The following is a 60,216-nucleotide window of genomic DNA, read 5'->3' as shown; positions in this document are numbered from 1 at the left end:
GTTGCCTACCTGCTGCTCTGACTCGGGGGCATGTGCAGCATCTCCATCCCTCTCCCTGGTGCATCTAGCTTATCTCATTCGGCTTTATGCTATTTCAATTTGTCTCTTCTCTCCTCCTTACAACTTTTTGTTTCTCTCTGTCATTATGTCTGACTTAATGTTAAAGTCGACCTTACAATACCAAGACAAGCAAAATCAACAGATAACATAAAGACAGCAAGTTTTCATGCATCTCAAATGCTACATAGTTTTCACAAATATCTCTGTTTCACCGATTTATATTATATTTAAAGGTCACAGGGGTCAACTCTTGAGCGAGGGACCTGGATAGCTGATCCTGACATTTTGGTGGGATTTGGTCAGAGAAAACGTACAACACTCATAGCATCGGGCCTTTTCAATCAGAAGATAGTCACACCACAAAGCACAATCTGAGTCACCTATTTTGTGTCTATCAGAGCCATAATTTATGAAATGAACATCACACAGTATTAAAAAAGATTGGGACCTAGCCATGTTGGTGACTGTGGCTCAGGAGGAAGATTGAATCATTCACCAATTGGAAGGTTGGTTTGCTCCTCTGGTTCTCCAGTCTGCATGGTGAAGGACCTTTGGGCAAACACACTGAAGTGTGTAAAAGTGTGTCTGCAAAGGTTATACAAGCTGCTTAGGTACAGAAAAATGTGCTTATATCAATGCGTGTGATTGGGTGGATGAGTGCTCAATTAGAGTAGAAAAGCACTATATGAGTATTTAAGTACCAATACTTTTCCATTTACAATGAAAGTAAATGATTATTTACTGAGCTTACAGTTAAAGTGAGCTTTTTTCCCATAGTCCTCTGTACAATCTGACCTTTTTTTGGAGTTTTCCCCTGCTGAACATTTTGGATTCTTACATATTTGTTAGACCCAGAGCCTATGTTTATCTTATATATACCAAATTTAAGATAAACATAGGTTCTATGTTTATCTTATATATACCAAATTTTGTAAACTAAAACTGTTCCAAACTTTTTTTCCCAAGTTTTTATCACTAAAGCGGATCATAATTTGCAAAATCAGTTGTGTAAAGAACTAAAACAAGTGAGTGAAACCATGTGGTCCTTGATCAGGTGAAAAATATGTTCTTTTTGTTACAGACATTTATACAATTAGATCTTTTTTTGCATCTGCAGGAGGTGCCACCTGCTGGCCATTTGAAAGAATGCAGGTTTAAGACTTTTTAAGACCATCTTTTATTTACTGTCTATATCTCCAACACACACTGAAACACACAGACACACACAAACACACTCTTGCAGTTGCACACATGTTAATCAGTGACCAGCCAGACTACTGGGTATTTACCTGCTCTCTGCTTTGTGAGGCTATGGTTACTATGACAACCCATCCAGCCTGAAATAGTCTCACTGCCATTCACTTTTCATTGCGCAGCATGTTTCCATCACCTTGTTTACCCCAAATTCTTCCCGGTTGTCCACCCATGCATGTTACTGTCGCATTAGAAAAGCTGGCGAAGTGGCCTCTGTGTTCCCGTTCCTCTCCTTTCTTCCACCCCCACTCTGCTGCCTCTCCTGTCGTCCCCTTCTCCCACATCGTTCTCACCTTCCTGCCAACCTGCTGCAAAGATCCTCCTCAAATTCATTTTATTGGCAGCTAGCATTTCCATGGAAACATCTCGAAACCATGGCAACTATTTGAACGGAGCCAAACGCTTTCAAAACTGCTGCACTCATCCCCTTGCTATGCCTTTTCTCTCCCTCATGCTATCTTTACTCTCTTTTCTCTTCACTACACTATACCTGCGGAAATTTACAGGTCCTATATATACATACATATGTGTATATCCATATATATATATATATATATATATATATATATATATATATATATATATATATATATATATATATATGTATACACATACATATATACATATATATATATATATATATATATATATATATATATATATATATATATATATATATATATATATATATATATATATATATATATATATATATATATATATATATATACACATATATATATATACACATATATATATATACACATATATATATATATATATAGTAGCAGGCCCTTCTTGTGTCAAAGTGTACTTCATGCATGGATTTCAGACTTCAGCTTTTGGCTGTGTGGCTAAGCAGAGTGTCTCCAATGCATGGATGTTTGTGTGTCTGTGCATTAGTGTATCCTGTCCCCCATGCACTCCCCTAACATGATTATGTATGTGTGCCTATTGCCTAAGCCTCTTCTCCGCCTCCTTCGCTACTTACCTTGAGCTTGTCCTCTCAAGTGTTTAGCAGCATGGCTGTCTGTCAAACTTCTGACTCCTCCTCTGGGATACAGCCTGATGATGTGAACTGGAGTAAGACTGAGTTGACTGGAGTCCAGTCACAGAATCAGCCCACTCCTGACTGGCCCTGGCACTGCTGCAAGCTTCTGTGACAGACTCCACAAACATTCAGCCAAGCATGGACTGAAAATTTAAATTTTAGTTTGATTTTAAAGCAGCAGTGGGTAAAGCCAGAGCCTAAATCAAAGAAGCACTGAAAGGTTTTTCCTATCAACACCAATTTTAAAGTACAACAAATAGGAAAATCTTTTTTTTAAGCATTTAGAAGTGACATAATACAATATATGTATTTATGTATAGCTATAAATATAACAAAGAATATATTACGTGTGATACACCAAGGGGAAGCACCAAACATGTGGCCTGTGACCCAGGAGAAATTACGTCTAAATCTCAATGATGTGTTTGGTTCTAAAATCATCTCCATGTGAAGCTTTCATGCTCTTAAAGATCCACTTGATATGTAAATAGTAACACATGTGTAATGATTGCAGACTGACTTAATGCAAAAAAGCACACTCTCTAAAAAATACATATTTTTCCTAAGAGCGCTCCTGCTGTAAATCAGCTGTTTTTGTACATGAATTGTTGAGTACAATAGCATGTTTGAGGTTTTGTTTATAATTTGCTGGATTAAAAGAAAGATAACATTTTGAGCTGCGTAAAAATATACACATACACTGGGCTTTTGGGGTTATTTAGATGAAATTGTGGTCAGGAACTAAAACGAGTTTATCACTCTTGATTCAAATAAGAGACACGTGTAAATGCACAATTGTAGAAAATATGTTCAATGGCAGGAGCTTTTCAGCATTGAATTACTATACTTTTTATGCTGACTATTCATTTATGTGCTATGTTTTGTTTTTAGCTGTTTTTCCTGCACAGCTGCACAGCACTTTGGCCAACATCTGTTTTCCTTGACTTGACTGAAGAAAGAAAAATAATCACTGAATATCAATGTCCCAGAGGTTTTCATTTACATGTACAGCAATCATTCTCAGCTGAATACTATTATCATATTCAGGGGGGCATTTTTTTCCTCAAAACTGCCCTTTAAACTTGTAAATGTGTAATTTGAAGCTAAATACATTATTCCAGTTATATTCACTTAACTGCATTCTGGGACTTCCTCAGCTCATAAGTTGATTTCTAGGGATATCAGCAAATATTTAAACCTTCCAGAGTAGCCAGTGAATATTCAGCACTTCCTGTTCTGTACTCTGGTCGTTCTTAATGAATACAAATAAATTTTTCACAAGTTAAAAAAAATAACCAGAAGATTGCCAATAGTTTTGAGATGTACACAAACTGTTTACATGCAAACACGCTGGATCACGAGGTTTGGTTGGTAGAAGTGGAAGTACAGATACTTTGGTTTAAAAAAATACTCTAATAAAAACGGAAAAACTGAGTTAGGCTGTACTTTTTCAGTGTAAAAGTAAAAACGTAAAAAGTGAAGCCAGCTATTTCTGTGCAATGCTAAAGGAACCTTGTGTTATATTAATATGATAACAAATAATGTTACTGTAAGGGAACATCAACTTTTTTAAAAAAAAACTTTGTCTCCACACCTAAACAGAAATGAGTACAGTCAGGGGTTAAGAGTAAAGAGTATGTTTTTCCAGTCATGCAATCACTGGGTGACTGTGGCAATTGGCTCACAACCAAAGCAAACCCATAGAGGCTTTTAGTGCAGCACTTTCTTTGCTTATGATCCAGGAACTCGACTGACAGTCAGGGAATTCATATTTTTCCCAGTGGTTCCCAGAGGGTCGTCGACCAGTCTCTGGGTGACTAAAGCCTTAGCTGAAATGCCATCCCACCGCTGGCTATTGTATGTGTCACTCTGCACCAGACATCCATGGACATTGTTTCTAGGCTAAATGATTAGCCATTCATGGCCTTTTAAAAGTGTCCCTTTTAATGTCTACCCCCGAAACGGAGCAGTTACTGTCATGTTTCGGCCCTGCTTCCAGAACAATATGACTGTGTGTGCATCAGAGGGTAGTGAGGGTGATCTCTGCCTATACAGTTTACTAGGGCCACCTTTGGAAAAACACAGAGCCTATTCTAATTATCATTGAACCACATATTTATTGTCGGTTTTATAACTAGTCCTTAAAGTTGCAGGGGAGGTCATAATAGGTCGTCTTCATGGAGGAAAAGTGAAGGCTAAATTTGGTGCAAGGTAAAAGAAGTGAATACTAAAAAGACTTTAATTAAACTTACACTGAACAATGTCCTGTTTTAGTCTAAAAGATGTCTCACATGAGAGAAGAGTCGAGACTATAGACACCACAAAGCTTCAAAAATCACGGTCTCGAGTGTCATTGTGCCGCTTTGATCCAAAAATGTTAAAGTTTGCCTTTATTTACCAAAAGCACAGCTTGACTGGACCCCATGACTACAGCGAGCAGCATCTGACTTATCATCTAAGAGCTATTAAAAGTTGTTTATTTTTACTTTTTCAGGTACATCTCAGAGTCAGTTCTTTAACACTGGGGCTTTGGATGTGACAGTGCTGAGTGAGACGAGAAGATGTGAAGAAAACATTTATACACAAATGCAACCAACAATGCTTTTGTGTGACTTCTGTCATGTGCCAAAAAGGAATGAGGGAGGAAAAAGTGCCATAACTGTGAAATTTAATCTGTCCTATTTTAGATCGGTTGGTAATAATTTATATCGTACCACAGCTCTGATGCATCAGTGGGCTTTGATTTTTATCTGAAGGATCTAATTGTAAGGCTGTGGTCATACAAGCACAAAGAAACTAATAACATCACTCTCAACATGAAAACTGGGCAGATAAAATAATTCCCAACCTTAATGATGTGGGAAGATGTGCAGATGAGTGGGGAGACATGTGTTCATCTTTTAATGTTGAGCTGCTCTTATTGTTTTCATCAGAGAAAGCCATAAAACATAACACGCATTAATTATTATCCCACTTTAATCATGACAGTCTCAGTCTTGTGCTCATCCTGTCTTGTATCCCTCTTCCATGTTTCAGCTTGTGCGCACTTTCCCATTTCTTGCAGTTTTTTTTTTTTTTTACCAGCCCTGGATTTCTTAAAATAAAGCATTTCCTTTTTTTTTCTTTAACAAGTAAAGTAAAATTAGCGTAATTGTTTTAATGAAAAGACCTGAAGGCATTTTCTTTTTTCTTCGCCCTGTGATAGCAGATGAGTCCTTTTCACCTAAAGCACAAGGCTGTCCTCAAAATCATTGAGGGAGCAAAGAAGAGAAAGCTCGTAGCAGCAGAAAAATATAATAAATAGTGCAATGTTTAAAAAAAGAGAAAAAAAAAACAATACCCTAAAATAATAATACTATTACTAAACACAATGCAGATGAAAGAACAGTCATATACACAAATCTATTCCCCAAAGACCTGCTCAGGATTTGCTCAGTGGTTAAAAAAAAAAAACAATTACAGTGCCATGAAATGAATAAAAGGTATATTCAGTTATCTGAGTCCTTTGAAGATGGGTGAGGACGAGTAAGCAAATCTAATTCAACAGCGAGGGTTTTCCTTTGCAGAAGAGCCTATGAGAAAAAACTCCCAAAGTGCAGAGATTAGTAAGCAGTACTGCCAGTTTCTTCTTCACTGGGGGAGTGTGTGTTGTTGCTCTCTCGCACGCTCTCATTTCTGGTTGTGTGTGTTTGTACATGCGTGTTCGTGTGTGTGGTGGCACTGTAATAGTCCAATCTGGTCGGTGACAGTCTGAAGAGACAAACTTCCACTGTTGCAGGATTCCTGGGAGTTAATGATGAGGAGCCAGCAGAGGTGAGGACATTATGATCAAATGCACACAGAGAGAACTAAATGAACCCGTTCGAGGGGGGGCGGGCAAAATAACAGGCGCACCCTAACAATATGTGAATATCAAGCAGCTAATAAGGAAGACCACCACCCTTCGCTCTCTTCATAACGGCTGCAGTCCTCCCCGTGACGCTTTCATGCTGCTTCGTGGACTGCATGTGGTCGGATCTTGGAACTTCTTTCAAGTGGGAAGCTGTGAGTTATGAGAGACAACAGAAGCAAAACACCCAGCGTTGTTTAGATCGGCTGGCAGAAACAACACTGCTGGTTTTTTTTTTCAGAATGTTAAAAAAGTGCTCGATTTGCCTTGAAAAGTTTAATTTTTCTTTAAATGTGTGTGTCCTGCATAGTTAATTATGTGGTATTTGTTAATTATTCTTCATCCCTTTTAGTTTGATCCGCTCTCACTTTGTCAGATGGTATACCTTAATCAACACCAGCAGTTTTACTCTGAATGTATTCATCTGAAGTGATTTTTTAAAAACCTGGATGTTATTTAACCCTGTTGTGATGCAGTCACACTAGGAGAAGCAGTGCCTGGAGACTGTGCCATCAATTTTCCACTTTTCCAATTCAGGGTCACGGATCTTGATCCCATCACAACTGTCACAGGAATAACGTATAAAAATAGGCAGCCTTTCAAACCTACAGGCAATTTAGAATAACCTGTAAACCTAACCTGCACGTCTTTGGACTGTGGGAGGAAGCCCGAGAACCCGGAAAGAACCCAAAAAGACACGGGACAACATGTAAACTCTGCACAAACTTAAGACCTTCTTTCTGTGAGTCGGCAGTGTTAACAACCGCATTACTATGCTGCCTGAGACTGTGCCACAGCCAAGACTACTGTGATCATGTGCAATCAACTTGCAGCTTTCTTGCCTTTGAAATGGTTGCTTCAAAGATGGAGAGCAAGTCTGCGACCACTTCCAGTCGTCTTCGAAGGAACTTTGGTATATCAAGACAGCAATAAAATGTCAATAAGACAGAGACGATCTGCCATCAGTCTGCTAGTCTGCAGCTGAGTGGGGTCAAGTTGGCAATTAAAATTGTTTGTGATAATATGGCAATTAACTGTGATAATTGGGGACAATTCCAAATCTGTTGCTATCTACATACACAGAACTTCATATTAACAGTTTATATTCAGAGTACAGATAGAACCTCATAGATTAAAGCAGAAATTCCACGAGTGATGTAGTTTCTGTGGGAAGCTGATTTCACTGCAAAATTCGACTGATGCTCTACAAACTTTCTTTTATAAAGGAAAAATAACCAGTCGGCAAACAGTTGAGCCATGTCCCTTACAGCAAAAAGATGCATCGGAGATAAATTGTGCTTATCAGCACAGACTGTTACAGACTGATTGCAATATGAAATAAAAAAAAATACTCCAGTAAAAACTGAAGTACTGATTCAACTGCTTTACTCAAGTAAAAGTGAAAAAGTATAGGCTCTGAAACATAAAACCAATAACTATTCAAGTAAAAGACAGATACCTGAAAATGCTACTTAAGTACTGTAATGAAGTATTTATACTTCGTTGCTTTCCACCTCTGAGTCAGACCACAATTGTTTGGAGACAGGTTACTTCCCAGCATGCAACCCATGCTGGTCAAACGTGGTCACCCTGAGGCTGAAGGTGTGACCAGCTAGTCGCCATGTACTTGCAGTAAGTTTCTGAACTTGCCATCCTATTTTTCCTCTAGTGTGACTGAGCTGTGACTGTGGTTATAAATGTTAATACAAAGCAATAAAACCCAGAGCTGAAAATATGAGGAAGTGTCAAAAGCTGCAGTTCCTTGAATGGCCACTCGAGGCTGACACCTGAAGTGAGCCAATCCGCATTGACTCCCATGTCAAAATGAACTTTACAAATAAAAAAAAAAAGAATAATAACTTTAATGAAAGCAAACCAAACCCAGGAACAACAATTCAAGCAAAGAAATCCAGAAGAAGCAGGTGTGAGGAGCACTAGAACATCAGACATTATCACAAGGAGACCACAAGCTGACAAACAGGATGTCAAACAGACTGATTAAGCAACATAGTTAGAAACAAGACTACATACATACACAAGACTGACTGGGCACAGGTGAAAACAATTGAACAGAGGTGAAATCAACAAGGAAATGACACAAAAGAAAGCAAAAAAAATGAAACTAAAACAAACACAGGAACACAGATAGAGAAGCATAGGTAAAAACAATGAGAAACAAAAGTACAAGAAAAACTATAAATATGGCAGAGCATAACACATACAGTCTATAGATACATCTATCTAAGAAAGCTAGAACTTAGCACAGCACACTGTCTTCCTTATATGGTCACTTCTGGCTCAAAAAAACTTAACTTGAGCTTTCAAAATGGGACCGTTATAATTACAATAATTTTCTACATTGAACTGTCAATGTAAGTTTGGCCTGTCATACTTTTTCCACTTACAGTGGAGGAAGCTGGGCATTTTACCCCATTTAAGCATTACTTATAGCCATCTATTTCAGCCGGTTATTGCTTACAACACTTACAACAATTTAGCTATCACTTTAAGCAAACTATTACAACTAATTTAGTGATTAAAGAAAGACTTGGCATTCTGCTCACTTGCTAACTAGAGCATTTTTTACTCTCTCAGTGCCAACACTGGTAAGGTACTAAAACTGATTCTGGAAAAGCACCAGGATTACTAGTCTGTGAGCAGTTACCTTACATCAGTGCATCGAATGCAGACCACAAAGACTCAACTATGATACATGTCAAAAATAAATAAATAATATCGAGCATGTCTTGTGTAGTGTAGACATTACGATGGAGCAGCGTTTGCACCCCTGGGTGCCTCTGCCATTTCAAATGGCCTCAGACTCCGTGTCTGTTGCATGACCATGCAGATCTATGATCAGACCTAAAGCCTGTGCATGACTGACAGCAGCTACTGTTAGAGATCCACCATCGCGTCTCAGAGCTGCCAACCCATACTGGGCTGAAGGCTTTCCTAGGTTTGCTCCAAAAAAGAAAAGAAAGGGAAATGTCAACCACCTGAAATATTTTTCTTCACTCCACGATGCAGTCTGTACCGTTTTAAGCTTTTTGACCGATCTTTGTCTGCATATGTTTCCACGATTTTGCAGACTGTTATTTTTCTCACACTATGCAGGTGGATTTACGTGCACAGCATGTGATTCACCTGTGTGTGGCAACATATTAAACACCTACACACATAAACATGTATGTGTGTACCCACACACTTTTATTTATGAGGACCTTTTGCTGACTGTATTTATCACCTATATTGTAGCACATATTGTAACAGCCACATTTCAACCTAACATTCAAGCATTTAAATCCTAAACCCTTTAACCTACTCTATTCTATGATATTAATGAATTCTGCACACAATTTATAATTCAGCAGACGTGTCCATTACAGTGAGAGCAATCAGGGTACCGCTGAAGACAGAGCAGCATGTTAGGACTGTACTGGGAACCGTACATGAGGAATAAGAAGCTCAATGACAAATCAGGAGGTAAAACTTTGATAGGAATAGTCAGGCCTATTAGCAGTAGGTGTTGGACACAAAAGGCTTTGTTACAATTTGAATTTTTAGTTGGCTTATCTCAGGGTATTTGTTACCATACAACCATAGCAGCAGAAGTTAAAAGTCAGGCAGTGCTATTTCAAAGCTACAATATTTTAAATTTAGAGGTAATTCTGTGTTGCTGTGGATACTGTTTTCTGGTTGAGCTGCAGCAAGACCATTTTAAAGACTCTTTTTTGGAAAGTTGTCTGCCTGATTTTTAATAACTAAGACTTGTGAATCCTCAAACTATTTTCAATTCCACTCAGTCTGAAATTGGTCCTGAGAAGGCCAGTACACCAAAGGTGAAATATTTAAATTTCAACAACCCTTTCAGCTATTTTTTAAAGCAGACTTAAAATCTTTAAAGCCATTTTTTTAAGATGTACCGCTGCATCTAAGATGGCCAGCTTCCTTCTGGCTGGGAGTAGATTTGTGCAAGTAAAGGCGCTCTCATGGTTTTACTGATTAGTGAGCGTACATAAGATGCAGAATTAGATATTAGCCAGGGTTAAGAAGAGAGTCAACTAAGCCAGAAGCTAAAGCTGCAGATATAAAGTCTACTCTTAATTTGTGTTCATTAACTTTAAAGTAATAAGATTATTACTACGGCTGACCTGAACTATTAGCCTTCTTTATGACAGTCTGGGCTCAACCGTATTCGAACTGGATAAGGACTTCTGTATCCAGAAAAACCCCAGTTAAGGCCATCTGCTTCTTTTTTTTCTTTTTTTTCAAAGACACCAACTGTGGTTTTGGCATCTCATCCGGAGCCCTCGCTGTGTATGGAGGTTTTCTGGGCATTAAGGAGGAGACGCAGAGCACAATGCAGGGATTATATAGACATCCCCTTGGACCCGAGATTGCTGAAAGAACACCAGGAAGAGTTAGAGGATGAGTTGTGGTTGAGGAAATGGGTGTCAGGGCTAGTTTGTGTCCCCTGGACCATGTAGTGCAGGAAAAACGAGAGGGTATGATGTTTTAAAATGAAGTATATTGCCAAACTCTTACATTAAACCAGGGGTCAGCAAACTTTAACACCCAAAGAGCCATTTGGAGCCGGTTTCCACGCAAAAGAAAACACTGGGAGCCGCAAATACTTTTTGACATCTAAAATGCAGATAACACTGTATATATTGTTTTTTACTTTTATGCTTTGTGTGACCAACTAAGGTGTGTTTCTTATGCAATCCATGAAGTGCTACAGAGAAAATTACATTTTATTTATGTAATTAACACATTTTGAGCTCTTAAAGAAATATAACAAAAGGAAAGACACCCAGCTGAACTAAAATGATCCATGTAACAAACAAAAACTGTTGTGAGCCGCCACCCTTATATCGCCTTTGGGCTTTTGGAGCCTTGACCTGGCTTTTAAAAAATAATTGAAAAAAAAGCTCTATGCTGCTAAAAAAAAAAAAAAAAAAGAAAAATAGATATTTGCAAAATTCTGCCTAAATATGTATTTTACCTGGTTAATGTGTGTGGCGGGGCGTGGTTTGCAGGGCCGCTGCAGGAGAGGCGGACGCACCTGAGCGGCACCCGCAATCACTCCTCGCCGCCTTTACGTCTATGCTCTCTATGCTGTTGTTGGTATGTGTCGGGCTGTGAGCTGAAAAGCTACAGCCGGCTGTATGCGTACAGCAACCGTGTGTGAAAAGTGGTCAATAAAGAGATGCTGAAAAGCATGTTCATGGAAATATCGTTGGGTCTGCTGTGGTATGTTTACAATGGGACTTCTGCTCACGATGCTCTGCGCGCAGCGTCTGCAAATCAGGGCTATACGAAGTCACTTTCATCTTTACGCAGGACTGTAAAGGCGGTGTTTGTTTTTAACATAGTTCACGGTGGAGAATAGCTGCTGACATAATGTGGATCCGAGGATCCATAATTGGCCCACCTGGGGTTGAAAGTCTCGATAAATGCATGGTGTTTCGACGGGTACACCGGCTTCCGCGAGTGTGACGCTTATTTTGAGCGATGAAAAAATAATAGAATATAATTTTATTTTTATATTTCAATATCACAATAATCTTCCAATTTAGAACAACAAGTTAAAAAAGAACTAACATAAATAAAATACACTTTAGCTAAATACTTCTAATTTATTTTTCCCAAACCACGCAGAGCCGCACTATAAGTACTAAAGAGCCGCATGCGGCTCCGGAGCTGCAGGTTGCCGACCCCTGCATTAAACTATTGAAAGTTCCATTTAAAATTACAATATTTAATTAATTACACAGTACAGAGTACATCACAGGGGCTAACGAAAAACTCTGTTTCTGCTGTTTCATCAGCCTATACTGAACCAAAACACAAAGGCACATTTCTAATAGTATAAACTATTTAAAGATGCTAACAATACCACAGCAACCTTGTGATAAGAGGGCTTACCTGTTTCTGTTGGCTGCATGGAGCTATAGACTGTATATAAAAGATGGACATAGTGGTTCAAATAGTGATGTTGGTTTTTAAACACTATGTCATAAGTGTAAGAAATCACAAGTGTAAGCTATTTAAAGATGGCTGCTCCTTTTTTGAGCCTGTTTCTGCCGGAGATTTCTTCCTGTTAAAAGGGAGTTTTTCCTTCCCACTTTTGCCACCTCCTTGCTCAAAGGGGGTTGGGGTTTTCTGTTATTATAAGGTCTTTACCTCACAATGGAAAGCTCCTTGAGGCAGCTGCTGTTGTGATTCTGCATTAAATAATAGCAGTTTATCACATGCCTCTTCCTTTCCACATTGCACACAAGGTGTCTTTGGGCACTGGTGTCTTGATGCAAAGGCTGCATATTCTCAGAAAAATAATGTTTTGCAGATATGCAAAGACCACATGAGTGTTATAACAGTTCGTGTCATTTATACCTTTCTGTTTAGCATTTGGTTTCCCTTTTTCCGATCTATTTTATTTTCACTCACTTTCACCCACTACTTAGGTTTTGGCAATAAAAACTACTTTGTTAGGATTAGAAAGAAACTGCAGGAGTTAGATTCCCATGGCTCTTATGTCATAACCTGGTGAGGCATGCAGCTACCAAATGGCACCTTTTGAGGAATGAGGCATGCCAGAGGATTTCACAAAATTGTAATATTATAGAGACATAGACTTCTATCCAATTTGAATTACCCATTCAACCAGAGAAGTCCCTGCTCTGCATTAAAAAGACAGCAGGTTTAAAGTGCAAAAGACTTTCTGCCACAGACTGTGTATAAAAGATAGATATAGCCCCAGAAAAGTTTGAGAAATGAAGTGGCTCTTTCTAATAGCCAGCAGGGGGCAAAATCTGCAGTTTCAGAAATCTTCCTGGTTGTATGGAAGCTTTGTCTCTGTGACCGCAGTAAACCCTTTCGTAATGTGACAGTCCATTTTCCACAGGCAAAGACACTAAAGGCAAAAATGCTTAGTTTAAAGAACTTATTATGCTTTCAACATCTATGAGTCTGCTAGGATCTCCTCACGTCTGAGTGGCGTGAATTTCATCATAAGATGGCATGCACGCGGTCAGTGCAAACATCCCAATGTCTGCTTGTTTTTTGTGGATAATTTACAACACAGTGTGCAAACTATGGACACTGAGTCTCCAGTTGTCTGTGTCCATGCCTATAAGAGACTATAATGAAGTTAACATCTTTAACCGCTACCCATCTTTTATATACAGTCTATAGCTTCTGCACTGGCTTCACTTTTCAGCCCAGAAAGCTGTATCTCTCATTTACTCATGTATAACTTGTGTATGCAAACATTTCCAAGCTTTACGTTTGTTTGCTTTTTAGTGCATAAGTGAGTCGAACCTGAAGTTGATCTGGCTGGCAAAATGCCAACGTTGCAAACTCTAAGCGTTCACCTGAGCTCTAAAAATGGGAATCTTCCTTTGTAGAGGTATGACAGCGCTGTGCCACCGTTAGCAGAAACAGAGCTGTTTCTGTCAGCCGCATGCAGTCATGAAGTTGTCATTATTGTGAAATGTGAGGGCAGCTCTCTACTTTATGCCCCCCACCCCCCTGCAGATACAGTGTGTTCATTATTTGGATCATGAGCTGCGGGAGGGTTCGGGCTCTTTAATCAATGAACAGAATGACACAGGGTATAAGTCACAGTGATCTTCAATAAAGCACACAGTGTGTGAATGTGTGTGTGAATGGGTGGATGACTGGACATGTAAAGCGCTTTGGGGTCCTTAGGGACTAGTAAAGCGCTATATAAATACAGGCCATTTACCATTTTACCATTTACACCACAGTAACCAGAAGATGAAGACATAAAGTCCATGTGGTGAAATGTACAGAATTACTGTGCAATAGCCTGGATGTAGATTAAAAGTAGCTGGCTGGACCTGGTGTGACGTTGAGCGAAAATAGGTGGATGGTCCACTATAATGTGTGTGTTCCCCTTCTGTTTCATTTAGTTCCTATACTGCAATTACACGGATGAGACTCACTGCAAGGCTTTTTCCCTCCAGTGCTCTTTCTCTCTCCCTCTCTCAATCCAAGTCTGTGATTTCATGTATAATTACTTGCATAATTATAGTTCCCTCCGTTCTACTGTTTCAGGAGGTCTGTTTCTGTCTCTCTGGTATCGCTTGTCTTTCTCGAGCACTCACACATCCCGCGCACACAGACACAACAGTGCTTGCACCCTACTGATTCTCCCACCCTTTCCCTTTGCCTGGTGGTAAGACTTGTCTTGTCACTTTTCTTTGTTTAGTCGTCGTCTGAGGCAGGCCTGTTCTAATATTGGAAAGACAGCAGAGCAGATACAGTGTGCATGAAGAAGCTGGTGCTTTACTCCTGAGCTGCCATGCTTCCTCATTAATTATTCATCCAGACATCGCAAACTTAAAGAGCCTTAAGGTGTGTCACAGGGAATGAGGGGAAACAAAATGCTCTATAATTTTTTTTGTTCTTGCTTACAACTTAAAGCTTCCCGAACTGTGTGAGAAGACGAGAGGCGCACACACATAAACACTGATTGTGGCATTGTAAACCAGCACCTTCTAATGTTTTTAAAGTTTCCTACGGCTTGTGGATGATGCCAGTAGATACAATTAGTTTGATTGCTTAGCAACAGAACATCACTTTTGAGACAGGGTAAGATTCAGGTGGAGTATCGAGGTTACATGCTGGGTTTTTTTCCCAAAGAATCTGTTTTTCCCAAAACTTCCATGCAAAGTAGCACGCGGTGTATCTTCAGTGCCGCTTTAATGTGTCAATCAGCAGAGTAACACACCACGCTGTGTCTCGGGTTAACTGACAATAAGATTATATCAACACCACACATAATCCACACACACACACACACACACATACTCGCAGAGTCATTTACTGCTCAACAGGGTTCAAAATATAAGCTTTGTACCGCACTGCAGGTCTACTGTGTAACCAATCATGGCCTACTTTCAGGTATCTGGAGGATTTCCCCGCTTTATCTGGCCACATATGGCCTCATCCTATTTCAACTCATCTTTATGCTGCGATGTAAAGGAGGAAATTCAATTTCTTGTACTTGGAAGTGTTTCAGGATGAGTGCCAAGAGTTACGGGAAGATTGGCACAGTTTGGGAGCCAGGTTCGGCGTTTCGATAAGCGGTGCATCAGTAATGTAATGATGCTTAATAACCTGCCACTCACAATTACAGCACAGACCCTAATGGTGGTCAGTTGTGTTCTTTGTCACTGTGCTCTTACCCCCTCTGCTGGAGAGACAAGAGACCGGGACCTGATGTACTCAGCGGTGGGGCAGGTCTCGAGAGTAAAAAGTACCTTCACATCTCCAAGGCAGGGTGATGTATTTGCCCTAGTTCACAAATGTCACACCTCACACTTTCACTCTCCAACTTGAGCTTTTCCTTCAGTCAGGTGAAGTTAGAGTGTGTGTGTGCGTGTGAGGGAGGGCAGGCACACTTGGGTCGGAGTTGCAGCACATCGGTGAGGCTTTAATTTGGTGTGCGAGGCGAGCCGCCGCGGACTCTCCCAGCAGAGACGGTGCTGTGTTTGTTTTGCGGGTGTGTAAATTAGCGGTAATTCGTTTGCTCAGTAATGACGTGGGAGAGCTAATTAGGGCAGTGTTGATGGGTGCATTAATTAGTCTCTAGTGTGTGATGCTAATGAGACCCTGATTTGGAGTGTGTATGTTTGTGTTCGCATGTGCTTGAGTGTAAACCATGTTTCTGTAAAGGCCCACCAGTATAGGTCATGCCATGAGGAATGTAGTATGAGAGCATGAGGGAATGGGTAAATACTGCAAGAGAGTGCGTTGTGAGTCAACACTGGTACTTTGTGTGTGCGTGTGGTGGAGCAGCAGGGCTATATCTGTGTATGAGAACCTCTTTAATCCTGGTTACGCCATGATGTCGGCTATGCCTGACTGAATATTGATCCCTCCATTGAACCATTACAGGCCCCTGCTCACACACCACAGCGAGGAAACAGGGGTGTGCGTACAGCCGGTCAGTCACACTGCGGTGCTTTCAGTGCTGCAGCTGCATCCCAATCATAAATTCATACCAACCTATAAAAACGTCCAGGACACAAAACAGACAACACAGGGAGCCGTAATGGATGAAAGGCTGTTTTATAAGTGTGTTCAGTGACAGGTCCACTTCACAGATAAGAAGGATCCATCTGTGTGTGTGGTCACAGCAGGGCAGCTCTACTACTCTACACTGTGGGTTCTCTCAGTCAGGGAGTGACAAGGTGGCAGCGTGCTGAAAGAATTTATGGCATATTACTGATATGGCATTCATCATAGCAGCGGTGAAAGGCAAGCATATGCGTTTAGGGGGGTGGGGGGTGCACGGGGTGGCTTTAGAGCCTCACAAGTGATCTATTTTAATCATATTTATTCATGACTATCCCGTTATACATAATCCATTACTATTCCTGTTCAACTGTATCCTCTGCTGTTTCGCAGTGCCGCTCATTTCTTCGCCTCCTCCCCTTTCTCTTGTAAAACTGTGGAGAAAAAGAGAAATTTAAATCAGCACGAGGGGCCAGCAGATCATCCTGTTTAAAGTCATCTGTGGCTCTGAAACTTTCTCTGACAAATACAATAAGGTGATTTATATTTAGCACAGGAAAAGGAATTCTGCTTTCGCCTGAACAACAGCTCAGGCAAAAGGGGTTGAGGGGATGGAGATTTGTCATGGTGAGCTTTATTGAAGCCTGCCAGGGAGAGACTTGCCCTGACTTCAGGTCATGCTTTAGCTTTGAAACTACATTGTTGTGGGAAGTGAAAACTACATCGACATACCTCGAACCTCCAGAGTGCACTCCACCTCGTCTTCCCCGAGGTCATTGATGGCCCTGCAGGAGTATCTGCCCCCATCAAACAGGCTTGGCTTGCGGATATTCAGAGTCAACACTCCCTGGTTGTTTTGCATCAGAAACTTGGGGTCTTCACCGATGATCATTCTGTTCTTCATCCAAATGATCTTTGGCTAAGGCACAGTAGGATGTTGGAGGAGCAGGAAAAATTGGCGGTTTGCAGGAAAGGAGAGGAGAAGGGTGTGTGAGTGTGCGCGTGTGTGTGTGTGTGTGTGGGGGGGGGGGGATAACACAGCAAGGGATGTCAGGAGGGTAGGAGAGAGCAGAGGGAGGAGGGTAGGAGGTGAAATTAGGTCAACGTTTCGCCTTGACAAATCTTTGCCGATTTTGTGTGATTAAAAAAAATACATGCCCTAAAAGATCTAGCTGCTCCACCTCTTGTTCTAGCTTCCTACATAAAAATACATTCCTGCAGCAAAGGCATCAAAATCCTTTCTGACTGTTCACACACTCACTGCTTGACACTCAAAACCTGTAAAAAACACAAAGCAGGAAATCTGTGGCAAACCCTTGCACTGCAGCTATCACAGGCCAATCCAGGTAAAGTCCACACACGATGGTGCTGTAGTGTGTAGTATAGTCATTTGCAACAAACAGCTGGGGGTTACCTTTTGTGCATTCAGCACTGCTTTATTGACAACCATGACTTTTTTTTGTCTTAACACAACCACACTAGGACACATTGTGCTCACTTTATTTCACATTTATTTTACTCTTCATGCATAAACTAGGAAGCACACTTCTCTATATTTTATCTTTAGGTTTTCTAGATGTGTTTGAATCTGTGAGCCGCACACAAACTACCATCAAAATTCACATACTGATTGATGTCTAAATACCTAACAGTCTAAATACCTTGTTCCTTGGTTATAGACCAATTTTTAAACCAATTTTTAAAAATTATTTTATATCTTAAAAATATAAAAAGACAAATAATTAAGAGCAGAAGGATAAATACTTTGGGTTGTAAATGAACTCCAATCAAATTCCCAAAAAACGACATCACTGACACACACCTGTAAAAAGTAAAGTTCAGATACCTTGGGGTTGCCACGAACGGCACAGGAGATGGCGGCACTGTATCCTGCAATGACACTTCTGTCCACCAGGGGAGCTGTGAATTTAGGACAGCTGCTCACGTCTATCTCTTTGTAGGGTGAAGGGTTGTAGAGCAAACCTGGACATGGGGTGAAGACGTTGAGACACACACACACTCACACTGCTTGATGTGTAATAATAACAGTGGCTGCTATGAAGCCAACACAGATATAATGAAACATAATCAAAGTCAACATAGATGAAAATAAAGTACATATATCCATAAATAAATCAAAAGGCAGTGTAAAGAGGTAAGCTTCAAGTTTATGATTAAAGATTTCAACACGTCCTCCAGCAGACTGGAGCATAAAAGCTAACGCTGACTCCCCAAAGGTTTTTGTCCTGTGCTTTCCAGCTCTTTCTATGATGAATGTGAGACTGAAATAATACCGAATTTGCTTTCTTGTATCAATAATGGATATTCAGCAAATTTACCCATTGATGGGTTAAGAGGAAATTCAAATAATTCTGAGAATTTTCTGAAGAATATGACGAAAAGACAGATGAAGGCCATGTAGCTGAAAAGGCTTACATAGTGTAGTGGATGAAAGATGTTTTCATTTCGGTGGGGCGTGTCTCAGTTTAAAAGACGCCAAGCTAGTTTGTACCACGCTGTAAAAGTCAATTCTGTCCAGGAAATGTGTAACACATAGACTGAAATGCATAATTATTAACCTTCAGTTGTCACTGTCCACTATTTTGGGAATGTTTTGTCTGTAATATCCATCCTCTCACACAAGCAACTGTTCTCAACTGGCTTTTGAGTTATCGAGGCAGGAAGCTGACTTGTTGTTCTATGCTCAGGTCAGGCGGGCACCGCGATCAACAACCCTCCAAATTTTATAGGCCAGACTGATGCTTGGAACACAAAAGAGACTGGCTGGTGGGCTGCCAAGTCTTCTGGGAGAGTAAGCAAATGCAACAACACAAAAACAGTAGCAGCATTTGGCTGGTGGCAGGTGTTAATTTCCCAGCCTGGTTGCTTTCATAATATGCGGCCAATATTAAATGGTATTTAACACTCTGTCAAAGAATATTTCTGTTAAGCGTAATCAGTGTGAATTAATTTAGCTTTAAACCATGTTCAAGCAATTAATCACAGCCGATAATTAATTATAGGTAGTTCTAATGTCGTTACTGTGTTCTACAGCAAATATAATACAAGGCTGCATTTTATTTAGGTGTAGCTTCTGTTTTTCACTACTGTACCCTTTACAAACCACAATGCTCACTTTATCTTTCAATTGAATACAATGTGGTCTACCGCTCAGCATGCGTTAGATGTTGCTCAGCATCAAAAGCAATACTATCATGTTACAGAGAGCAGAGCTCTGCGGGGATTTCATTACCTGTTTTGGTAATGACAGCGGTGTTCTTGCTGATGCCAGGCTCATCGCTGAGGCCACAGATGTTTTCGCTGAACACTCGAAAGGAATACTCGTTCCCCATGACCAGGTCAGACACAGTGCAGCTGGGCCTGCGGTTGTGCTCATAGACCGTGAACCACTCCTGATGTGTGAGAGAGGAGGAGAGGTTCAAAGAGGCTTATAGCTGAGGTGGAGCTCTATATGCTGAAGAATCTCCAGTGCCCAACATCTATGTTCTTCTAGGCCGCCTTCCTGTCGATTCATTCAACATAACGACCATGGTAGTGTACGACGGCTTTGCAGCTATCGGACAAATCTTCAAGCAGCCTCTGCTAGCAGCATGGTTGTAAAAATAGAGCAATAGTTTAGTTAGCATGAGTAAAACTGGATCTCCCTACTCCAAAAGAAACACTTATGTGAGTCATGAAACATAAAAATGAAATCAGGACTTCAGAGCTGCTTTAATCACTCAGGGATGGTTGATGAGACAATTTTTATTTCCCAACACCAACAATCAGGAGCAATGAGTACAAATACACCAACTCTGATCTTTTTTTTATCCGAAGAAAAAGATAAGACAGAGCAAACATACATCACCTTTTAAGCTGATAGAGCAAACATGTTGGCACACAACCTGTGTACACTTTGAGTACAAATTATATTATATATAAATAATATATATATATATATAAATTTGGCACTATAGTTTATAGCTGATGACTGTATGCTACTGTCTTTTAGATCTGTGTTTGAACTTTAGAAAGATGCAGTCATGGTTGAAAAGAAAGTACACCCATATTAAGTCTTTATTCCTTAGCTAGTATTAACATATATTGTATTTGTTTTAAATGTTATATATTTATGTGGTATGTGTATTTTGACTTTTGTTGCCATGATGCCAGGTCTCTCTTGGAAATGAGATTTTTAATCTCAATGAGATTTATTTACCTGGATAAATAAAGGACTAATAATAACAATCTAATAATAATAATAATAATAATAATAATAATAATCTCTTTATTTATTTAACAATTAAAAAGACAAAATACGGAAAGCAATGTGTGAAAAACTAAACCCCATGATTTAGTAGAAGTGCCTTTAGCAGCAATAACGTCACGTAACTTTTGAGTCTTTTTTTTGTATGACTTTATGTCAGTCCTTCACATTGACAAGAAAGAATTTTAGCCCACCCTTCTTTACAACATTGCTTTAGTTCATTGATGTTTGAGGGCACAGCTCTTTTAAGGTCGTACAAGAGGATTTCATTCAGGTTAAAGTCTGGACTGAGTTTGGGCTGATTTGCTGGTGTGCTTACCTCAGTTTGGGCTAAGCTCTAGCTCACAGAGCAGAAAGCCTCACGTGTGTCTCTAGAACACTTTGACATGTAGAGGAGTTCACGGTAGATACAAAGATTGCAAGGTGCCCAAAACCTGTGGCTGCTAAACAAGCTCAGATCATCACACCTCCACCACCGTGCAGACAGTTGCTAAAGTTTTTGCCAAAGATCTCTGCTTTGGTCTTTCTGCCTAAAGAACATTGTTACAGAGGTCTTGTGATTTTTGCAGGTGTGACTTTGCAAACCTAAATCATGCTGCCATGTTCTTTTTAAAAGAGAAGGGACGCTCATATCTTTTTCTAATCGGACTGTCGTTACTTTAGCATTTAACATGCTAAAGTTGGGTTTTTTGCACATTCTCTGAGCATTGCACATTCTGACTTTGGAGTAAATTTTCTAGGAAGCCAGAGTGGGAATGCCGTGTGGAGATGACATGTTTTTCACTTGTGAAAAATCTTTCTCACTTGGAATAATGGACTTCAAAGCCTCAGAACACCTTCCCAGATTGATGGGCAGCAAATATTGTTTCTTTAACATGATAGCTGATGTCTTTGCATCTTGGCAATGTATCTACACACCTGAACGCTCCAGACTAGCTTTTACAGGAGTGCTCTCACTTATCGACTATCAGTTAATTAAATGCATTTGATTATATGCACTTGTCTTTCGCTTTCCCTTTTATTTCCTGTTTTATATATATATAGATATATATATATAGATATATATAACATTAAATTGATGCTTTTTTTTAACATGAAACTTGGGTTAGGTCAACATAGAAGTTGAAAAGTGAGCTCTGGAAGTGATCCATAGGTGCACAAGGAGGCGACCCTGATGGGCGAAATGGGACAAATTTAAATCAGGTGCAGTTTTTGTTTCTGTAGTTACAGAAAGTTTAAGCTTGCATTTTCTGGGGGGTTTTTTACATTCTGTTTCTTTTCTGATGATCAGACACACATGAGGCAGTGTGTGATCGTTCCAAATTTATTCTGCAGCAGCTAATGTCAGCAAAAGATCCCAAAGCAGGACTGATCTTCATGGAGCGTGCCTGGCTGTTTAACATTTAGCAAACCACAATATAGAAAATGTCAGGCAAAAACAATTAAATCTAATCCCAGTGACATTAAAAACAAAACACAGAAGAATTTGGTTCAACTTGTACTTGGATGCATAATTTAAAAGACACTGTTGCTCCAGAGTTGCATGCCTCCAGCACTATTATTAGCGAATTACCTTGCTTGACAAGCCCTCTCAGTACCACCTGTACACTCTGTCATGCATACCTTGGTCTTCTTGTCAGCTTTCTGAATGGTGTAGCCAATAATCTCACAGTTGCCGTCATCTTTAGGCGGCTTCCACTCCAGCGCAGCATTGAAGCCCCAGATATCTGTGACATGCACGGCGATGGGAGGACCAGGCTTTTCTGGTGGGATTGTGAGAAGTGGCAGAGTCGAGATACAGGTGGAGGATTTTGTGTGAAACTATGAACAAGACAGGTTCATTAAACTGCACAGCTCAAGGGTGGTGAAAAAATGTTCCACACATGCATAGCTGGCTGAGATAACTCTCTTCTTTGCCTAGACATAGATGTTGGCAAGGCTTTTAGAGGCTGAGAGAGGGAGAAATGTACAAACAGATATGGAGCAGGGAAGTCCCAGTGAGAGAAAGAAATCAACACTTGCAGCCGTAGAGATTTGACAGATTAGACAGATTAGAAAGGTTGACAGATTAGCAAAGCAAAAGACAATAGGATCAAGGGAAGGCGGTGATAGCTGCATACATTACTAGAAAAACTGTTGGCATAGACGTAACAAAGAAGAAGTATGCCTTGATAACAAAGCAGAGAAATGCAGTGTATTTATCACTGATCCTTCTCTGTGGCCTTCACCAAACACAGTGCAGTGAAGAAAACAGTGCAACATAGTAGTGTGTGTCTCATTAATCTTGCTGTGAACACTCTTTTCTTTTGGAGTACAGTACAAACTGTGAGCACTGCTTCTGTTTTTCCCCTTTAATCCCTCCTGTACTGTCTCCTGCTAAACGAGTACAGTGACAGATCAACTGAGGAGGGGGGGATCAGAGCCTCTCATTATTAGCTCAACCTTCTCAGCAGAGGAAGTGACAGAATAGCCCTCAAAATCCAAACCTAATCCAAGTCTATAAGCAAATAATCTCAGCAGAGCCCCACCAAATAATCCACCCAGAACCCTGACCCGCGGAGACGAGCAGTAAGCTGGGGAATGAGCTGGCGGCCACAGAGGCAGGAGCCAGGATTATAAGAGAGAGAGAGAGAGAGGACTGAGCACTTTGATGATTTGCTACTTTGAGTCACAGATCCTTCAGAGTATGAAATAAGGAATTATCATCAAATTTGACAAAAAAAGACTCTTGACATGTCACAGATTCAAGCTCGAACCATCATCCCATTTCAGAAAGGTTATTAATCATGCACTTTGTGAATTACGTGCTATGTTCTAATCTTAATGAGAGAACATGAGGTGCGAGTTTACATTCTTTAGGTGAAGCTTAGAAGGTGTTGCCATGGTGAAGGGACTGACCTACAACCTGGATGTGTATGTCAGCGCTGTCTGACATGTTTTCAATCTGAACAGACAGTGTGTACTTTCCAGAGTGGACCCTCTCGGCAGAGCGAATAAAGAGGATGGTGTCAACTTCACTGGTACGAGTTCCCACTGTGCGGTCCTCCATGGGAACACCATCTTTATACCAGGTCACAACAGGACGAGGCTTTCCCTGTAATTAAAGGAAAGGAAAGGAAATGATTCCAAATATTTCAAGGAATACAGTCTTTCCACCCTTATAGCAAAAGAAGATCATAATTTCCATCATGTCAGACAGTATGTCTCTATTGTCCCATGAGACCATTCTGCCCCGCTAAGCATTTATTTTAAAATACTGAGGCAGCAAAAGAAGCAGGAAGACTTCAGCACAGAACAGAGGAATTATCACTGTCAACAAACCTGATGTTACCCACGTAGCAAAATTGGTATGGCCCAGATCTGGCCCACACAATGTGCTTACACATGGCCCACATACCGCAAAGAATGACGGCCCTTTGGTGGCCCAGATCAGGTTTGCCAGATGTGGCCCACGCATGGCCAGCAATGTGTCCACAACTGGCCCTGTGCTGGCCCAGAACAGTTTCAGCTCTGGCCCCAGATGTCAGCCTAATGTGTACCTTAATCAAGCCATGTAATAACAACGTGCATAGTGCAAAGTAAGATGACAAAACTCTGTTCAGACAGTGAATGGACTGATTCTTATATAGCACTTGTCTACTCTCCCAGATTACTCAAACACACCACACTCACTTTCTCTAAACTGAGTGCTTCCTAACTACATTGATACATGTTCACACTTGACATGCAGACTGGAAGAGCCAGGGATCGAACCACTAACCTTGTGATCAATAGGTGAACTGCTCTACCTCCTGAGCCACAGCCACCCTATAGTAAACATGAGTGTACACTCGCAAACCTGTCAAAACCTGCATTTGAAATGTTGGCTACTATACCAGTGTTGCAACATGGCATTTGGGTCTTCTAACTAAAATAGGAACATAAATAGTGCCATCATTGCCAGACCTGGCCCACATCTGGTTGACATACACCCTGCCATGACACCAGTCAGTCAGAAGTGCCAGCTTGATACCAGATCTGGGCCAGACCTGTTTTCTATGGGCCTGGGCCACATAAACCAAACCACAATCGAGCCAGATATGGCATGCCATCACATAGTGCCATCTATGCCATCTGGCCCATATCTTGATGTCATACGTTTTACCATGCCAGAAGTCAGCCAGCAGTACCGGCTTGATACCAGATCCGGGCCAGACCTGCTTGCTATGTGGGTAGCTAGGGTAGAGGTGGGTTACAAAGCAGCTTGCAGATACAGAGATACACAGCCTGCCCAAAGATAGAGATATGCCACTGAAGTAAATCTGAATAAAGATTTGTTGGCAAAGAATCGCAACAATATCAGATGGACTGCAGAGTGAAGGCAAAAGGGCCAACAAGTGCTCAGCATCTCTGTAATATAAATATTCTGATCCTGATTTGAACCTGCTCTTTGCTCCTGCAGTACATCTGATATCTCATCCCAAACCATCTCGACTGGGTTTAGGTGACCAAGGAGTCCATGCCATCTGGCGCAGCACTCCATCACTCTCCTTCTTGGTCAAATAGCCCTTACACAGCCTGGAGGTGTGTTTGGAGTCATAGTTCTGCTGAAAAATAAATGATGGTCCAACGAAACGCAAACCGGATGGGATGGCATGTCGCTGCAGGATGCTGTGGTAACCACGCTGGTTCAGTGTGGCTTCAATTTTGAATAATTCCCCAACAGTGTCACCAGCAAAGCACCCCCACACCATCACACCTCCTCCCAGCACAGATTTCCACTGGTCTAATGGCAATTCCTTGTGTTTCTTGGTCCAAACAAATCTCTTTGGGTTGTTGCTTTTCCTTAGTAGTGTTTCTTAGCAGCTATTTGACCATAAAGGCCTGATTCACAGTCTCCACTGAACAGTTGACGTAGAGATGTGTCTGCTACTGGAACTCTGTGTAGCATTTATCTGGTCTGTAAACTGAGGTGCTGTTAACTTGCGATTTCTGAGGCTGATGACTCGGATGAATTTATCCTCAGCAGCAGAGGTGACTTTTGGTCTTCCTTTCTTGGGGTTGTCCTCATGTACGCCAGTTTCATTGTAGCTCTTGATGGTTTTTGTGACTGCACTTGGGGACATATTCAAAGTCAAATTTTCCAGACAGACTGACCTTCAGTTCTTAAAGTAATGATGGACTGTCATTTCTCTTTACTTAGCTGATTGGTTCTTGCCATAATATGAATGCTAACACTTGTCAAATAGAGCTGTCAGCTGTGTACCAACCTGACTTATGCACAACACAACTGATGATCCCAACCCCATTAAGAAAACAACAAATTCCACAAATAAACCCTGACAAGGCCCATCTGTGAAGTGAAAACCATTTCAGGTGACTGCATCATGAAGGTCACTGAGAGAAGGCCAAGGGTTTGCAGCGCTGTCAACAAAGCAAAGGGTGGCTACTTTCAGGAATCAAAAATATAAAACATATTTAGAGTTATTTATCAATTTTTTCTTTGGTGCATAATTCCATATATCTTGCTTCATACATTTGATGTTTTCATTTTATACCTACAATGTAAAAAGTAGTAAAAGAAAAAAACATTAAATGAGAAGGTGTCCAAGCTTTTGACTGGCAGCGTATCAGAATAACTAACTCAGTAGCTGAGTCTTCAGCTGATATGCCATTATTTCATCTGACCTCGATCTGGGGGCCCACCTAAACTAATGCTTTGGTTAATCTGTTGAAAATGAAATAACTGACTTGATTACTCACTAATAATGTCCTTACTAGTAAATTGATCTTTGATTAACAATAAATTGATCTTATAGAATATTTAAAAAAAAAAAAAAATTTAAACTTTTGCACATAAAATATTTTATTAAACATGTCACCGATAACTTTAGTTATGGCCTGATATTACATCAGTGTAAAAACAGCCGCGGGAACACACTCAGTCCAGCTCGTGGATGAGATGACAGAACAGTCGGTGCTCTTTTTCCCCAGGAGAACACTATGTAGCCATGTTCTCTGTCTCAGAGCAGGCTTTTCATCTGCTTCTTCAAAAGGAGACCGAGCTATGGCTCACTTTCTTCTTGTCTATTTTTATTTAGAACAATGGTTTACCCTTTACAGCTTATGGTTAGATTCTTTTTTACCACTGCCATAATTTGCAAGTTGCTGTCAAAAGCTGTAACGCTCCCTGTGCCTTTAGAACTCTTGTTCCCCTGTTACTACCAACATTAGCACATCGGATTTAGATTCCAGAAGAGGACGATATGTTTTCAAGTAGCAGCCATGGGGAAATAAGGGCTTGGCTGTTTTTTCTTCAAATGACCACTCAAGGATTCACTTAAAATATCTACAATGTGCAGTGGGATTGAGCTTGGGTAGGCTTTGATACAAATGTTACCCCACTTTTAGATTTTTAGATGCCCCGGTGCATGATATAGCCATTTGTTAAAGATAACTGAAAAAAGCAAGTTTAAAGTTAAGGTAATGTGGTATTTACAGATGGCCCCAAACACCAGAAATGTGAACCAATAACTTTTGGCTGGGGATTGCTTGACTAGCTAATCATGTTTTTCTGCCATCTTTAGGTGAAATTGCATTTTCTAGTGGAAATAAATTTAGAATAGCAACTAGTAAAGATTTGAATGTGTCTTTTTAAATCATTTTCAACAGTTAGTCATTATATTTTCTGTCCAACCTCACGGTTTTGCTCACAGCTCATATTTCAAAGCTCATGACTGATTTTGACTCTTCTGTATTTTTAGATTCTATAAATATTCCATAAGCAGTCGATCTAGTGGAGGTATGTGTGATGTGAAAGCCTGATTTGCAATGGGTGCAAAAATATTTTTAGGTGTCATGTGGATATTCTGCCTTTACTCTCCTTTAATTAAATATTAGACATGGGGTACTGACACTTTGTTCAAAGTTAAAGTGTATAAAATATCACCACTAGGCTTCAGTAGAGTTTTTACCCCTCAAAAATTGTTAGTGTTTGAGGGGTAAAAACAGTAAGCTGTTTACCTCAGCTGTCTATGTGTGTCCGTGTCTATTTATTCTGGAGGCTTTAAAACTCCTCCAGAAGTGAAGCTCACTTCTGTGTGATGACAGCGATACTGGGGGGAGTTGTTGAGGAAATCCTGAACTTTTCTTTTAGTAAGTGCTGCTGTTTTTGCCGCTGTTAGCTGCTGTTAGTGTGTTAGTAAAAATTTCTTTAAAGTGGATCTACAATTGTTGGACTTAGTGGGGACTAAGACTGATTATAAGAGGGAAAGTGTGAATTCTAGAACACTTGCATGATGTTAGCTTATAACCACCTTTTGTTGTTGTTGTTTAGACACGTCATTATCAGCCGTCCGGAAACAGGAGGGTCACATTTAATGACAATAAGTAATTGCAAACATATTTGGAATAAATAAGATGGTTTTGCACAAACCCTGACTTCAGTTTGGGAGATGAGGTTTGAGGTAAAGAGACAAAGCATGATATTTTAACCAGATGCTGATTGTGTTGTCTCGTTCCTTCACGTTTTGCATCTTTGGTGATGAGAACCCCTGTTGTCTTATGTGATAAAACATACTGTAGGTATGATCCTTCATATCTTGAGTCTGGCGTGAATAAAAGTTGCCCTGACAGCAAAAGAACACCTATGAGTTCTCTTCTCCACCGCCTTTGATGTACCACATACGCAGCTGGTCTCAAGCCACACATATAAAACACAATTAAGCAGAACAGCATTGTCCATCTTGGGTGCTATAGTCAAGATGGCAGGGCAACGTGATAGCTTTCACAAAGCAGTGCCTGCTCCTATGTATTTTTAATGGATTATTTAAGTTTATTATATATAAGTTTATTAGATTGCATCAATTTGTTGAAAGGCATAATTATACATCACATTAATGAATGTATATTCGTGAGTACAATATCCTTTTTTTCTATTAAATGAACTCAAAAAATACCTCAAAAAACTTTAAGGCATCTGACCAGAATTTTAGCCTTGAGACATAAGAGCTGTATTTTGGCTGTTATTCCTTTAACATAATCTCATTCTCCTCAACCCTCACTGTCTACTCATATATCCCCCCACTTACTCTGATTCAAAACCAAAAATCAATCATTAAACTTTATGAGAAAACAAGCCGTATTTTCTTTCACTCCATATTTTTTCATGGTCATCTATCCCTCACCTTTGGTGACTCTGAGCACATGCCAAATGTAGGACTCCAATAAGCAGGCAGAAGGTAACAAAAGCAAACCTTTTATTTATATTTATGTATTTGACAAAGAAATCCAAAAGCACAGCAAATTGCACACATAAAACTTAAACGAATCCATAAACTTTAAGGGAAAGAACAAAGAGAGCACAAGGGAAGATAAACAAAGACTGAGGCGAAGGACACGACTACTTCTACACAAGAGGGGAAAGTGGAAACAGGAGGGTAACAAGACACAACTGAACCAAATCTATACAATGAAACAGAAGGTTCTTAGTAAAACTAAATGTAAGACCAAAGAGACGAAAAAATACCAAATGAGTAACAATAATTGCAACAAAGAAAACACAGAGACATGAGTGAAGGTAACAGATGGGAGAAGACGCAGAATGAGACACTGCAGTGTCTGAGGGGACCATAAAAACAAACTAGAACTAGAATCAAAACCTAAATAATAAACAGAAATAAAAACATACAAGAAAATTCATATTTCCAAAAACTCAAAATGCTGGAACCACCCAGAGAACCCACTCCACAGTTTGAGAACCACTGTTCTAATATTTGTATATTTCTTAATATTTACTATGATTGTTTACATCTCATTTCTGTTTTTTGTTTGTTTTTGTATTTTGAAGAGGAAATATGTGCCGTTTGCATGAGGAGTGAGACTGGTGTTCTGTTTACAGTTGTCTACTGCCTGTGACTGCACCTTGTTCATTTACATTTTATGGAGTTAAACAATAAACAAAGTAAACAAACAAACAAACAAAAACCACATAAGAGCACCTTGTATTGTCCACTCTTTTTTCCCGATATTGCAAATGAAGTGTAAATGCTAAAACTCTAAAACCAGACTCACCTGGAAGGGGATGACCAGGTTCACCTTCTCGCCCACCTGTGTGATGAATTTGGTTCTCAGACGCCGAGGCAGGCGTATCTTTGGATTTTCTGGTTGGTGGACACAGAGAAGCAAAAGTAAACTTTGTGAAAGAGTGGGTGGTGTGGGGGCATATAGATATGTAAAATGTAAAACATGTAGAGCTTTTAGGTTTTGCGTATGTTCCTTTGCGTGGTTACAGTAGAAATTAATGACTCTTATTGGTTAAAAATCTCCGATATTTGCAGTAAATTTATAGTAGCTAAATTATTTTTTCCCCTCTGATTGATCCTAAATGGTTGCTGAACATGATGTCTATCCCTGAATACATTAAATATTTCTAGTGCTGTTAAACAAATGTGTTCATTAAATGCTGTGTTTGATTAAAGCTTGTTTCTGACCCACGATCTCTCGGATAGTGACGGCTTGGGAGAGAACGGCAGGAGGACTGTGGCCGGCAATGTTGACTGCGATCACTCTGAATAGCATTTTCTCCCCCACTGGGAGTCCCTTCACCCTGTAATGGATATTTTCCACCGGTTCCTCATTAGCCCGCACCCACTGGTCACCTAAAAGCAATAGTAGGAATAGTGAAGAAACAGATCAGAAAACCAGGATTAGTGTGTAACTTTGAGATTAATGCTGAGAAATTAATCACGTATAAATATTGCTTACCAGTGAACAGGCAGATATACAAATAACACTAAAACACACACACAGGCACATTGGCAAATACGTCTTCATTCAAACTTTTTTCTTATACCTACTAATCTTAAAAACTCACATACAGTTTGTAAATAGCTGAATGATGATTGCTATTACAGTAGGCAGAAAGTTGGACAGTTTTCTATAGCGCACATTAATCCAGCCTCAGGTGGCCTTTTCTCAGGGGGTCACAAGCTAGTGTACTCCTACAGCCTGGATAAATGAGAAGGTTGTGTTAGGAAGGGCATTTGGTGCAAAATCTGTGCCAAATCAAACATGCGGATGTGTGTGCTGTGGCAATGCTTTGGGAAATAAGGGAGCATCCAAAAGTACCTCTCACATTACGCCAGACACATGATTTCTTTTGCCTTTGCTCGTGTTTTTTTGTTTGTTTGTTTTAAGAAGGATTTGTCATATCACTCATTTATTACTTTAACCGAAGGAGTAACCATGACCATTACAGTTCCTATAATAAAATAACTTTTAGGCAGAGAGGTTTAGCAAATGATCAATCGTTCTCTTTGTATGAATAATTTTTGGGTTGCCAGGATTTGAAGAATCTCATTTGCATGACTGATTTCTAATGTGTCTAAATTCCAGTGTTCAGTATAATGCAATACTGTAATCACATTACATTTTTCAGTAATGCAGTACAAACTGAAGAAGCTTCTCAGATGAGAGGTGAAACGTCTTCAAGCAACTTAAAGAAGTCCCAACGCTTTTCTTTCCAAGCTCCTTAGACTTCTTCCTACACTTGTGCTGCGTTCAGCTGATTTTTTTTTCGTGCATGACAAGAGAAAAATGCTGGAGCGGTTTAGAGCTTTTAAGAAGCAGTGATATGGATATTATTATTTTTTTCCATCGGACAAAAGAAACTTCAGGACATAAACAACTATATTAAACTCCAAAACTTTGGCTCTTTGCAAGCATCTACTCAAACAGCATGCTAACATAAAGCTAGCCAAGAGTGACGATAAAGCTCAGCAGACAGGTAACAAAAGCAGCAAGCAGTCAGGCTTGTAGCCTCCATTTCTCTCTGTTTGTGTTTCTACAGCAGAATCCCAGTGCCATGTAGTACATTATGTACACTATCAGTTGACTTGTAAAGGAAATGAATTTCAACGGGGTAATGTTGTGTTAAATCCAACATGTTAAACTTTCCAATTTCAGGAAATAACATTTCTAATGTTTGACTGTGATCATCCCACTATCTTCTGCCTGTCATGCCTCTGGCTATACATAATTCATGTATATACACAAAACACAACAGATGCAAATATCACTGTTAGCATTTATATTGTAATGATTATCTAACCTGCTTAAAATTGTTTAGTGGCCCCTTCCTTTCTGCTGCATAGCCAAGATGGCAACCACTGAGCGTGACAAGTGTTTCACACGTGTAGAGCATTTCATGCAGCCTTGATTGAGAGCCGGAAAACAGTCATACACTCAGAATAGCAGGTGTAAGTATGAATTCCTCTTGCTAGCTAACTCAAAGGTGCATAAATATATATTAACCCACAATTTACTGTTAATATCCCCAATTTGTAAAGTTCTGACATTTATCTAATGTCGTTAGTTAGCTTACAAATCCAAAATAAAACCTTAGTATAAAGTGATATCCATTTTGGTTATTCTTACTTCCTTCTTTGCAGTATTCAATGATGTAGCCATCGATGCCACCTGCTCCGATTTTCTCTGGAGGACGCCACTTGAGTGCACAGGTAGAGTCTGTCACATCATCTACTGTGAGACGAGTGGGCTCACTGGTGGGGGCTGAGAGAGACAAGAGCTAATTAATACGTTAATACGGGGTATAATGGGATGGGAAGGTAGGTTAAGCTGCTTCAAAATGAGCATTGTGTGAAAAGCCTCTGTTAATTAACCATTCTGCTAATGACAAATGGCAACGCACCAATGGGCATGAAGGGCTTTGAGCTTGCACTGGGCTGAGAGATGCCAATGCCGTTGACTGCAAACACTCTCATCTCGTAGAGTACACCTTCAATCATCTTCTTAGCCTCGTATGTGGTGGACTCGTAAACATCAAAGTTGAGCTTCGTCCATCTGGGCGAGCCTATCTTCTTCCTCTCCATCAGGTACCCTCGAGGAAGCAGGATCAACATACGGTGAAGTCGTTAAAAACAGCTCCACGTCAGTTAGAAAAAAATATTGCAATGTAATAAACAAAATGGAATTTAAACTCCTCTTTTCTCTTGGGAGGAAGACATCAGATGTGAACATTAGACGCTGCATGTTTCAGGGGTACCTTTAACGGCAACTCCACCGTCAAAGGCGGGAGGGTCCCATGTGATGATGGCAGAGTCCTCGCCAACTGATGCGCATTTGACGTTCTCAGGAGAGTTTGGCACATCTGGAGAGGCAGGTTACAGTTGGAAATTGAAAGCATGGAGAGATGAAACACAGAGAGAAATGGGAGCGTTTGAGGTTTTTGATGTAGTACAGTACGTAAGACAACATGCAGATGTGATTTGGGGAGTCAACACCAAATGCACTGGTAAAGCCATCATATGTTTCACTGATCACAAATGAAAGACGTTACATTTTTTATTACCTCTATATAGACATTGCCACTTTGTAGAATAAATTACATCAGTGGTGATTACAAATCATGTTAGAGCAAGCTATTCTGTGTGTTTTATGACTCTTAAAAACTATTAATCAAATGTTTCTATGTCCCTTATTTAAGTAATTTCATCCACTGCTCTCTATTCATTGCTTACCCTAAAATCCATCTTGGACTAGAGACTAGATAATTATTATTTATTATATAAATTATGTCTTGGTCATTCTTAACTCTATTAAGAGACAGACAAATTCCCTACAGTATGTATTTTAATGAAAAACAATATCTGAGGTGAAAGTCTAAAAACATACGTTTTTTTTTAATATGTTAATTGTTCTGGGTAGAAGCTGCAAAGACACTGGACCGAAAATTCAGATGACGTGAGTTTTTAAAAGATGGCACCACTAGTGAAACTTATGGATTTCCTTTTTTTTTTTTTTTACCATGACCCAGTCTCAAACTCTGAGGAACTATTGCCCTCAGTCAGACAGAAGTAATAGAAAGGGATCAAGGAAAGAAAAAGGCAAAAGTAAGAAACAGCCACTGACCCACAACTCTAACAAAGAGATCCGCCTTGTCCTCGCCGACAGGGTTAGTCACCGTGATGGAGTATTGGCCCTCGTCCGCTTTCTCCGCCCCCTCTATTACAAAGCTGCACACGTTCTGCTCTGACTCCACGTGGACCCGTCCCTCAGCCTCGGACAACACCTACCACACAGGGCAGCACAGAGTGAGAGACAGAACAAAAGGAGATTGCTGAAGAGGACGGTGTCGCATGACGACAGCCACCACAAAGACAGGTGATTCAACCGTCCCACTCTAGTGTTGTTTCATTCTTCTTTTGTGCTGTTTAGTGACTAACGGCGAGGTACTCCGATTGACGCAGAACATATAAAATATCTGACGCGTTTGTGATGCGAGGTGAAGGATGAGAGCCATTTCTTTCTCACTTGGTCTCCTTTCATCCAGCACACAGTGGGGGCCGGCTCTCCTGTGATCTGAACGTCCAGGCGAAGTTTGTTTCCAGCCACCACCGTAATGTTGTTCTTGCCGCCGGAGCTACCGGTGTCCAGGAAGATCTTGGGAGGATCTTTCATTGTGACCAGATGAAGACAGGAAGAAAAAGACCATTTAGGTTAGAACAATGATGTTGGTTCTTTTTTTGTTTTTTATATTTGAGATTCAAGGTGTCTCAAAGGTGGCACAAAGACTAAATTTACTGGGGTTTTTTTATTCTATATATGGTCTTTTTGGACTCTGGCAAAAAAACAATAGAGGGATTTGGGGGTTTTACATTTGGAAAGCCAAACAAGCAAGTTGGGGCTTTTGTCTACTCGATGGCTTTCCAGAGCTGTGAGCATTTTCAACTTTCACATTCTTCAATTCATTATATATTTTTAAATTGTTTCATAGAAGACCCTTTTGTGTTGCATTTTATGAAAAGATCACACAATTTTCAGAACAAAACAGAGCAAAGAGCAACTTAACAGCAGCTAAAAAGCAGTTTGTTGTGATTTAACTTCACACCTTTCTGCAGGGATGTATAAATGAACTCCAGGGTACGTCTGTAAACTCTAGGGTGTTGTTGCAGGTGGAACAAAGTGCACTACAGACATACCTAAGCATCAGTCTAAGTGTGGTTAAATAAAAAAGGAAGTGCAATTTCACCAGTATTGTTCAGTTTTATGATTAAGAAATGCTGCTGAAGTAAATCTGTCAATAAAACATCTGTCACTATGTCTAAAATTACAGAAAATGCTCCCCCTCATGGACCCATTATAAACAAATATAAGTTGCTATAGTAGAATGCTTCTGTGTTTTAATTGTTTTTGTTTACCTATTACTTTATTATTTTGGCATAGTATGAGTAACAATAGCAGAGTTCCCTTATCAGTAGGAAAAACTGTAAATACAGTTAAGTTCAGTGACAGGTTTTCAGTTCCTCCATCCTCTTATGGCTCAGGGAGGGACATTACAGTATAAGTGCAGCAACCAGAGCTAAGCTCCAAACAAAACCTGGACATGTGGATGCTCACCAGTATCTTCAGCCTTTGTTGCATTTTTCATTTGTCCATTGACTGACAAAATCAAGAATTTGACGTAAGGTTCAGACTCATTCGTCATCATATATGACCTTTGTTCTCCAAAACAAGGAGAGAAAGTTACTTCTTTCTCTTCTTGTTTTGAAATTAGAGCAAAGTGAACACAGCATAGACTCACTGTCCTGTTTTGAGGTACAAATGTGGCCTTGTGCAATGGGACACCACTATTTTGGTATCATGTGAGCTTGCTTGGTATCTCTGGAAACAACATGCAGACACACTGTCATGATTGTTTATCAGCTAATTTATTTTTCTGATGGTTTGTTTAGCAGTCTTACATATTGCACCTTTAAGGATATTTAATGCAAGTATTCCCGTAATTATGTATGAAGTAACTTTATTTTAGGCCAGTTACTGTAGCTCTCATATAATCATAACCTCTGTAGCTAACTGTTGATGAGTTTGTATAACACGAAAAACACAACATGCACACAAACATTAAATTTTTTGATGACTATATGAAGACTAGAGATAGCCCAGATAACTGTCACCCAGTCTATTTGTATTACCAAAGCATATAATAATGTCTGCGCTAAAAAACTGAAATGAAATCCTTGATGTGCTTCTGGGATAGAGGAAAACCTGACATAGACAGAATCTGTCCCACTAACTATAACGTACTGTTAGGCATCAATCAATAAGAGTGTTACACTAACAATAAATGATCAACTATTTGATTTGATTGGGCACAAGGACATTTAACCATTTCTCTGTTCAGAGGGTCACTCAGTGGCATCTTATATGATATTTGCTATATTTTCTCAACAGCTGATTAGCTCAATAATTTAAGAGTTCACTTGTCAATTTTTCTTTTATTTAATTTAATAAACAATTTTTCTTGAATATAATGGGTGTTGACACAACATTTTGATGTCTACTTTCACTTTTAAACCAAATTTCATGTTAGGTATATTTTAGACATCTAATTGACAGAAGATTCACAGCTGAAGGAAACCTAATGGCATCCAGTTTTACACAAAAATTACAATGATGTCAGCACATTCACATATCTCTAACATTTACTGTCATACACGACAGTATAAAGTATGAATTTTGTCTTTTAAAAAAAGCACCTACCTTGTCGTGGAACATATTCAATTTTTATCTCTGTGGGGAAAAATTAAACAGATCAGGAAGATTCAAATTTGCAACTTATAGGTTGAATTTAGAAGAACCGCTTGGTATTTTGATTTTTACGTCGCTCTCACCCAGGAAGTTCAGTTTTGCTGAGAGAGAAAGTGCATAGCCATCAGGGACGAAGGTATAATCTCCAGCGTCTGAAGCCTTCACGTCATTGATCGTCAGCTTGTGGATCCTGGGGACATGTCGCCAGATGTTACCAAGGAGACAGCAGTTGTTATGACCCGCATTTATGCAAAGGACAGTTGCCCTAGCAACATACTTGAAGAGACAATATTGCAGAGTGAGAAAGCTACTAAATGGCTTTCACCTTGTGTGACCGCTGTCACCTTGGCATATCTCCTTCCGTAGGCCGCTCTGATGGAGGGCTTACTGAGAGAAAACCCACACCCTTGGGGTCTGTTTGTTGTTTGTGTGTGACCATGTGCGAGTGTTTGAGGGAGCGTGTGTATGTGTTTAGAGGTTAGAGCTTTACAGATTGCAGCCTATCCCCAAAAAATGGGTCAAACAACTAAGAAAGCCCTCTGGTAATAGTTTTCCAAGCCATGTAGCAAACTGTTTATTGTCATAGCTATATGATTTTGTGAGCCTGGGTGTGTGTGTTTGCTGTTGTCATAATGCGTGCAGCTGTACATGATAGGTAGCCGAGCTGGAAACAACAGTTTTATCACAACAGAACATTAACCCACACCTTCCAATGTGTGAAATTTTGATGCGATCGCTGGCCTCGACTTCGACACCATCCTTGAACCATTTTCCGGTCACGTTTTCATCAGACACCTCACACTTGAATACAGCTTGCTCAGATGCCTTCACTGTCAGATCGGCTATGCTCTGTAGAACCTCCAGCTCCTTATCTGCACCACAAAGATCAATCAAAAGTTTAATTAATAAAAAAAAAAAGCCTAATTAATTAAGTGTATCCATGCAAAATTAGTGCAAATACAATGTTACAGCTTTGTGCTGAAGTATTGCAACTTCCTGGATTTTATTTGTGTGTTCCCATTTCCAATCTTAGTGTTGAGTTACATTAACTACCCATTAGAAACCTAATTATTACCAAGTATTTATAAAGTAACGTTGGATTTGGAGGAATTGCTTCCTCCCCCATTTTTTCTTTAAAAGAAAAAAACTCTCTACTATATACCTATGCTGGCATTGCTACAAACTAAGCAGCGACCTCCACAACCAAATGAAACCATTGCACAAATGTCAAAACTGCAGTTCTGTGAATGAGCACTTGAGGCTAAAACTGAGTCAGTCTCCACAGACACCTATGTTAAGCTGCCTCTTGCACCGCAGGAATAAACATGATCGCAAAAACGTGTCTTTAGCCATTTTCCCCCTTTTATGCATTCGTTTTAGTACGACCAATCCATACATACATTTTGTAAACCATTTCAGAGACACCCCAAACACGCTTTTCTGGTCATCTTTTATCTGAAAGAACCCATCCTACTCGGATTCCCTAACCACCACTATGGAGAGTAGCAGTTCTGAGTTCTGGATGACCTAGAAGATCCCAGAAACAGCACAGAAGAAACAAATTTTCTTATATCCGCAATTTTCTTGCAGCCACAAGTGAACGGTAGGAATGTAGATCAGCTGGTAAATCAACACCTTTGCTTTCACGCTCATCTCTTTCTTCACAGTAGATCTGAGCAGTAGTCACATTACTGGACGGTGACACAGGCAACACTATGGCTATGCCCATCTGGTATGTGCAGTCTCTGAGAGGAAAACTATTATCCAGCGTTCCTTCATTACCTCGTGGGCTTTAGCCATGCTGGTTTTAGCCACTTTGACTGTAGTACTTTGTTTATATCAGGTACCTAATTCACAGTTACTATAACTATACTATCTTTTCTCTGTATTTCTATCCTTCATCTGAGGGGGAAGGACAGAGATTTTCTCACACTATAATCAATTTATGGGACTCGTTTGACTCACAGCGTGTAAGTGCCTGATATCTGAAGCCTGATATCAATTTTGGAGGTGTAAAACCAAATTAGTATGACGAATAGTGTGATACAACTGATACAAGAGATTAATGAAATAAAATTAATGATGACATGAGTAATGACTAATTTGTTGCTTTTCATGCTTGTCAGGATGGAAAACATCAACATGTGCTGAAGTTTGTTTCTAACTGAGGAGTCATACTGGAAATATATGTCTGTAAACTTTAAACAGGACCGCAGATTTCATGGCTTTTGCAATTTAAGAACATTAATATTTTAATTATTAATTTTTATTTTAATTAATAATTATGTAATGTTTAATTTTTAATTGCTCCAATAATATATGATCATGTTGTTATTTGCTTTTCATGCTCCCCGTTTGTTGTCAATAAGCCTGGTTAGCCTGGATAGCAAGTTTTCAAGCACTGGTGGACTGGAGGACAAATACCTTCAACCTCCAGCTCTGCCTTTGACTCCCCACCATTGGTATAGACGTAGTACGTTCCAATATCCTCTTTAGTGGCTTCATTTATGATCAAAATATGCCTCTTCCCATCTTTCTTTAACCTGTACTTTGAACCTGCAGTGTCTCTATTCAACTCCACTCCATCTTTCATCCTGTGAAGAAAACACACACACATATATACATCTCAGATACTTTAGCAGAGGAACGCGAGAAAAGGGACTGATACTTGAGATGTTGGCAGTGTTGTAGATAGTGAGATCCTTCAGGAGTCAAAAGGCTTTGGGACAAAGTTGTGCAGTAGGTGAGGATTTTTTGTGTACAATATCTGTACCAAAAAAAGCTGTGTATAGCACAGAAAAAAAATGCATGCATTCATACTCATATCTTTTAGTTTGGCTCTCTAAAAATCTCTGAGTGGAATAACCACGTCCAAAAAAGTGCAGACAAGAAGGAAGCAAGGAAGACAGTGTCCCAGTTAACAGCCCGTCTAGGCTTCCCCTAATTGCTCAGACAGCTTCGATTGCTGTGTATTATTTCAACAAAAAAACAAAACCCAAAAGACATCTTTGTAGATTTTGCCTAGAAACTGTCTGGCTTTATACAACAATAAAACTTAAAATAAAATAAAATAAAAGCCACAAAGATTCTTTTTTGTGGAGAAGATTATTAGACAATGATATTAGAGGCAATTGCAAAATGTTTAGCTAATAGCAGTGTTTCATATAACAATTTGGTTGAGCTTATTGATAGATGCTTACTAATAATGGTTTTGGTTTTGGGGGGGTTTGTTATTCATTACACCTTTTGTACCAATAAATCTTTATTTTAAAGTTTTTCATCACACCATCTTGGAATAATAAACCATTACAGTACTGAAGTGACAGAACAGATAAATCTCCACCATTGCCTTTGGTAAATAGTGTCTTATTTGCTGATGGCAGTGAGCCAAAGTATAGTCACAGTAGAAAGAAAGTACACCTATTACTTAGTAGGTTGTAAAATTAGATAAATACACATCAGACAGGCTCGTACTGCCAATCTTTTTAAATCTTATCTTAAAACACATTTGTATTTACTGGCTTTTAATACAATAATACAAATAAGTTATTTTACTAGGTATTTTGTATTCTTGCACAGCACTTTGGTCAATGTTCCTGTTGTAATTAAATGCGCTATATAAATAAATAAACTATATAAATGATATAACTATATAAATACAACCTCAGTACAACAGCAAAACATGACATATTACACTTTGTCATCATTTATTTAATCAAACTTAAGCAGACCTGCAGAAACAATACTTGAAAAACTAAGACAGGACAGAAGACAGAAAACCTGATTGAAACGCTGTGCCATCAAAAAACTCAATGAACCTCAATGAACTCAAGTAACATTGAAAAGTGAGCCAAAACTCTGTGATGTGAAAGCCTGATAAAGTTTTACAGAAAACAGCTACTTCAAGTTACTGCTGCAAACATTCGCCCTAAGAGGAATTGAATCACTGGGTACTTTGCTTTTCACACAATGCATTTTGGATTTTGCATTTTAGTTTTTAAGAAATAGATCATAATATGTTGTAATATGCCATGTGCTGTTGGTCATATCACGCTGTATTTACAGTATTTAATTTTAAAATTTTAAAATGTAAAGTCTTAGGAACTGACATCTGTCCTTTTGCCATGACTCTGTTGGAGTGTCCTTATGCAGAAATCTCAGTTACACACTATTAGCCAGTATCTTTTATGTTAGCTTGTAAAAATTAAAAATTTCACTATGTGAGCTGCGTCAGCATTGCTTTATGAGGCCTGAAACGTATTGTCTCATTGGACTGTTTATTCCGTTATACAGAGAGTTTTATTAGCTGAGTAGCACATTGATGAATTTCAAACTCAAAATGAACTGAAGGGTAAATTAGCTCACCATATGACGTTAGCGCCTTCCTCAGACACTTCCACTTCAAACTCCACCCTCTCACCCACCACTGTATGAACATCATCCAGCAGCTTGGTGATGGTGACTGGAGGTTCTGAAAACAAATAGCTTTGAGTCAAACAACAGATGGGAAGTGAGTCATTAAAGAGATACGCTATTTTATGTAAATCACCAACTGGAAACTGGACATATCTAAATCACCGGAGTACACAAATACGAATGGAGAGTAAAATAAGTGTGGCGAATAAACACATCTGCAAGGAAGCAGGACTTGAGGAGACTGACTAATGCTTTTCTACGATATCAACAGCAATAAGAATCTATCATTAAAAGATATTAATTATGTCATAATACAGTATACATGTACCTGTAGGTCAGGTTTTTTAGCATTATTTTCTTCTTTTTGAATGGTCGATACCCTACTTTAGTACCTGTTAGCAGAAAAATAGGATAGCACACAAAACGTGTAAACGCTCCTTCGTATTTGAATAACAGCATAGTATATTCCTGAATTTCTTATCTAAAGCCACCAAACACACCCATCTTGTGGAGGTGGAAGGCACCTCAAGTCTCCTGAGGTGGTGGGAGTCACATTGTGTAACCACATGGTGTGATGCTTGATGCTCTGCTAGCCTCAGCTATTTGTCACAGTCGGCCTCCAGTCCCCCTCCGGACGTTTCAATTCTTTCTCCCCTTAGCTGGTGTGCCCGCAAACTCTCTGAACTACACTCACAACACCACAGAAATATGTAAAAGTCTGACTGCGGGCATCACAAAAGTTTTGTGGAATGAATTTGATGTTGTCCACATAAAAGCTGAGGAATATATTCTCTCTGGAATACACAGACACAGCTAGAAGAGTATGACACTGAAATAGCCCAGTAGGTTTGTAATAGCGGCCGTACCTTCAAGTCTGGAAAAAGCAATATGTGATTTGTACTCTGACATGGAATAACCGTAACATGTTTGGAGGCTCCCAGAAACTCTAAAAGTGAGACACTGAATGCAATAGAAATGTAGATGTAGATACAATGTCATGTAATCAATATTTTATCATGAATTTGTCCCTTCAATGAAGTAGCTGAAAAGGCAACTGAGTGAGTGAGCTATACAGGTTTCAGTTAGGTCAAGAAAAACAATATTTAATCTAGCTTTAAGGGTTTTTTCAGTTACACAATCTGTTTAGTGTTTAATAAATAATCCAACTGTTTTTTTATGTCTGTTTATCTCGTATCCCTTTATATTATCATTTTGTTAGTCTATGTATTTATGTAAGCCTGTATTATTATTATTTATTATCATTATTATGCTATAAGAAAACAAATATGGGATAAATAAAGTATAAACTAAAAGATATTTATTAACTTAATCTAATAACTTGTTTTATCTAAACTGTTCCAGCTGGTCCCTGATTGGCTACTTTTCTTTGATTGGGTGATATCTGAAAAGTTCATTTTTGCTTGTATATTCTGTTCTTAGAAGGAAAGAGAGAAAAGAAAAATATTGGAAAAACTGGAAATTGGAATCGTCCAAGACAATCTAAATTGATGCATCTTTACAATAATGATACTATAAAGGCCAAGCAAATCTACTTTAAAATAGTATATTGTAGTGTAGTATAGTATTCAGAATATGAATTTGAAGATGGAAATAAGCATGAGATTTCGCTTTAAGAATCTAGTGTTATTTCATAAAGAGCTCAGAGGAAAAATATATGAAACTAAAGCAAATCAACAGAAAAAAATGGGTTTCTGAGCACATCTCAAACTGATGTCTGCCAGCCAGCTTACAGAAATCACCTCTGCAGTCAGTAAAATGCGCAGATTTTGACCTGGTTTGCTGGAGCTGAAAATGCTTCCTGTCTGAGCACACCTTTAGGAGTCATTTTCGATCAAGACACATAGACACATTGTAGCTGCCTGGGAGTAGTTACAGAGCTTATTTTTATGGTTCTGATGATGTAAGAGAGTAAAGTATGGGATTAATATAAAAGCAGTAGACTGAGTTACATCCATTAAAATGTACAGTAAAGTGGCATGCATTTAGTCGATCAAATAGGCCCAATTAATACCGAAAATGACATGTGTTACAAGAATACGCAAAATACAAGTGCTTCTTTCAAAAACCCCGAATACAGAGCTATCATACACCAAATCTGCCTAGCAATTTTACTATTACCATTGATCCGTATTCAAATTGTCCTTCAAAAACACACATATCAGTCAAACTCGGATAAATATGTCAGCACATTAATACAAACAGCACGGCGACAATGATACATGACAATAAACAAAGCATGAAAATTTCACTCGCTACGTACCCATTAAAAATGAGTGAGCAGACAACAGAGCGCAGCATGTTACTGCGTGGCATAAAAGCATTGAAATACACAGATGACAAGAAGGGAACAGAGCTGTCAGGCCTCTCAACACTCAAATGACAGCATTTGCTAAACCAAGCAGAAAAGCCGCTCCCTCCTGAAAGGATTCCTCCAAAGACAGTGACTCATATACCTTTGACAAAAAGCTCCGTGAAGCACTTCTCCTCCCCGACCACGCACTCGTATGCTGCGTCATCCGACAGGTTGCACTTATTGATAGTGAGTGTCCGCTTGTTGCCCACACTCTCAAACACATACCTGGACGCAGAGGGATGGCGGGGGAAGATTATACGAGTCGGATAAAGAAGAAATGAAGTGAGAGACAAAGAAAGGGAGAGAGAGCGAGAGAGAATAATGATTAAGTGCTTTCAGCAAATCCAACCACAGTCAGGCGAACGGGGCCTAAAGACAACAGAGTGACTCAAAGTTACAGATCGAGACAAAGAATGCACACATTTAATATATGCTCCCACACACATGCGTTGAGCTTGCTGTGAAAATATGGTGCCAAACATCAGAGAGCTACAGTAATGCCACAGTGTCATCACACGCAGTGATGAGGCAGTGATGAGAAAGATTCCCATGGTTACAAGCTGCAAGCATTCACATCATCAGACCACTCAAGGTCCATTAACAGTAGGTGTAATTTGAATACTGAATAAGTACATATTGTAAGGCTAACAGTTAAGCAGAAATGTTAGAAACAGAGTGTTCAGGATTAAAATGTATTACATTTTGATTTTATTGATGTAAACATGTCATGGTCCCTGGATTTCTTTATTATTCTCGTATACTGCTCGAGACAAATAAAGGAACACTTAGGAACACTCAGTGACGTGTTAGGAATAAAATGATGCCACATCATTTGATGGAAATAAAAATGATCACACGGCAGAGGGCTGAATTGAAAAGTACCCCAAAAATCAAAGTGAAAAATACTGTCGGCTGCGATTTCTACCCCTCACAGCAGTTTCAGAAAACCTAACCTCTGACCTTGACCTTGAGGTGGAGGTCACTGAGACCCAAACAACTGCAGTATTCATTTCAAACCGCTACGTTACTTCATTCTTGAATTCTCGCATTCACAAGCTTGCATGTCTGCACCGCCAGCCTGCCACTCGGCAAGGTGACGACAATGTCCCATCAGATTTTTATGAAGCAATACCAAATGTAACTCAGTAGTCTGTATGCCCCCCTTGCTTGTATGCATGCCTGACAATGTTGGGGAATGCTCCTAATGAGACAACAGATGGTGTCCTGGGGGGATCTCCTCCCAAATCTGGACCAGGGCATCACCGAGCTCCTGGACAGTCTGAGGCGCAACCTGGTGTTGTCTGAGGGGGGGTGGGGCAGTCAGTGGTATAAAGTCCTTCATCCTCCAGGATCCTCCATGGATATGCCTCCCTACACCATCACTGATCCACCACCAAACTTGTCATGCCGAGGAATAGTACTACCACTAGCAGTGACGCTGACCCTAGTCAAATGCAAAACTAGTGAAAAAACAGTGAGGAAAAAATGTCAGTGGCTTCCACATGTAAAACAATGCGGGTTGTCTCATTGTTGCCCCTCTACTACAACTGTTGTTAATTTCATTAATGCCAAAGTAGCTGAAACTGATTAATAAGCCCCTCTGCTTGTTTTTTTGAGCAGCGTATAATGTGATTATTATAATCAGTAGTAGAGATTGTAATAAACTCCCCATTGCTTCTTTTTGTACCTTCTAATGCTGTTGCACTCATTGGCAAAACTAACAGGCAACCACGCAACCTAAAAACTAAAGCAAATGTGACCATGCCAAAAACTTGAGTAAATCCTCATAGACTCCAAAGCTATAATACCTTACTTCACAGCAAAAATAACCATGGTTACAGCCTCATATTTAGAATAATTTTAGTCTCTACAGCATACACTGGCTATGGCAGATTAATATATGAGTGCTAACTCAGCTAATACTAATGTTAGCAAGCTTTTGTAAGTTAGTCACTCATCCAAACTTGAGCTCAAATGGCTTGGATGATCTGTACCACACCACAATTTGTCTCATAACCTCAATACACCTCCTCCAGAAGAAACCAACCACTTAAACATGGAGTGAACTGAATTTTCAGATGATAGATGATAGCTAGAAAACAGCTACCATCGATCAAATGCTCCCAAACCTTAAACCTTACCAGTATCTAAGAAGATGAAAGTTCACTACCATAGTATTGTTATAAAGGGACAAACTTTCCATAATGGCAACAATTGTTTATTTACCGAGCTGTGAGGGTGGTTTTTATTGGTGTTGAGTTTGGCATTTTAACACTGGTTTTAAAGCCAACCTCAAGTGGAATTGCAGCTTGTAGCAGTTTTGCTGTGATTTAATTTTTCAGCCCTTGCTGCTTAGTCATTCACAGACTCCCTTTTGAATTGCCCGATTTCAGGAATCAAACTAATATGCTTATGATAATAAAATAAATGAAATCAAATAACAAAATAAAATTAAATATTTGCATCTGTATGGCTATTTCAGGGGGTGATTTTGTATGACTCGCTCAGTTAAACTCTTAAACACTCGAAGTTTTCGTTATTAGGGAAGAGTCCTCTTTGACTCATAGGTGGACACCAATACTGTCTCATATAATGGGAGGCGGAGCCTTCAACTATCAGGCACCTCTCCTGTGGAGCTAGCTCTCCATTTTGATTCGGGAAACATAAATCCTTTAGGATTGAGTTTAAAACTTCCTTTTTTGATAAAGCTTATAGTTAGGGCTGGATCAGGTGACTCTGAACTATCATTCAGTTATGGCACTGTAGGCTCGAGCATTTGCCTTCTCTCTCCCATAATGAATGTTTTGGCATAATCTCTTTATGCTCTCTTCTCTTTCCCTTCATCCAAACAGTCACAGCAGGTGGTTGTCCCAATCTGAGGCTTTCTTCTCTTAAAAGAGAGTTCTTTCTTTTTGCTACTGCAAAATCCTACACATATGGGGTCATCTGAACTGGACCACTCAATGCTGGTTAAGAGGAACATTTTTAAAGAAAACATCAGACAACTAGCATGACTTATAGTGTAATTAATTCTACAGCCCAAGAAGTCTGTGTTTTAGTTATTTTGAGTAAAATTCTAGTATTTGTATGTTATTCTAATAACTAGCTGGTATATACGACTGTACAATGCATCCATACATACAATAGATGCACTTTGCACCGATGCACTGTCCAGATATTGTCCTCAACTGATGACAGATGAAACTTTAAATTGCAAGTACACAATCTAACAAGCCACATAATTGTAGGTACATCCATCTTTAAAATACAGTCTGTTTGCAGAACTTCCTATGCCCATGTTACCCACAATGCACCTAACTCTGTTTAACTCTGCAGCTCCAACTGACTCAACTAGCATCACGGGTGGTCTTTCATTGCCCATATGGAAAAGAAACAGAAAAAACTTCGCATCAGATTTGGCTTGCTTCATATAATGAATCATATAAGGCTTATATGATTTACTCATGAAAGTGGCCACTTTCTCAATACTTTCATATATTGTTTTAGGAAGTATCCAAAACATACACGTTTCATTTATATAATTTTTCAAGGGATCAAGTGACAAGTTTCACACAAGACAGATACAAACTTTATAAGATTTATATATATCTTTTCCATATGGGTGATGTGTTATTTATCCATACTTCACAACACTACCTCTGTAGCTACAGATGTCTTTTCATACTTTATTCCCCAACATCTGCGAACCAACTTTCAGTAAATGTCTGTTATTCCACGACATTAGTTCTTGGAGGTATCATTATGTCATATACAGCGTCCTGCAATCTTAAATTATGGTATTTTTTAATAGAAGAGTAAATTAAAGAAGTGCAGATAGACTAAATTGAATCAGTATGGCATTTTTTCCTCATCTCTGAGGCTTTGGTAAATTAAATGAAACAAAAAGACAACTCAGCCTTCAAGAAAAATCACTTTTTGTACCTAATAAACAATGTTTTAAGCTGCTATCAGTGAAGGAAAACACAAAACAAAATTACATGTATTTCCTATGAGGTTTGTAACACTGAGTGGTAAAATAGTGAATCTCAGCTGGCCATAATAAGATAATCTCTTTTTATATGTATTATGTCAAATGAATTTTTGGCTTGGTTTTGGTTTTATGCTTTATCCACAGCAGTAGTAGGAGTGAAATAAAGCAACAACAAAAAAGAGCAGGGCTGTAATACCCTGATCCCAATGGCTTTTAGTCACTAACCTAAAACATTTGATTTGTTAGAGCTGAATGGTCACAGCCCACAGCCTGGAGAGACCTCCAGGGAGACTCTGCTCAGGCCAAAATAAAAGTCGCTTCTCCCGATGTAACTGTCTTAATCATAACAGGAAGAGGGCCGCCTTACTTTCCAATAACAGCATGAAGATTCATGAAATAGCAGATGGTGGAGCTATTGAAAACATAGCACTTGAAACAGCTGTAGCCTCTTCAATGAAAGACCACAAGTAGCCTTTGAAGAAGGAGGGAAAAGAGCACAGAGGAGAGCGACGCAGACACTGGATAAAGCTCAGCAGGCTAAAGAGGCTCAAAAAGTAACATATGTATTCTGTCAGACATCCCAGTCAGAGCTAAAGGATTTTGAATTAACCATTTACACTCCCTGCACCGTGTTTTGCTTGAGGAAGGATGTGCTTGCTGAACTGCTTGAAATGTACTCTGCAACTCTTGCAGTTGCTCCAGTTGGTCAAGTTGTTATTGCTACAATGTTAGTGACATAATGAGAGCAATCAAGCTAAGCTAAACTATTTAAAGGACAATTATGTTTTATTTATAGATGTTGTATCTCCCCTTAAAGTGACTATTGTGGCTGCAATGCAAACTTTGCACTCTTAACCTCTGTTGAGATGCAGGGAAATGAGAACTCTGACAAATCTGGGACATCCTGCCAGCTGATCTAATCACTAGCATATTCATCTGCCCACGAGTTTGTTTATGTTCATGGGGCTGACCTTAACTGGCGTCATACTGTCAAAAGTTTGTCTTCTTGGGAAAGTCATCACCAAAATGGTGGATTGCCCTAAAACCAGTTATCCTGCTACAGGAGCAGTAAGTCATTCTAGATGCTCAGCCATATTAGTGAAACCAGCGTCAAGAGACAAGGAGCTACATCATATACAACACAAGTCCTGTAGGATGAAGACAGAACGATAACAGGTCTATCCTAAGACATGGTGTTGAATCGCACACAGCACTTTTCTGAGTTAGATGTGAGTTAGAGTTAGAGTTAGACTTACAGTTGCCACAGTTATGTGTTTTCACAGGACTCTGTGTAGTCCGTAAAAACTAAGTACACCCCATAATTAGCTTGTAGACATGTATTAAACAGCAAAAACCTGAAGTATGCATGCTATATCACTTCATCTTCCTCTCACATCATTATTTTGGTCCACTGTTCTTTACAGTGTTGCTTCAGTTTGGTGCAGTCCTTGTTCTGCTGAATGACCCAGCTTTAGCTGTCAGACAGATGGCTTCGCACTCGATTCTGAAATGCTTTGGTATATGGAAAACTTCATGGTTGACTCAAAAACTAAACGGTGCCCGAATCATCACCATGTTGACAGTTGATATGAGGAGTTTGTCCTGATATGCTGCAGAAAGGGTGTACTTAGTTTTTCATTACATAGACTCCTATGAAAACTTTCTTCTTCACATAATCATAGATGACAGAAATGTGAATCTAAATACAAAAACTGGCACAAATGCAGGATAGTTGCTCACTTAGCTGATGGTTTGATTTCCTGTCCATTTTTGAACCATTTGACTGGAACGTCGGGGTCAGCCACTTCCACTGTGAGATGGATCTTCTCGCCCTTGTCCACTGCGTACGCTGGATCCAGCTTCTTCAGGAAAGCTGTAAAGACAAAGGCTCTAAGGGCCAAATAATACCTGTGCCAACCAACAGCAGGCATACAGCACATATTCCACCTGTCGTCCCAGCAACAAAACTGCTCCTCCTTAAAACGCTGGCCTTTATATGCTGCTGGTATTTACAGCCTGCTGCCTGTTATCTCATTCAAAGCACAAACTCTGCTTTTGCCTCATAACTCCGTCCCTTACCATCACTCTTTTTGGACTCAGCCTTCATCTTCTTCAGCCTCGTCAGCATACCCCTCAGGTCTGTGATGCCGTATTGAAAGGCAATCTTCTCATAGTCGCAGGGCTTAGCTTTCTTTAGGATTTCCCATACATCCACTTCTGGTTCCTCCTTCCTCTCCTTCTTCTGCCTGGTGGTGTTTAAGATTGATTGTGAATGAGTTAATGAGTGCAAAACAAGTTTAAGACACATATAGATGGAAGATGCTTCTCTGAAAATGTAAATTATCTTGCCTTTTCTTGAGCAGTGCGCTGAAGTCTAGCTCTCCAGCATCCTCATCTGCATCTCCACTGGAATTAAAAGAAATTCAATTCTGGGATTATTATTTATTTCTTTTTATCCTGTGCTTTTTACTTTATTTGTAAATTAGGTGGTAAAAAAAGACATTAATAATGTATTTACATTCAATAATATATCCTTTTTTATTCCATATTACACATAGGAAATTCTAATACGCAATAATACTGAAGATGGTCGAACAGTAAACTTCTAACAAATTTGTGCCTGTGGTTAACACTTACCCTTTTACCATCCTGCATTCAGAATGATGCAAAAAAGAAAATGGGGGCAGTGAGAACATAGAGTGAATCATAAGCTCTGATCATGCCCTAAACTTGACTGACAGAAGAATCATAACAGACAAGCAGCATGTAATAAAATAAAAGTCTGTTTATATAAGACTCTTGAGCTGAAAGATCTGTTAGGTCTCTGAAGTACACAAAAGCCACAAACAGAGGACCATGTGACATATCACAGATGTCCAGCAGATTTGGACCAACATTAAAGTTACTTATTGCAAATTCTGTGTTTCAAAATTCCAAATTTTAAAAAGTTATTTAGCTATCAATACAATTTGAGCATGAAAAAAAAGCTATAACTGTGCAAACCACCTAAATGTTTTTTTAAAGCACAATCTCTATAGTATGACTAGGCTGTACTTTTGTGTAGTACCAATTTGTACCACAAGACAGTGGAGTGAATCAGTCAGACAAGTCATTAATGTGTGTGTGAATGGGTGAATGACTGAATGTAGTGTAAAGCGCTTTGGGGTCCTTAGGGACTAAGTAAAGCGCTATACAAATACAGGCCATTTACCCTTTAAAATTGTTATTTACAGAAGCAGCCTGACTAAATGCAAAGCCTCTGGAGGGAATCGGAAATGTAAAGTGAAACCAGTCTGTTAAATCTGCATTCTTTCACATGGCCAGAAGGGGGCAACATCTCTGGTTGTAAAAGGAAAGCAGATTGTACAGAACTCCATGTAGCTCTTGGCTCCCTTATTCTATAAACTCTTTTGTATCTTAAGGTCCCTTAATGCCCGACTGTGCTTAACAGTTGTGGTTGACAAAAGGGCAGCTTTGGGCAATGTTCTCACCTGATTCTACCCTGAACAATTTACCCTGATTGTTCTGAGTTAATGTATGACCATGGTTATGCTAACTGCAGTCGATAATTACAGTCAGATTGTGCAAGTTCTGGAGTGTAGCTAAGCCATGATCAGTGTTGGTCAAGTTATTTGAAAATAGTAATTAGTTACTAATTACTGATTACTTCTCCAAGAAAGTAATCCTGTTACTGTACTGGTTACTTAATTTCAAAAGTAATTAGTTACTTATTACTTAGTGCCTTTAAAAAAGAAAAAAAGCCCAATTATATTTTTTCTCTTATAAAATTAAATCAAATAAAAGGTCTCTTTTTAAAACTTGTTAGTCCTGTCGCTCTAACCGTGTGTTCACACCGAACGCGATAGACGCGACCACAAAGCGCCAGACGCCCCTAGCTGGTCGCGTGCACATTCGCACCTTGAAGCACGTCCAAAGTGAACTGGTTGCGCTTTAAAATATGCAATTTTCAGGCGCGTGAACCGGAAATGTGGGAGGAAATAGTGCCAGACGGTATGTTTGCAAGATGGCAGCTGTCGATCTAGCGTTTGAAGAGAGAGTCTCCCTTCTCTATTTACTGTGGAAATAGGGTAAAGGACGTCATCAGCGTAAAGGACGTCCTCGCCGTACCTAGGTCCATCAAGTCCTCCAGAAGCGTGAGCAGTTTGGTGAGTTTCACCACTTGCTCCAGGAGCTGCGTCTGGATGACGACCGCTTTCAGCGGTACCACTGTCTATCCCTCGCCCAGTTTGAAGAGCTGTCCCGTGTCGGTCCAAGCCTAGACACCAACTACAGGCGCTCAATCCCACCTGCAGAGCGCCTCTCCATCTGTCTGCGGTTAGTAAAAGTTTATCATACGTGAGCGGCGTGGGACGTGCTGTGGTGGAGTCATCAGGCCCGTGTGTCCGGGCGAGGAAGCTGTTCATGGCTCACTTCTCACGACAGAGAGAGCCTTTGCAGCCACCCACAAACCTCTTAAGAGCTTTCCTGTCTAAATAGTTTAACTTCTTTATAATGTTTATTTTTTTATTCCTGTCTCGCTATAGAAAACAGTTGGTGTCATGTAGCTCGGGGTGATTAGCCTCGGTGTTTATCAGTATCCATGTCCTGCTGATGCTGTGACTCCATTCACTCAGTCACAGCATCACTGACACCGGTCACCTGATTGGTTGTGGTGGCGCAACTTGACGCTGGAGTTCAGATTTTTCCAACTTGCACAAAATGCACCACATAAAATGCAGCACGTATTTCACTTTGCGCTGCAAACGCATCAGTCACGCTAATTGTTTGCGCGAATCAGGCAGGAAAGCGTTTTCACAACGCAAATCTGCTTCATCGCGCTCCTCCATTGACTTTACATGTAAACCTGACTCTTTGGTCGCTTCTATCGCGTTCGGTGTGTAGTAAGTCTATTTTCATCTGTTTAGCAGGTCATGTCAGTGGGGGGATCCGGGGGTTTCTCTGTGAATTTCACATTCCTGTGGCAGCGTGCTAGGAGCCACATTTAATTTTTCCCTGTAGAAAGAAGTTTTCTTCCCACACAGAGTGTACAGTGGACGCTAATGTCAGTACTTTCAAGCTTTAAACGCTGCATGGTCGTACTCTCTCCCACATTCCATATTATCCATTGTTGATCTACACACGTCTGTTGCTGCCACGGATGCCGCACGCTCGCACGTCATTGTCATGAGAGACTCTCACAAACAAAATCACGGTTTAGTAACGCAGAGTGCTTACAGGAAAGTAACAGTAATCAAATTACTTTTTTGCAATAGTAATCCCTTACTTTACTCATTACTTGGCAAAAGTAATCAGATTATCTTTGGTCATGATGTGGTTAAAGGAACTTTATGTAAGAATGAGACATAAGCATAGTGAAAGGAAAAAGATACTCAAAAAGCGACAATCACATGCAAAATATTTTGTTGAATACAAGTAGGGGGAATTATGCATCTGTAACCATGCATAAAACCCTTTATTACCCTTCAGATGCACATTTGCAAGTATAAAGTGATGGTGAATATGTCATGTGCTGTGGCATAATCAGTCGCTGTCTCGTGCTCAACAAGGTGACAAGCACTGTGTGTGGCACACACCAATAAATGTCTACAGGATCGAGTGCTGCTTGTTTTCCACCGTGAATGGTTTTGGCAGCTCCTTTACAGCGTGGAGTGTGTTTTCCTGGCATTGTTGAGGCTCATTGAACCCCTCAGAGATAAATGCCAGTAAATTCAGAGCCATTCTGAGTGATAATGCTCGTCCTATGGATGAACAGTTCATCCAAGGATAACATCCATCCGTGTTATCCTTGCCATCCTAATGGAGGTAAATTCTCGCTGGGTGGTATTGTCGTCGATCACCAGGCACACATGACCACCAAATGATAAAAACGATGAGAGTGAAAGCGATGTCTGCGGTGCTGTGGTCACAGCAAATGCAGAATCTCAATCTGCTTGAGCACTTCAGAGAGCTTCTCTCTACACAAAAGTCAAGTTATGTGAAAAACTAGACTGAAAGTTTAGATGAAAACAGAGGTGAAGAGCTCTGCTTCAGTATTTGAGCATGTGGAATGAGAGCAAAGAACGATTAATGATACCTGTTAATGTATAAAATGCATATTATTGTGTGGTACGGCAAACAGTGATTCACACTATAAATTCAAATTATGAATGAAAAAGCAGTGCTAAACACTAATAGACTGTATAAAAAAGATAAAAGACTGAAGCCACAGCAAAGCGTCATTATTATGCATTCTTTTTGATGGCAGCTGAAGGGAACTTCTCTGGTTTCATAACTTGTAATGTAGAAAAACCTATGAGAAAATGAACCTACTCAGATGTAGTTCAGTGAACATTTTCCTGTTTAGTTAATCTCAATTGCTGGTTTAAGTATTTTCTATTAAAGGGTGAAGCTCATTTTGTAAAAAGGACATAATTTATAGTCAAAAAGATATAGTGGTGCTATTCTATGCATTTAGTGTGTTTGGTTTTAAATGGACCATTAGCTTGTTTGGTTAATTTGTACTAAAATATATTCTGAGAAGATGCTTGCTCAGTTTTTCTGGTAAGTAGATTTTGTTTTAAACTTGTTCTAAAATAAAGAAAGATAACAGATGCACTGTAACAACCAACGTGGCTACGTGCTACCGCTAAGCTCTAAAACTGTAGTCCACAAACCAGAGCGATGGTCGCTAGAACCATCTTTTATTTACAGTATATTTAAAAAAAAAAACACATTATGTGTAGACATTTGACCTCCACAGCTAGTAACAACAGTATTTTATTTTTCCTTGATTTAGCGTGCAGTAATGAGATTCGTTATCACCACCTATCGCGGCCCACTAAGAAATAAATCAAAATAAAATCCAGTGTCAGAGGAATTCTTTGAATTTAGATGTGTGGTGCATCTTTACACGTTGGCTGAATCTGTTATTTTGACCTTCATCTCTGTGCAGTAGTGCCATGGCATACTATCTAACAAATGCAGATATGCCCGTACGCATTTCACTGATAAGAATAAACATAGTGGTGTAATGAGAATTCTACCTAGAAATGCTTTTAAATGCTGGTGAAACACTGCTGTGTAAACATACAGTGTGTATTTTCTGTTTCCCTTTGAAGCCCTCTCAGCTGGCCGACCAGTCAGTGAAGACGCAACACAAAGAAGAAAATAGCCTGATATGCCTGGGGCACACAATGAGGAGCTTGTGCTAATTCAGGCAGACACGAAAATCTGGTGTTAATAAAACTCCAGAAATTAAGAGAAGAGGATTGTGTATCTTAATGCATGCAGACCTTGTGTTAATGAGAGAAGCACAAATGATCCTCCTGTGGGAAACAGGATACTCTATTCTTATTTTACAGAGGCTAAGCTGCAAGACTTCCACATAACAAGTTGTTTAACGCACTCATACGCTGTTTTCTTCCAGCAACATATTTGAGTTTTAACCAACTTTTCACTTTTCATTTATCTCACTAACCTTCTCTCTCCTTCACCCTCTTGTTCCCTCCTATCAGCACTCTGCAAATAAACGCACCGACATCCTGTCTAAACCACAATATGATGCTGTCTTTTTGCATGTTGCCTTTTTCATCTTACCTGCCCGTTTTTGCTCATGCTCTAATGAGGGGGGGAAATTATATTTTTGATCACAGATTACAAAAAAGGGCGACTCAAGGTATCGGTGCAAAGGTGTCAGCTGATTTACCAGCACAAGGCACGTGTACATATGTACAATTTACAGGCTGAGAACAGCTGAAATCTCATTTTTCAAAAAATAAAGAAGACTACACATTCGCAGGATACATTAGCATAGACCAACTTCACACAGGCCAGAAGCAGAGACGGAAATAGACAGTGAGAGAAACAGTTACACATACACACAAAAAGAAATACTCCCTTCGGAGACTGTTACTGAGACATGTGACGAAATACATAAGATCCTAAACCACGAGGGAGTCCAGGTGAAGCAAAACACCAAGGCAGCAGATGCACTGAGACGTGACAGAAAGAGAGAGATGGCAGACTGAGTGACTCGTACAAAGTCGACTACAACCGAGGGATAGACAGGCACACGGGCAGAGACGCTGGTTGAGACTGACAGATGCCCAGAGGCAGCGATCTACAGAGGAGCATATGCGAGACAGTGTGATGGGTGACATGTAGAGTAGACCCACGCCGACACTGACACTCACGATCGCTTAAATGCCTCCAAGATGTTGTCCTGCTGGTCCTCTTGTGCAGCTGAAACCAGACAGAAGGAGAAAGGCTGGTGAGAGCTCAGCTAGGTTAATTCATTACTCAGCAGGCTTGAGCAGCAATGGAATAATGGACTGATGACCTCGCTAGGCCACTAAATGATAGGACCTAATGTATATCGCACTCACTGAGTTATTGCCTGACAAAGCTAGTTACATAGTAATGGTGGATACGCCGAATGGAAGATGACAATAATGTGATTAAGTGTCTGTCTCCAGACCTACCCTGCACAGAGACTTCGAATGTGCAGCTGTCGCACTTGTCTTTGGAGGTGACCTCGCAGCGGTAGCCACCTGCGTCTCCATCCACTACTTTGATGATGCTCATCTCGTAAGTGTAGATCTGACAGAGAGAGAGAGGGGGGATGACATGCTAGGAACACACACAATTCAATGAACACCCAAACGCAAAAGCTCAAACGTACACGCACGTATATAAACCGGCCGTGCTGACCAACACATGCTCGAAGTATGGATAAAGCGAGCAGGGTGACACTGATGCCTTGAAATGTTGCTCAGTTAGCTAGTCACTCACTAGACTTTGATTACATGTTCATCTTGTCCTCCATTTTCTACACAAAGATGTCTGGGAAGAAATGTCATTAAATGGTAAGAAAACAGATTATTTCTACCAGCTTTTATGCTGTTGATTTTTGTGAGTTTTACAAATATTGACTGAAATAAACAAAACTTTGTGGGTGTGATCTGGAAAGCATAAAATCTATTAATTGCAAGTTTTATTTTCAGTTGTTCATTACTGCAATTTGCTATTAATGTTGGCAGGATTTTGCACAGGCATGCCTTCGTGCCTTTGTTTGCAGTAGTATAATCCAACAGATTCAACATGTTTTAAACGAGAAGCCTTTTGTGCCGTGGTGGAATAAATGTGATTTCACAGGATTCAAAAAGTGAATAAATATAGAAGCACATTACTATTTGCTACCACTTGGTTGATCAGTATAAACAGCTGAGCTGAGTTCAGTTACAAAGTTTGGATCTTTCGTTAAAACCACTAGTTTTACACAAAGTTTTATCCCATTTTTTTAAAAACCACCAAGAGTCTGAGACAAAGCAATGAGCAGGCTGACTTGCATGTAGTCAGGATATTTAAAAACTGATATTTAGCCATTAGCACTTTCACATTTTATGCCTGAAACTTACAATGCAGGTCACTAAGGAAAAACATGTATTCACCAACCTGTTGCCAACTGGTTGCTGAAGTTGGCTGTAGTTTCACCAAAAACCTCCTTGTGATTGTTTTGGTTTGTAGCAGATTTCACAGAACAGTGATTGCTCTGTAAACAACTGCAAACTAACTACTGAGTGATAGTGAATTTTGCAAAAATGCAATACATACTGTAAAAGGAAACCTTTGACTGTCAAAGTAAAAGTTGCGCCTTACCACTGAAACCAACATATTTCAAAAAGTGCAACTTTGACTTCTCTGTTTCCATTTTGCATCTGACGCTTCAGTTTCACAACCACTTAGTAAATAGTTGGTAGGTGCAGCAGTTGGAGATACATTTTGCATTTCTATTTGTAGTCTATCATTTTATTCCCCCCCCCTCTCTCCCCGTCCTCCTCGTATTAATTTTTTTAATATACGTGTTTTCAATCCCACTTGTGCATGAAATGAAACACACAGCCATGCAGTATGTCATTATAAACATTTGTGAAAGTATGCGTCTTCTGTATAGCTTACTGAACTGCAACCATCGCAAGAAGTTGGGTCCAGACATTTCTTCCCTCCTACATATTCCCTGAGAGCTGTAAGTGGTATTATTGCAAAGTGGAAGCATTTAGGAACCACAGCAACTCAGCCATTAAATGGCAGACTGTGTAAAGTTACTGAGCAGGGTCACCAAATGATGAGTCACATAGTACGTAACAGTCAACACGGCTCTGCTGACTCAATAATAGCCAAGTTCCAAATCTCCTCTGGCATTAATATCAGTACCAAAACTGTGCGATGGAAGTCTCATGCCATGAGTTTTCATGGTGTAACATTTATGTAGCCCAATATTTCTGTCCATAGTGCTGTACGAAATACCATAACATACTCAGATATTTTGGTCTACAATAAAGCGGTCAGCCAACCAACTGAAAGATTTGCTATAATATTCATGAGGCTATGGTCCCGTTGATATTACTGTCTTTTTATTAATACATTCACAAAAGTTATATTTAAAACAGAGTATAAATGTGTACCTTGGTGTTTCTGTCATAGGACTCTTTAAACTGAAGGTGCTTTCCAGCTTTGCTACCCAGGTCAAGCCACTTCCCCTTCAGCCATTTCATGACCGGTTTCTTTATCAGGTTTGAGGAGTCCACTTTAGCCACAAACATGATGTCCTTGCCTGCCAAGCACGAAGATTAAATGCAGTAATTAATTAAACTGTGTGTGTAACAACTGGAATTTAGCACTAAGTGGCCATTCCTCTCATTTCAGATATAACTCAGTTTTTATGGCCAATGATTTTTGCCAGACCTTTTGTTGCTGTAACACTCTCCGGCTTCAGCACAAACAGGCCGGTCGGCTCAGACAGCTGAGGACCCTCCCCTGGAAGATGATCTGTGATGGGAGTGGAATGGAGAGAGTAACTAAAGTATGAATTTAAACAAGAAAATGTTATCTGGGCACAGCACATAGATTTTAGATAAATAAAGGCAACCAGGCGACCAAGCAAACCCCCAAATCATCTTCTTAAGTGCCTATTTGAAAGTCATTTGGGAAAATTCAGAAATTTAGTTCAAGGACACAAAGCCTCAACCCACTAAATTCTGTCTTTGCACGGTTATTTAGTGCTGAAACTGAGCAACAGTCTCTCCACAAGGCAGCTTGTTTGCATTATGCCTTTGTTGTTACACTGCATAAGCCATTTGGGACCCTCTGACAAATGACAAGCGACCAAGGAGCAGGCTGGCCCACGGGGAATATAGAAACTCCTCAGATCACCCCTGAAGACATCATATTACTATTGACTCTCTGCAATCATCTGCCACCCCGACAGAACATAAGCTGAAGCCGTACAGTCTTATCGTGGCAATAAAAAATGAGATGCTCTTTTATCTACTCGCTTGTTTCTTTTGCAAGTAAATTGATGTAACCTTTGTAAGGTGTTTGCTTGTCAGTTGATATGCTTTATAGAAATGCTAACATATTCACTTCTCTTACCATCAGGAGGCAACTCTGCATCAGAAGGGGAAAAAAGAGAAAGTGAGGAACACGTCAGTCTGTACAGTATTTGTGTTGTCCCATTAAACACAAGCGTTAATTGGCCCAGTGATCACCTTGACTTCAGGTGACGAACACTCACACATTAAATCAGTGTGCTCTCACACTTCAAAAGAACAGTGATTTCTTTCTCAGAGTCTAATTAACATTTTTTCCTCTTTTTTTTTTAAAAGAAAAGCACAACTGTTAATGAGTTATTTCTTCAACAACTGTCCTAAAATCACTTCAACTGTTCTGAGGTACAGCACACAATCTACATAAACTGTCTGAGTCAGACATCCTGCAGATTTAACAAGAAAATGAGGTTCATACACAAGCAATAAGCCAAAGGTACATCGAATCACCAATCAGATAGAGTGAGTAGGACCCTGACTGGACATCCATTGGACGAGACCAGTTGCTGAGAGAATGGATCCAGGGTCACAAGTCAGATAAGGTCATGCGCTTCCATAAATTCAGAGAGCCATGCTGTCGGCGCCTCTTCCTCTCTCTGCTTTTATGGGCTCAGTTAATTTGATCTTTTAATCAAAAAGTACCCCTGAGGACAGATGCAAGTTCAGATGTTCAGCGTGATTTTAAAGGTTTCCATTGGAATGCTAAGTGGGTAAAACTGATTCTGGGATAGGGCTCAGGGGACACTTTTGAATGTTTACACTCTTACGCTGTTGCACTGGATACTGGCTGTGTTTGGGATGGGGCTTCTAAATGAAATTGACTCCAGACACTGTCGTACTTTGGCACTGGGAGTTTTAAATTATGCCAAGCAACACTATTTAACCATGCATTACTTTTAGACTCTAAAATACAACTTATAGATTTTTTTAACTGTTTGTAAAGGATTACACAGTATAAATAATATGGATTGTATGGGGTTCTTATTTCCTCATAATTTCCTAATCTTTTCTATAGAGTTTAATAAACTACAACTGCAACATTCTCCTGTTAAAACCTTGGTCTTAGCATTCATGGATATTATTTTAACATTAATTGTCTTAAGTTTGCCAGTGAACATTTAAATGATTCAGAGAAGGTATGGGAGGAAGCGCTGCGATTAGAACACCAACCCCATAGTCAAGCACAGAGGTGGAAACATTATGCTTTGGGGGGGGTGTTTTGGCTAAGGCTAAAAAACAACTAGATGGATGAATTTTGGATGAGAACTTTCATTCCTCCCAGAACACTGAAAATGCATCATGTATGGTTTTTACAGCATGGCAGTGAGCCAAAACCAAGGTAACAAAGGAGTGGCTAAAGACAAAGCACATTAGCTCTCCAGCCCACAGTCCTTTAGAAAATCTGCAGAGGGAGCTGAGGTTTTTAGTTTCCAAGTGGCAGTCAGGAAACCTAAAGGAAGCAGTTACTGTAAAGAGGAGTACGTCCAAATCCCTCCTGAGATGAAACCCTGTGACAAGACAAGAGATTTCTCCACAAAGTACTAAGTGATGTTTTTTGGGGGATCAAAATACTTATTTCACTTTAATTTCTTTGGAAGTGAGCAAATTAAAAAATTCAGCAGGAAATAATTATTCCCTCCACTGTGTCTTATACTGGGCCTTGGTCTTTCCCCACAGTTCATTTACTGTATGCCCTTAAGCTATCTTATTTCTGATTGGCCTCATAAATTAGAGGTATATACGGCAGGTGGGTGGGGCTTCTTTTGACATAGTGAGCACCATGTGTCTGAGATACCCACATTAGGTATATCTAATGTGCATGTTAAACTTATGTTAAACTAAGCATTATTGTAACAATATTGTTATTGTAACAATATATACATATATTAAAAAGG

General features: G+C 39.7%; 1 protein-coding gene across 1 annotated transcript; it reads right to left on the bottom strand.

The window, feature by feature from the left end:
• Positions 1 to 16,335: 16,335 nt before the first annotated feature.
• Positions 16,336 to 58,386, bottom strand: mybpc2a (myosin binding protein Ca). Its single transcript, XM_084925211.1, has 27 exons — positions 58,368 to 58,386; positions 57,681 to 57,764; positions 57,401 to 57,549; positions 55,418 to 55,535; positions 55,130 to 55,178; positions 49,287 to 49,343; positions 49,017 to 49,183; positions 48,678 to 48,810; positions 43,047 to 43,171; positions 40,522 to 40,627; positions 38,581 to 38,750; positions 36,863 to 37,028; positions 36,240 to 36,346; positions 36,109 to 36,138; positions 33,880 to 34,019; positions 33,478 to 33,637; positions 32,612 to 32,716; positions 32,258 to 32,446; positions 31,984 to 32,118; positions 30,039 to 30,206; positions 29,620 to 29,708; positions 23,467 to 23,662; positions 22,192 to 22,331; positions 19,555 to 19,714; positions 18,148 to 18,284; positions 17,034 to 17,220; positions 16,336 to 16,735 (listed from the first exon to the last, which is right to left on the bottom strand). Exons 3-27 carry the CDS (start codon positions 57,536 to 57,538, stop codon positions 16,701 to 16,703), a joined length of 3,207 nt encoding a protein of 1,068 aa, XP_084781337.1. The 5' UTR covers positions 57,539 to 57,549; positions 57,681 to 57,764; positions 58,368 to 58,386; the 3' UTR covers positions 16,336 to 16,700.
• Between the last annotated feature and the right edge of the window lie 1,830 nt (positions 58,387 to 60,216).

This window comes from Perissodus microlepis, chromosome 4 (genome assembly GCF_051167445.1).
Source record: "Perissodus microlepis isolate ML-2025 ecotype Zambia chromosome 4, ASM5116744v1, whole genome shotgun sequence".
NCBI lineage: Eukaryota > Metazoa > Chordata > Actinopteri > Cichliformes > Cichlidae > Perissodus > Perissodus microlepis.
The sequence above is the reverse complement of the archived record's forward strand: the minus strand, read 5'-3'. Positions and strand labels throughout refer to the sequence as shown.

Bases quoted from the DNA above. Each gene is read 5' to 3' on its own strand.
- mybpc2a (XM_084925211.1), bottom strand. From the start codon at position 57,538: ATGTTTGTGGCTAAAGTGGACTCCTCAAACCTGATAAAGAAACCGGTC. The intron at 40,628-43,046 runs GTATATGAGTCA...ATTTGTTTTCAG, and splicing joins CACGGAGCTTTTTGTCAAAG to AACCTCCAGTCACCATCACC. The intron at 22,332-23,466 runs GTCAGTCCCTTC...CAATCCCACCAG, and splicing joins CATACACATCCAGGTTGTAG to AAAAGCCTGGTCCTCCCATC.